The sequence below is a fragment of the Capricornis sumatraensis genome, chromosome 8, assembly GCF_032405125.1.
Source record: "Capricornis sumatraensis isolate serow.1 chromosome 8, serow.2, whole genome shotgun sequence".
In the NCBI taxonomy this organism is placed as follows: domain Eukaryota; kingdom Metazoa; phylum Chordata; class Mammalia; order Artiodactyla; family Bovidae; genus Capricornis; species Capricornis sumatraensis.
In genome coordinates this window covers 87,669,742-87,740,871 of record NC_091076.1, presented here as the reverse complement: position 1 = coordinate 87,740,871, position 71,130 = coordinate 87,669,742, and the positions used below count along the sequence as shown (strand labels likewise).

Here is a 71,130-nt window from a genome sequence, read left to right as displayed (position 1 = left end):
AATCTTTCCCAGCATCAGAGTCTTTTCCAATAAATCGTCTCTTCACATCAGGTGGCCAAAGTATTGGAGCTTCCACTTTAGTATCAGTCCTACCAATTAATATTCAGGGTTGATTTCCTTTAGGATTGACTGGTTTGATCTCCTTGGTATCCAAGGGACTCTCCAGAGTCTTCTCCAGCACCACAGTTCAAAGGCATTAATTCTTCGGTGATCAGCCTTTTTTATTGTCCAACTCTCACATCCGTACATGACTTCTGGAAAAACCATTGACTATACGGATCGTTGTAGGCAAAGTAATGTCTCTGCTTTTTAATATGCTGTCTAGTTTTGTCATTGTTTTTTTTTTCCAAGGAGCAAGTGTCTTTTAATTTTATTGCTGCAGCCACCATCCACCGTGATTGTGGGGACCAAGAATAGGACATCTTTCTTGGTGTTAGTTTTTGGAGCTCTTCTAGGTCTTCATAGAACTGATCAGCTTCTTTGGCACTGGTGGTTGGGGCATAGACTTGAATTACTGTGATATTGAATGTTTTGTCTTGGAAATGAACCAGGATCATTCTGTTGTTTTTAAGGTTGCAGCCAAGTACTGCATTTTGTACTCTTTTATTAATTATGAGGGCCACTCCACTTCTTTTATGTGATTCCTGCCCACAGTAGTAATTATAGTGGTCATCTGAATTAAATTCACCCATTCCTGTCCATTTTAGTTCGCTGATTCCTAAGATGTTGATGTTTACACTTGCCATCTCCTGCTTGTAACTGAGGATGGTGACTGCATCCGTGAAATCAGAAAATGATTGCTTCTTGGCAGGAAAGCTGTGACAAACCTAGACAGTGTGTTAAATATCAAAGACATCACTTTGCTGACAAAGGTCTATATAGTCAAGGCTATGGTCTTTCCAATAGTCATGTACGGATGTGAGAACTGGCCTATAAAGAAGACAGAGCATTGAAGAATTGATGCTTTCAAACTGTGGTGCTGGAGAAGACTGTTGAGAGTCCCTTGGAAAGCGAGAGGATCAAACCAGTCAAACTTAAAGGAATCAACCCTGAATACTCTTTGGAAGGACTGATGCTGAAGCTGAAGTTCCAATACTTTGGCCATCTGATTCGAAGAGCTGACACATTGGAAAAGACCCTGATGCTGGGAAAAATTGAGGGCAAGAGGGCGACAGAGGATGAAATGGTTGGATGGCATCACCGATTCAATGGACATGAACTTGGGCAAACTCTGGGAGATGGTGAGGACAGGGAAGCCTGACGTGCTGCAGTCCATGAAGAAGTCGGATATAACTTGGTGACTGAACAACAACAATATCGTATGCATAATCAGTACTAAAAAAATGTTAACCACCATTTCCACTGTTATAGAAAATGCTAGATTCATTGTTTCTTTTCATCATCACAAATTCTGGCCATTTGATATCTCCCTATCCCTATCTCTCCACTTAATATCTCCCAGTCCTGATCTCTCTGCAAGAGTGGTAACAGAGATGGTTTTTGATATCGAAGACCAGCAGAGGACAGATAGCAGAATGAATTGCATTCCAAGAGGGTAATTGCTTGGGTAGGCAGCAAATTCTGCATGGGATGTATTTGTAATAAAAAGTGTTTTAACATGGTTGTTTATCTGAAATTCAGATTTAACTGAGCGTCCTGTGCTGTTACTTGCCAAATATGGCAACCTGAACTTTCCCAAGATTTTAAAAATCCTAGTGCCTCAGTGTCATTCCCAGAGACTCTGTGTGTCATTTGTCTGGAGGTTTTTAAAACCTTCTGTTTCGAAATATGTTAAAACTTACAGGGAAGTTGTAAAAGTAATATGGAGAACTCCAATATATGCACAGATTCACCAGCGTTCAACATTTTGCCACTTTTCTTCCATCACTCTATTATCTATCTTTTAAATTGAGAGTAGATGATGTACATCGTGCTTCTTTACCAGTTCATATTTTCAAGCATATTTCCTACAAACAAGGATATTCACTTATCTAACCACAATAAGCGCAATTATGAAATGTGAGACATTTAACGTTGATGTAAACATATAGTCTGTATTAGAATTTTTTTCGATTATCCTGCTAACGTCCTTTCAGGCATTTCTCCTCCGTTCATAGATCCAATCCAGGATTGTGTTCTGCATTTCATTGTTATGTCTCTTTATTCTCCTTTAATCAGTTTCTCAGTCTTTCTTTCTCTAATGATACTGACATTTTAAAGAGTATAAGCCAGTTATGTTATAGAGTGTTTCCCCATTTGGTTTTGTCTGATGTTTCTTCTAGATTAGATTTGGGTTATACATCCTGACCAGAACACCGGAAAATGAAAATGTGTCTTTTTTTCAAGGTATTGCACCTGGAGGAACAAGGTGTCTGCCTTCCCATGACTGATGATAATTTTGATTACCCGAAGTTGGATTTTTCCACTGTACATTTCTCCTTATAACTAATAAGCAATGTACATGGAAACACTTTAGGACAATGCACATAACTGCTTCTTCATCAGAATTCCCCCACCCTCAGACTTAACAACTTTTGATGATTCTTGTATGAACTTATCTCTACTATGATAATGGAAAATGGTTATTTTTCCAATTCACCACTCCTTCCTCAGTATTGGGATTTTTGAAAACGGCATTGTTGAGGTATAACTGACACATACTTAACTGCACATATTTAAAGTGTACAATGCAATGTTTTGACATGTGTCTCCTCCCATGAAATCATCACTCCGCTTAAGGCAGAGAACATAACTGAACATGACTGCTGTTTCCAAAAGTTTCCTTGAGCCCCTCTTATGATTTACCCCTCCCATCACCAATCTGCTTTCTGTCACTGTAGATTTGTTGGTATTTTCTTGAATTTTATATGCATGGAATCACGCAGTATGTATTCTTTTTGTCTGGCTTCTTTCATTTAGCGTACTTGAGATTCAATCACATTGTGGCACAATGTCCATTCTTTTTTATTGCTATGTAATATTCTTCCATTGTATGGATATATTAGTTTGTTTATCCATTCATCTGTTGGTGGACATTTAGATTATTTCCAGCTTTTGGCTATGACAAATAAAACTATTGTGAATACTTGTGGACAAGTCTTTGTATGGACATATACTTTTATTTGTAAGGACATATAAAAGAACAATACCTAGGACTGAGGTATATTTGGCTTTTTAAGAAACTGCCAAGATGTTTTTGAAGTGATTGTAACATTTTACATTTCTACAAGCTGTATGAAAGTTCTTCCACCATTTTGCCAAAACTGAATTTGGTCACTTTTAAATTTTAGTCATTTTAATAGATATATTATAGTATCTCATTGTGATTTTAATTTGCATTTCTCTAATGGCTAATGACGTTAAGTAGCTTTTTTATGGGTTTATTTGCTATCTGTATATCTACTTTGGTGAAATGTCTACTCAAATCTTTTGACTCTTTGGGAAGAGGGGTGGTTGTTTGTTTTCTTGTTACTGAATTTTGAGAGTTCTTTGGATGCGAGTCCTTTGTCAGTTATATGATTTACAAAACTTTTCTCCCAGTCTATGATGTGTCTCTTTTCATTTCGCATTTTTATTTTTTATTTTTCTCTTCCAGTTTAGAGGTATCATTGACATACAGCACTATATATCCAATCAGCATGATGACTGGACTTATACCTACATTGTGAAATAATTACCAGGGTGTTTAGCAGACAGCTATGAAAATTTTAAAAGAAGAAAAAAATTTTATTATGATGAGACTCTTAGGATTTACTCTCCTAACAACTTTCATATATCACACACAGCATCGTTGAGTATAGTATTCATGTTGTACATCATATTCCTAGTGCATATTTATCTTATAACTAGAAGTTTGTAACTTTTGACTGCCTTCACCCTCCCCTCCAATTCACCCTCCCCTCACCCATCATCTCTAGTACTACAAATCTGACCTTTTTCTGTTTGTTTGTTCAAAGTATAATTGACCTACAACACTATATTAGTTCCAGGTATACAACATAGTGTTTCTATAGGATAATCACCACTGTGACTTGTCTTTTCATTCTCTTAACAATATCTTTTGAGAAGCAGTTTTTTAAAATTTTGATGATGTCCACTTTATCAATTAGGCTTTTTTGTGAATTTTGCTTTTAGTGTCATATCAAAGCTTCGTCTAACCCAAGGTCGCAAAGATTTTTCTCTTAAAAGTCTTATAGCTTTTGGTTTTTCAGTTTATTATATGACTCAAATGATTAGATTTAGGTATATGATTGAGTTAACTTTTGTATATAGGATGGGGTATGAAAGGATATTTATTTTTTGCATATGGATATTTACTTGTTCCAGCACCATTTGTTGAAAAAATTATCCTTTCCCCATTGAGTTGTCTTTACACATTTGTGTGAAATAAATTGTGATATATATGTGGGCTACACTGGGATTTTTAAATGCTCCACTGATATAATAGCAAGCGAAAGGACTTATGTCTAAGCATACTTGGGTTAGACTCCTGGTCCATCTGTGGCATAGTTGACCTATAGAATAGAAACAATGATACAACCACCTCACGGTGTTTACCACATTTTCCATTGTTCTTTCTGCATCTCTTCTTTCCTCTTCTGCTCTCCTCCCAAGCAAAGTACTGGAATTAAGAAAGCTGGTCCTGACTAATGTTTCTCAGACTCTAGAGTCCTTAGATCCAGGACTCTAAGAAGGAAGGAAGGCAGGTGGAATGGGTACAGTGTTATCCATGAGCTATTTTCAGCATGATTCAGTGGGTAAAGAATCTGCCTGCAATGCAGGAGACCCAGGAGACATGGGTTCAAACCCTGGGTCGGGAAAAATCCAAGGACAGAGGAGCCTTGCAGGCTACAGTTCAAAAGGTTGCAAAGACATGACTGAGCGACTAAGCATGCATGCACACCAGACATCACACACAAATTATTCTAGGCACAGCTGTGTGGGTAAATTTCAACGCTAAGTCCCTCTGCTTTTGGTGGAAATAGTGTAACATCTTGCCACTTGTGTAGAAGCTCTGCTTTGTTTAGTCACTCAGTTGTGTATAGCTCTTTACAACCTTGTGGACTGCAGCATGCCAGGCTTCCCTGTCCTTCACTATCTTCTGGAGTTTGCTACAGCTTGTCCATTGAGTTGATGATGCCATCCAACCATCTCATCCTCTGTTGCCCCCTTCTCTTCATGCCCTCAATCTTTCCCAGCATCAAGGCTTAGCCACTCATTTGTTATCACTTGATCGATGGAATTTTTTGATAAGGCAACATTTTGAAAAATGTTGGGCTTATATATGCAAGCATGTTCAGTCGTGTCCGACTCTTTGTGACCCCATGGACTATAGCCCCGCCAGACTTCTCTGTCCATGGACTTTTCCAGGAAAGAAAATGAGTGGGTTGCCATTTCCTTCTCCTGGGGATCTTCCCAACCCGGGGATTGAACCCATGTCTCTTGTGCTTCCTGCATTGCAGGCAGAGTCTTTGCTGCTAAACCACAGGGAATTTCTCACTTGATCAATGGAATTTTTTGATAGGCAATGGTTTTCAGAATATTGGGCTTATAGGGAAATAATAAAGGAGATCTTAGGTGGTAAAAATAATGAAGCCACTCAGAGAAAGGAAACAACATGGATCCTGCCACGTGGTTTCCAATGTATTGAAGGACATGATCCCTCAGCAAGAAACTCCCAAACTAATAAGAAAGAAATAAGCTTCACCCTATGGGTTTCCAGTGATGCAAATGAAATGCATCTGCAAGATCTAGGATAGACTGGGCAGGTGTGAATCTGGGTGCTTGCTTCCTATTATTCACCAGCTGGTCCTAAGTTTCAGCACAGACCATCTCAGTTTATTATGAATACATGTATAATTAATCAGACCTTTAGCTAAAGTCAAGCCACATCCATGATTTGGCTTGTAAAGATATTTGGGGATGATTACTTTAAATATCCACTTTACCTTTTTAAAAGAGTTTGTTACAAAAATGTAATAGACAGTTGGGAAACCCAGAAAAATATAGCAGAGTAAAGAGAGAGAAATGGACACTGGGGGAGAGAGAGAGAGAAACAGGGAGGGGAAACAGAAAGAAATTCACTAACAGTCTTAAAACCAAAGTTATTGTTAGTGGTGATAATACTGAAATGTATAGAAATATCAAATCACTGTGTTCTGCATCAGGAGCTAACATAGAGTTGTAGGTCATTACTTCAAACAGAAACAGAGATGAGATTTGTGGTTACTAGAGATGGGGGCAGTGAGGGGAGGGAGAACTGGAAGAAGGTGATCAAAAGTTACCAACTCCAAGTTATCAGATAAATAAGTAGTAGGAATGTAAAGAACAAAATGATTAATATAACACTTCTGTATGTTATACACAACAGTTAATGTACACAAACGTATACAATGCTGTATATCAACTATAGCTTGTTAAAACTGAAAGAAAAAACTATTGTTAACAACAGTTTTCCAAGCTTTATCATTTCCATTAATTTTTATTATGAAATAATTATACTTAACAAAAATAATGCAAACTATACACATAGAGTTTCGACAACCATAAAACAAATACTTACGAAGCCACGACTCAGATTAAGAACTAGGACATCCATTCCCAATCTTTGAAGTATCCTATGAGTCTCCCTACATACTGTTTAGTTTTGCATATTTTTTGAACTTACATCAATGGAATATTACTCAATTCCATTGGGTATATTACTCAATCTCTGGTTTTTCTTTTTAAAGTCAAATTATGAAATTCATCCATGATGACACATTACTGAAATTCGTTCATTGTCATTGCTCAGTAGTATTCCATTGCATAACTATACCTGGTTTTACTTACCCATTCTATCAATGAACATTTGTAGGGTTTCTAGGTTTTGTTATTATAAACAATGCTAATGTAACTATTCTTGTACATGTCTCTGGGTCCCATGTACAAGAGTTTCTATAAGGTAATTTCTAGTCCTTTATGCACATGTAATTTTTATTTTCAATCATATAGACTACATAAGCACAAATACTGTTTTGCGACATACATTTTTTGGTAAACTTCCCCTAAGTTTTTGTAAACTCTAAACATAATTTTTTGTTGTTTTAACACAAATGCAATTTTATTTTAATAAGATTTATGTTAGTAACTGAGTTAAGAATTTGTATACTCAGATAAGATAAAGGAGAAATTTCAAAATTGTAGGACTTATGTATTCAAGGAATTTTATACAAAATATTCCAAACAATCTTCCCAAATTTAACTCTATGACAAATGCTAAAGTATCTGTTTTGGCAGTAAAACTAATATTACTGAGGTTACACTTTGAAATGATATTACCTCTTCTGTACTTAATTAAGGAAACAACATACTCCTGTGGCCAGTTTCTTGAGCTGTCTAAGCAGAAAGTACCTTGAGGTAGGTTTATGCCTCTCTAATCACAGTCATCAGGGATGATCTATGGAATCTCATTTTCATATCACTTAATGAAAAACTGATCAAATTTTATAATTTCACAAATTCTTATTTAAAAATATAGTCTATTTATAACTTTAATTTTAAACTCAAAATTCTCCCTCTATCACAGTTCTCCCTCTACATGTATGTTCAGGCTTGATCTGGAACTCTTGACAGTTTATTGTGAAGGATGGTAGGAAAGATAAGATATAGGTCAAGTATACAATTTGATAAGCTTTGACACATGTATAGACGCAGGAAATCACCACCCCAATCAAGAACCTGATTCAGAGTATGTGAGACTTTGCACACATTTCTTTAAGAGCAGAGTTGCTGTTTCCAGCACCCTTCCAGTTCTTCCAAACACAAGTCCCACTGGCCTTGTGTGAATATAATTTTTAATGACTATGTAATATTTTACTAATAAAGTTACTTGGGGAGTTCTGTGTTTTAAAGCATTTATAATATATTGCCAACTGTTTTTTCTTGACAGATACATACATAACACATCTTTGTTCATTAGGGTTTTTTTTTCTTTTTGAAATTTTCATTAAGTTTTTTGCCTTTAAAAAAACTTTTTTGGGGGAAGTGGTGCACTGCACAGCATGTGAGATCTTAATTTCCCAACCAGAGATTGAACCCATGCACCCTGCAGTGAAAGCAGTGTCCTAACTGGACCGGACCACCAGTCCACTGGACCACTGGGGAATCTACCTTTTTTGCCTTTTTTAATCATGGTAAAATATATATAACATAAAATTTATCATTTTAACCATTTTAAGTGTAAGATTCAGTGGTATTAAGTGCATTTACAGTGTTGTGCAATTATTGCACTGTTTCAAGAACGTTCCTGTCCTCTTAAGTAGAAATTCTGCACCCTCAAAACAGTAACTACCCACCCCACCTCTTTCTCCCAAATCTTGGTACTTTCTGCCTCTGAATTCATTCTAGGTATCTCAGGTAAGTGGAGTCATATATTTGTCCTATTTTATCTGGCTTATTTTACTTGGTGTAAAGTAGCAGTTATAAGAAATTCATTTCTTTTTAAGGCTGAATAAAACGCTTTATACACTGGACTTTTGGTAGAGATGTTACTCAAAGTGCAATTTCTTAGTCAAATGGTATGAATTTTTAAAAGTGTTTGTTCGTTTAAACTTCTCCTCCACAGTTACATGGAATGTTCTATTTCCCTATATTCTTGCTAGTAATGAGTAGTATAAATTAAAAACCAAATAAAGCATTTTGCTATTTTCATAGCTGGCTTTATTTTTTTAATCTAACCTGCTATTAAAATTTGTTTGCCTTCTCCTTGAGTGTCTATAGCTGTATTGATACCTGTGTATCCGTGCTCAGTCCTGTCTGACTCTTTGCTACCCCATGGACTGTAGTCTGCCAGGCACCTCTGTCCATGGAATTTTTCAGGCAGGAATACTAGAGTGGGTTGAAATTTCCTACTCTAGGAGATCTTTCCTGAACCAGGGATCGAACCTGCATCTCTTGGGTTCTCCCGCATTGGCAGGCAGATTCTTTACCACTGTACCACCTGGGAAGCCTGTACTGATAGCTAGAATATTTAATAAACATCTGCTATCATTGGGTGACTATACCAGACAATCTGAGAATTATTAAGATGGAGGGCTATCCTGGAATGACATTTTTGCTTTGGATGATGGTTAATGGGGAGCTGCCTACATTCCAGAGGAAAGACCCAAAGAGGGATCTTGGCAGGAGGTGTATGTAGATTGGGATTGTCATGCTGGCTGTGTGGCATCGAGGGAGATCAAGATAGCAAAGAGATTGGCCAGCTCTGTTGGTTGCCAATGACTGCCTGAAACTCTGAGTTGAGAATAATTTCAAGACTATTCTTTTGACCAGACGTGGAAGGAGGATGCTCCACATTGGGCATTGGGCACTGTCATGGCACAAGACTAGGGAGTGAAAAGCCCAGAGATGCCATTTGGTTGCTATTCTTGATGCAGGCCAATCAGTTTTTTGGATGGCTGCATTTACTTGTATTTCAACTGAAGATGGTTGAGTATTGTATTTAAAAAAGAAAAGAGGAGGGGAAGGTAGGGGAAATGAAAAAAAGGAAAAAAGGGAGGAAGGAGGGAAATAGGGAGGAAGGAAGGAAAGAAAATGCACTTATAAACTGAATACAGCATTTTATCTGATTACATTGAGTTCATCTTCTCAGGTAGCATCAAAAGACACTTATTTTATATATACATATGTCTGTGTGTGTGTGTGTGTGTGTATATATATATATATATATATATATATATATATGTCAGACACCTGTTAGCACTGTATCCCACTCCTTGGGTAACAGTCTTTACTCTCAAGGATTTGACGCATAAAATGCTAATAACCAAATTAGTTATAAGCAACACAAGACACAGGAAAATGATACAAATAAGGAAAAGTGTCTAGGGAATGTCCAGACAAAACACACTGGGAGTACAGGGGTGAAGGAGCTCTGGGGTCTGAAAAACCCTGGAGTTCTCAAAAATTTAACAAGTTTCCCATTTTGGTGTATAAAATAATTCAAGCATCTCTGTGTCCTTCCACTTCACCGGAAATAACGTTTTAAATGACACGTCAATGATAGTGGCAGAGGAAGCGGGAAGGAATGAAGAAAAGCGAAGAAAGTTTGAATAGGTGTACTGATTAAAAAGAGGAAAGGAATGGGTTGAGGGGCAAAAGACCCAGAGAATAATAAAAGGGGGAAGAGAAGTAACAAAGAAAGAAGAAAAACTGAAAAGAGGGTAAAGGTAAAGGGGGAGGAGGAAAGGAACTGGCAGTGTCGGGAGTAGGAGGAAAAATGGAGGAACAAAAGGCGAGGAGGGGGAAGAAAAAGGAGGGGTGGGGGGAGGGGCGGGGAGGAAGAGGAAGATAGAGATCCTGAACCTCATTTCAAAGCAATTTAGAAACAACTCTAGTATTTGTTTCCTACACACTTTGTAAGCACATTTTAGAAATGAGAAGAAATTCATAAAAGGTATTCAATCATTTATCACACACATGCTCATCAAATACTTTCAGGTTATGTTTAAGACGGGAAGTTGTGCTAATAATAATTCTTAAAAATTTTTTAGTATTTATGGGAGAAGTGGATGGACCAAAACTCTAGACTGTTAACCCATGAAAACTGAAATAACTTTTAGAATTGTGTCTCAGTTTAGTTAAACAACCATTAAAAAAGAAAAAAAAAACCAATGTACTGTTAAGCTGGGTCCTTTTTCTTTTACAAAGAAAAAGTTTGTTTTACAAAGACAGATTGAAGTGTTTTTAATGAGTATTTTGCTGATTAACTATCAGTGAAATAGTATATGTATTAATTTTTTCATCTTAAATATATTTTTTAAAGTATCCCTTTTAAGCACTCAGAAACATTTAAACATTCAAGACACCTTCTGAAAAAAAGGGTCCAACTAGAAACAGGAGTAAGGTAAATTAATTTTATTATCAGAAGTAAACTTTTAATGAAGGAAACAAAAATAGTTTGAGTTCCAGATAGAAAAATTCTTTTAGTCTTCAAAAGCATAGAGGTTATCCAGATAAAATCAAATTAACTCCATGCAATTTAATGTTGTAACTTAAAATCATTTACTTAGAAGACATGTAGCTTTCAAGTAAAAAATGGTCTTATTACTATTCCCACTTAATAATATCCATGTATGCATTCCCTCACTTTTGTTGCTTGTTATAATTTATTTGGGAAAGTAACATTTACTTCAAGAAATAACATTTATTTCCTTGTCTTTTATTCAGTTGTACAATTTTGCCCCAAACATACCAACTATCTATTTTACATTTTGTGCAAAATAAGGACTAAATAAAGTTATTATCTTTTAACCAAATGATTTTGCTGTAAAAAAAACTTGTGTAATCTGAGGAATGTTATCACCATTTCTTTTACGTGTGTGAATAGGGGTTACTGTGGTGAAGTTTAATTGACTAACAAATTGAATTTGGAAGCATTTATTTTTTAAAAGTTAATTAAATAAATTATTCTCTCCCTTATCTAAAAGTTTCTACATTGTAAACCTGAGCCAAAACCAAAAGTTAAGCAGTTTTTGTCATACACATTGTGTGACCCATAGAAAAACAAATGACTGTTCTTAAAGTTTTTTCCCTCCATGAATCTCTTCTATCTCTGGAATAAACACATTTCTTTTTAAGGGTTTGAATACTGAACACTTAAATAATAATTTGAAGGAGGGAATTTCCTTTCCTGCTTATAATTCTCTTACATTTTATGAGTTATCTTAATCATATAATTATCCTTATTGACAGGAGAAAATGCTGAATGTGCTTTAATATTGGGACAAATTTACACTTTTTCAAAGTTTGTAGGCATTTAAAAGAACCACACTAAAACTTCAAGTTGCAGGAAGAAATAAAATATCTCAAGACAATAACAATAAAAAACAAGCAAACAACAAAATAAACAAAAACCAAGCAAACAAAAGACAAATTCTTTCAAAAACTTTGAAGTCAAAGTGGCCATATGTCAGGAAATGTGTAGTCTCCTTTTTCTGTATTTCATAGAAACCATAAGTTTATTTCAATATTGATCATGATTCATTAGAAAACAAAAATTGCAAAAATTCTATTTTAATGTATTTTCCTTTTAAGTGCTTTCCAATTTGTGTCTTCTTTTTTGTAAAGCATGTGAAGTTTTTGAAATAGGAAGCCATTGATTACTTTTAGATTTAAAATGCAATATACATTCTGGGGATTTATCCAAAGGAGCTAATTTAAAGGAGGAAAAAGTTATATGCCCTCAAATACCTAGTCAGCACTACTAACAAAAGTAAAAGATTTGATGTAACTTATACACCTAAGAATAATGATTCATGATTAACACATCTATTGGGCTGAATATAACATTTTGGCTAAAAAAGGTCATTATCAAAGCTTGGAAGCAGTATGGGAAAATACTTACGGTACAGGAGTGAGTAAAAAATCAAGATATACAAATAAGATGACAAAATAAAAAATATAAAACTACTTATAAAAAAACTGAAAAGAAATATTAAAATTAATTTATGGAAATGATTTTTTTCACTTTATATTTAAAATTTTTAAGCTGTATTATCCTCTTAAATTTTTTTTTCTGTCTGCAAGTATTTGTATGTTTGCACTAAAGAAAAATGGATCAGAACCCCCATCTTTAAAATGGAGTCAAGTTTCAGTGTTTCTGAATTCAGAAAACTGAATTATGTAACTAGACCAAACACTTCTTCAGCAAAAATAGAGGAAGAGGAGGAGGAGAACAAAAATTATGGTAATACTTTTAAAAATCATTATTCTCAAGACAATTTACCCTGCAGCTGTACTTTTAAACTCTCACAAAGTAAATTTAACTCTGCACTGAAGATTAAATTTTCCCACAGAAGTGATGTAGGGAAAAAAAAAATGTAACAAATACAATGTTTACTAGTTGTCTTTAATTTTTAAAAAGCCAAGGAAAAGAATGATGACAAATTATGGCATCCCAAGTCTTCCCACCCCTATTCCTAACCTGGGAGTGAGTCTTGACAAGAAATAACCCCTCTCTCAGGTTAATTTTAGAGCTAGACTCACTCAGAGGAAAAGATGAAGCACCAATCAACATCATTCAGTCCCCCCAACCTCAGCCTAAAATAGCCAGGTCACTGAGGCAAAACTGATTTGGGGGGCTAAAAAGGTCTGCATCTCACCCAGCTGTCTCCTTTCCCTTGTGTTCTTGCAGCCTCTGACTACACACAGAAGCTCTTGGTGGTGGGGGGTGGGGGAGGGTTAGAATTCAGTAAAACAGCTGATTTTTAAAAAGTACTAATCAGTTTTTCAGCATTTGGTAAATTTTTTGTTTAATACATTTATACTTTTTCCTGTCATTTTAAAACATATGAAAAACTGAGTAATTGCAGCTAACCTTTACTCTTCTGTTATACTTTTAAATAGAAAAAATCAAGCTAAAAGCAAATTGAATAATATTCAATCATCAACTTAAACTTGTTTCCCTTTGAATTTAGGATAGGAAAATGTGGGCTGCATTTTACAGGCGTTTAGGGAGCTGAATGGAGATTTTTGTGGGGTGTAACTTGCCTTTGTTTTAGGAATAAAGAGATAGAGTAGTGGATATGTTCCCCAGGGAGAAAACCTGAGAGGTGCTTCTATTAATTCCTGAAGATTTAAATTAAATGAGGGAATCAGCACGTAAGGTTGCTGGGACCTGGAATGCCCCGCCGAGTACCCTCTTCCTTGTTCCCCAATGTAACAGAAAAGGTTTCAGGAAGCTGGGTTCCTATTTAGGGAAAGGCCAAGGAACACAACAGCCTTTCTGAGACCATCTTTTAGCCCTTTCAAAAGTAAACACACAGCACCAAGAAGAGTCCCCGGGCAACAGACCCACACATTCTGGCCAAGATAATTTTTCCCCCCTAGCCTCCTAATTTTCCTTTTACTTTTCTTCGCTCTACAGCTTGTATTAGCTTGCTTTTCACTTAAGAGAAATTATTTATTGAATACCTACTATGTGGCAGGCAGTGGAAACTCGTTGGTTTGTTTAAAATTGTTTATGTCAAGAGCCAAGTGTTAAGAGTCTGAAACAGATAGGGTCGGAGGAGTTGGGGGGTGGAATACAGATATCGCCCACCTTCTTGGATAGGAAACACTTTTTGTCTACTCAGCAACTGATGGCTTATAGTATTCAGATTTCTGTAGATCGATGGAAAGAAAAAAAAAATCACAAGTAAAAATTCGAGAAACACGTGGCTGGCAAGAACAAAACGCGGATTTGGAGGGTGGGTTTGGAAGGTGGTGGAGATGGAGAAACCGAGTTGGAAGCCCTCCCCCACCCCATTTCTTTTCAGTGCGCGGGGAAAACGGGGTGGGGGACAAAGGTGCAGCGTGCGGTCCTTTAACTCCCGACTTCTGAACGGTGGGAAATCGTCTGCCAGAAGGGCGGTGCGCCGAAGTCGGAGCCGGCTCACTGACTCTGCAAACACCAAATAATAACAAGAAAAAAAAAAAATCCAAGGCATTCATATCGGTGCAGCTAACACGTGTTGCGGAGTCGGCCCGGGCCGCCGGCGACTGAGACAATGGGGTCGGGGACCGGGAAAGGGAGAGTGACCCCCTTCCTCACCTGCCCTCGCAGCACGCGTGCCCCCGACAAAATTATTTCTCCCTCTCGCAGAACCAGGAGCAAACCCCCAGCTTCCGCCCAGTTCGGGGAGACTCCGGCATTATTGGGGGTCCACCCCCCTCTTGCCCTGGTTTGCTGGGTAAAGGGGCTCCGGGGTCCCAGGGCCGCGCTCTCCACCACCCGCTGGCGCCGTCCCAGCCCCCGCCGCTGGAAACTCGTTGGCCTCGCTCGCCCATCGGCCTGGGATCACGGCTGCGCGTGGACCGCACGCCCGGCTCTGCGCCGCGCACCCGGGACTCCGAGACGCGCGGCCAGCCGCCCCCTCCCCCACCGCCGAGACGGGGTGCGACCGCCCACGTGTCGCCCCTCGCCCAGTCGGGTCCCTCCCTCGGGCTCCCGGGGCCAGAGGATCCGGAACGAGTTGGTCAAAGGCGAGGAAAGGGACCAGGGCGGATCCGCTTCCCCCTCCCCAGGCGGGCGGGGGAGGCGCCGCCGCCCCCTCCTCCAAGCTGAGCTCCCGCCCCTCGCTTCCCCGAGCGCGGAGCGGAAATTACCCCCTCCCCCCGCGGGCCTGACCTGGGGACGTGGGCGGGGCTTAGCGCTCGGTCCCCCCCAGCCCTCGGCCCTTCTCCCGCCTTCCAGCCAGGATCCAAATCCCGCACCCCAAAAAAGTTCCGAGACCCGAACCCGGAGCTGGGAAAGCTGTCGTCGCTGTCGCGAGAGGGACGGGCGGAGGGGACTCCACCTGTCTGCCCCCGCGTCTGGGAGCGAGAAGGAGATCCTTCGGATCTCCACCCTGTCACTCCCTCCCTGAGACCTCCCCCTTCGGTTAGCCCGGGTCCGCTCGTACGACCACTCCTCTTCCTTCTCTCCACCCCTCCCTCTCTCGGGGTCATCTTGGGCCGGAGTCGCGCTTTCCCCCAGGACCCCGAGACGTTAAGAGTTCAACAGCCGAACCCCGGGTGTGAGCCATCCTTTCTCCCGAGAGAATCCCGAAACACGATTTTCTGCGGATCCCTGGTTTCCAGCCGCGATCCCCCGTGTTTTCCAGCTTCCCAGTCCCGCGCTTTCGGGGCCCCTCAGTCCCAGACTCCCCGAGGCGAGGCAGTCTCCTAGAGCTGGGGTAGGGGAGGCCGAGACCCCCCCCCCACACACACACACTTAAAGATCTAGGGGAAAAGCGCCTTTCTTTTGAAATCACCGGCTCGCGCGACCCCCTCCTGAAGACCCCAGAGTCCTCATTCTCTTTGTCTCTCTCGGCCGTCCCCCGCCTGTCAGTCGCTAGCAGTTAGCTGGGGTAGGGTGGGCAAACTCCCCCCCAGCCCCGACCACTTGAATAAAAAATAACCGCACATCTTACCCAACCTCGTAAGAGGAGGGAGATTTGGGGCTGGACCACCCTCCCCCAGCTAGGGCCCGGGTAGGGGGATGGGTGTGTGGGGGGGCGGGGCGCCTCCCTAGGGGCCAGATTCTTGCAAGGGGGAGGGGGCAAGTAGAGCTACACGAAAGCAGCCCCCTCCTACCCAGCTTACCCGGGGGGTGAGTTGAGAGCCCACCCCCCACCCCCCAGGGTGGGAGTTTGCTAGGCTGGGCTGGATTGGAGGGCCCAAGGGCCCTGAGGCGTCGGGGGTCTTCCCCTGCAGGGTGGGTGGGGGCTTTCACCACGTGGCTTTGCCTTTTTTTTTTTCCGCTCCATTTTTTTTCAAGTCGATTTTATTTAGAGGCGGCGCCAGGGCGGCCGCGGAGAAACGTGACACACTAGCCCGCTCGGAGGGGTTTCGGACAGAAGGGAAGGAGCCGCGCCGCGTCGTCCGCCTCCCAGCGCGCCGCGGGCACTTCTCCCGGGCCTCCCCGAACTCTCCCGCGACCTCTGCGCGCCCTCCGGCCGCTCTCCCCGCCCCGGCTCCGGACAACTTGAGGGGTGGGGTGCAAAGAAAGTTTGTGTCTGCTGCCGCCGCCTCCCGCTTCGGCCTAGGAGGCTCGCCGCCCGCGCCCGTCTGCTCGGCCTTGCCCGGGACCGCGTCCTGCTCGAGACCGCCACCATGAACAAGCTGTACATCGGCAATCTCAACGAGAGCGTGACCCCCGCGGACTTGGAGAAAGTGTTTGCGGAGCACAAGATCTCCTACAGCGGCCAGTTCTTGGTCAAATCCGGCTATGCCTTCGTGGACTGCCCCGACGAGCACTGGGCGATGAAGGCCATCGAAACTTTCTCGGGTAAGAGTCCACCCCCTCCCCGGAGAAAGCACCGCCTGAACAACGGGGACCTGCTCCTCCTCTTCCCCTGCCCGCCAACTCCTCTCTGCTCCCGGCCTGCGGGGCTTGGCCTGGGTACCGACTTCCACCCACCTCCTCCGACGCCCTCTCTGTTCCCCCTTTGACCCCTCGCCGGTCCCTCCCAGCCCTAGATGAAGAGCTGGAGGTTTTAGTGAGGTGATCCCCGTACCCCCCCAACGACGGGACGGGAGCCCCCGCTGGCAGGAGGGGGGGAACTCGCCACCAAGACGACCACCGCGTGGGCGTCGTTCTAAGTCAGGCCCTCGATGTCCAAGGCTGCCCCCCCCCCCCTCAGCACTCCCTCCCTTTTCTCCGCCCTAGGCCTTTCCGGGCGGGGAAGGGTCCTCGCTCGTTTCCCGATCTCCAGGGTTTCCGTGGGGACTGCAGCTTTCGGGCTCGACCTGAGAGCAGCGGGGTCCCGCCTCCCGCCCAGGGCCCGGGGCTTGAGCCATTTTGATTTGAAAGTGGGGCGTGAGCGGGGTGGCGCGGCGGCGGCGGCGGGTCGCCATGCTGCTTCCCGAGACCCAGGCTGGGCCGAGAGGCGCGCGCTGCGGCCGCCGGGGACCCTCCCGCGGGGCCCCCGCTCCGCTTCCCCGGGCCTCGCCTCCGGGCCGGTCCCGACAGGTGACCGCCCCGCCACCCGAAGCCCTTCTCCCTGGCTAGGCAGGAAAATAAAGTTTCATTCTGCTCCCCACCCCCCCCACCCCCCGCCACACAGTTTAGGAGAAACGGGGAGCCCTTTCTCGGCCCCCTCTCCCCACATCTGGGAGCTGGAAAGGTAGCCGGCCCACACGGACGCCCTCGCATCTCCCAAATCCGGCTCCCAGAGCCGTCCACTACTCAGCTAGCTTCAGTGAGAGAACAAAACACAAATTCAGAAAACACGATAATGAATTTATAGAGTCCACCATTCCTCCAGCGACCTTCTCACATCCGGCTGCGGAACCCACTACCTGGATTCCTAGGAAGATCTCAAATCCCAGTAACCCCTGAATCACCCTAGTGTCTTTCTCCTTCCTTTTCCCGCCCCCTAACCCCTATCCAAGCCCTCATATTGTCTTTTTCAATTTAATCTGTAGGGAAAGTGGAGCTGCAAGGAAAACGCCTAGAGATTGAACACTCCGTTCCCAAAAAACAAAGGTAGGAATGAGCTTTTCTCTGGGGAGGGGTCAGCCTGGGGATGCTGAGAGACTGTGTTTAGGGGTCCATCGTGTTTCCAGGGGAAGAAATCCTTTACTGGCCTTCCTACCCCCAACTCCGGATGTTGGGGGCAGGGAGGGAAGATTGGCTAAGATCTTGTAATGGGTCGTTTACAGCTTGTAAAAAAAAAAAGCTGGGGCTGGGGTGGACTAGGAGATGTTACTTGGAGAAGTAAAGGGAGAAAAGATCAATAGGGGAGACACCTTTTGGAGTTTGTTCAGGTGTGTGGGGCTATTTTTGTAGGGAAGCTAAAAATCTTTTTAAGAGTTTAGACTCACGGACATTCAGCAACTTTTTAGCAGGCCTGTTTTTTCCACCCTTCTCTCACCATAATTCTTAAGTGAATTGGGAGAGGGGTCCCCTTTGACTTCCTAGGGGAAGTGGAATGAGTTCCTGCCCCCTAAAGAATTCTATGCTTGCGCTTTATTTATATTTCTGGAACAGGCAAAGGCATAATTTTTTTTCACAGACCCCTACCTCTAGTCCCTCCCCTCAGACCTAGTCCACCCCTTCCAACTGGATTTTGCAAATACGCTTTGGCTGTACTATCCTTTCCGAGCCCCCCACCCCCACTCCTTCAGTCCATTGTTACAAGGGGACCATCTGGGGTGAGAGCTTTGTGTTCAGGCTGTGAGCTGGGGCTCTTTGGAGGGTCTAGAACTCCCTGGATGAATGGGTGTGTGTGTGTGTGTGTGTGTGTGTGTGTGTGTGTGTGTGTATGTGTGTATGTGTGTAAGAAAGAGACTGTTCAGTACCTTCCTGTTCTCTCTTTAGCAAAGGGAGTACCTCTATCATGTTATCCCCAAAACTGATTCATGGTTCATATCTTTCATTGAACTCTGGCTGGGAAGTATAAGGGCAGAGTCTTTCTGCAAACCTCACTTTAAACGTGTTGACAGTGCAGAATTTTCTCTCGTGTTGCAGTCCCCAGAAAATCTATGATCCTCCCCCCCCCACCCCCACCCCCTCATTTCAACTGGAAACTTGCTGCATTTCAGGATAGTCCCTGGCTTTTTCTGGGTGAGAGGGTGGAAGCGTGGGTGACTGTGCTTTTTTGAAGGTAGTTAAGAGGATCTACAAAGTTTAATGTGAGAAAAATCTGTTCAGTGCTTTAGGTTGAGATATTTAAGTAACATGGAACTGTTGTATCTATAGATGATCAATATGACTTGTAACTATGTTTATAGAGCTTGTGATTTAACCTCCAGTGCTTGAAATACTCTGTTATTGGAAAGGCAATTATGGTTAAGGAATAAAGAGGCAATAAAAGCAGAAGAAAGAAAAAAAAGTATTATTATTTGGAAGCATTTCCTGGAGATGGGAATAAGAGAAGTATGTACACTGACATCAGTAGATTTACTGAGAAGATAGTGGATTTTTGAACTGAAAGCTGAGTGTTTGAAACTTGTTGATGGGAAATAACCAGAATAACTGGAATTCTGAATAATGTGGAATTTTTCCTTTTGCTTTAAAGGATGGTTTAAATTTTAAAGGGAATGAACTGAAAAGCAAGAAAAACAGCAAAATGTGATGAAATGGAACCCAAAACATTTATATTTTAATTTTCATGGTGCTCTGTATTTTATGGATCTTTTCTCCTAAGCCATCTGCTTGCTTTAAAGCCATTTTTAGGCTGCTTCTTGTTCCCTCCAAAATGTATTACTGAGAGCTTCTTTGAGTTGGGAAAGGGTGGGGTTTGTGAGGACTGGGTACAAAATCTTCCTTTCCACACCCATATTCAAACTTTTGTGTGTTCTCCCCCCTTCCTGAAACAATTTTTGAGCACAAACATTGAGTCAGTTGTGTTTTGTTCCTCTGAGTGGTGGTAAGGCACTTCATTTTTCTAGAATGAATCAATTTTTGAAGTTTTAGGATTTAAAAAAAGGTTTGTTTTCCTCAAGTCAGTTTGCTCTATCATTTTGTGTTCTTTGAGGAAGCATGTTGTGGTATGTGTTTTCAGTCTGTCTGAAAAGTATTTCTTCAGTTGGTTTGTTCCTGGCTTTTTTAGTTTTGTGGATGTATAGGACAGGAACTAGTTAATTAACTATGACTAATGTATTTTAAGCAAAATGAACAATGGTGCATATATATATATGTGGGGCGTGTGTGTGTGTGTGTGTGTGTGTGTGTGTGTGTGTGTTGTTTTCACTGTTTAAAAATAGAGGAGAACTCTTCTTGATGTACTCAGTTCCAAATGAACTATGGCTTTAAAGATTTCCAAGAAATTCATAAAAACCTTCTGGGGGGTTCCTGGGGGGTTTTTGTTTTGTTTTTGTTTTGTTTTGTTTTTGTTTTTAGAGGATGGGGGTTAGCAAGCAAAAGATACAATATTTTTTAGCAGTTCCCTCTGAGTAACTGATTTTGAAGTATTAATATATTTTGTTTTAATCTTGTATCTATTTGATAAATAGTTTGTTCCTTTTTAAGAACTCAAGAGAATGAACAATATACATTAACACTGAAAACATTAAATTGAATTTTTTAGATGAATGGCATTAAATTTCTCTTGAGATCACCTTTCCAAATACCCTCTTAGTCAGTGTTGGAATTTTAGTCAAGAGTTTCAGCTTATTGTTGAGAATCTATATAAATTTACTGCCAAGTGTTAAGACAAAGGAGGGAAAGCAAAAACATTTTAGAAACAATTGTGGAAAGCATTTGTATTTATTTATTTTTAAATTTGAGACACTTGAGTAGTGAAGGTAAAAGGGTGTCATCCTAATGAGACTTGGGTATTTTGGAAGAAAATTCCTTAAAAGGGAATTAAATTTTTGTTTAATTGACCACTGTGTGTGACTTTTTCTGGAGGAATGTGGCCTAAAGATAGCATACCTCCTGTCACCTGGTGTCATCAAAATAAAAGGTGTTGTTAAGGGAAAAAAAAGATGTACTCCATTTCTCTAGGTGAAATGTGTTCAAGATGAAGACTTTGATTTTTTTAGGCAGGTTAGTGTTGTTTTTTTCTGATTTAAAATGAGGTGGGCTAATTGAACACTTTCCTTTGTATTTCTAACTATTCAAAAAACACACCAAAAATGGTCTTCCAGCCAAATGAAGTGTGAGAACTCAGAAGAGTATGTATTCAAACTTTATTCTGATTGTACAGTTTAATTTTTAAAAGTTGGTTGCTTTAAAAATCTCTGTAAAGGGATGGGTTGTGAATGGCAACAAATATTTTTAAGTGATTTATGGAGACGCTGAAGAAATAATTGGATCACTGAGTGTATTCAAAACAGACAAAAATTTTGCCTTCAGGAATGGGTTTGCCTTTAAGGAAAATTGTTCTTATGGGCTGAAATGAATTATAAGAGAAGCAAGGGAATGTCTTAAAAAAAAAAACTTCAAAGGAGGAAAAGTACTAGAGTGGGAGTATTTGCAGGCACTTTTGCCATAGTGGTTATAGCTGAAAGGTACATTTGACCAGGTCTTCAACAAGTAAGTTGAAAGTAGAAATAGTTTTACACTTTTAGTAAAAAGGTTTTCTTAACTAATAGCAGTTTTTTTGAGTTTTAAATAAGTTGAAAAAAATCAGTTGATTCTTAATTTTTCTGCACTGTTTGGAGAAAAGGTGGGAATCAATTCACTCTTTCCATTTTAATTGTCACCTAGAAAGTAAATGTTTGCAAATTTATTTTTTTCACTGCTAGAGAAATCTTTAACTTAGCATTTAGTGCTCAGTATTTGAAGATGACTTTGCTAAAGACAGTGGTATAAGACTGTCCTTTGGAAGAGCTGTAGGTTTCCAGAACCCTTGGCTTTCTAACCCAAAGTAGATGAAATTTTACTTCAGTGATTTCCCAGATGGAGAACTTTTGCGTAAAGAGGTGGAAGAATTGTAATTCCCATCACTAATTTATTCAAAGTATAGTTAACTGGTCCAAATGTAAAATTGTAATGGCATAGACTTTGCTGGAACAAGAGCAAAATGTTCTTTCTTGTAATTATGTTTTAGAGGTGAAATACATGACGTTAATCATTGGAAGAATCTTGATTCAAAGCTTCAGAGCATCTAATCTTTTAAAATTACCTTAATATATGTCATTTGAATCTTACTTTATGTGTTTGAGTACTTTTAAGCCTCGTTTTTTTTAGCTTATTTATTCTATAATGTGTAACAACAGTTGACAAAGGCACCATTGAGATAGGCTTGTGAGTATAAAATTTTTAAACACTAAATTTTTTTTTTCAGATCTGGTTTAAAGTGAAAAGGAGACCTAAGTGCTATTTGTAGACGTTTAAGGGTTTTTGTGATGAAGAGATATAGGTTATTTATACGTGTGTTGATTTGTGTGTGTGTGTAGGGGGTGGTGTTGGTGTTGGTCATGTTGTCATTAGAATAAACGTATGAACCAAAGGCGTTTGAAGAACAGACATTTCGCCAACTGTTAGAATTTAAATTCTGTCTTGTTCGCTCCCCATCCTCTTAAAAGATTTTTAAAATGTGGCTAATGCCTTCCAGAAAGTGCAGCTTAGATTTTGGGATGGGAGTGTTTGGGAGAGAAAAGGGGAGGAAAAAAGCAGCAGGGGAGACTGGAAAAATCAGACGAGTTAGTCCTGGGTTGGAAATTCCAGACGGGGAAAAAAAAGAAAGAGAGATGGGGGTTGGGGTGGATTGCCCGCTTCTCTTTTAAAGAGGAGCGGCCGGAGGCGCACTGCGACCGACGGGAGAGGGGCTCTCAGACACCAGGTTTGGAAGACGGTGTTAGATTCAGCCCAGGGCAAGGCGATTTTTGCTTTCGGAGTTGCCTGCCTTCCCTTCGCTTTTTCAAAAAGCAGAGAAAGTCGAGGCGGCGCTGGAGGCGCTTCCTGGAGAGCCCGCGCCGGCCCCGCTGCCCTAACCCTTCCCCGCCCGCCGCAGCCCCAGCCCAGCCCCGGCCTCGCAATCTCTGCCCGCTCCGCGCAGGGGCCCCCGCCTGCCTCTGAGCCAGCCCCTGCCCGGGAACAGCCGCAGGCCTGGGTCTCCGAGGAGGGCTTCCTTTCCCAGGGTCCCCGAGACCCCTGGCTGCGACGCATCGGCCCACAGCCTCGTCTTGGTCCTGGGAGCCCCCAGATCCCAAACCTCGCCGCGGCTTACCCGGCCTTCCACACGGGGAGAGGTCCCAGGCCCCATGGTGCAGACCTTCTAGCACCCGCGCTGTCTCAAGACCTTTCCATTCTAAGGCAAAAGCTAAAGGCTGGTGGGTGAATGTGGAGTGAAGAGGCAGAGGAGACAGGAAAAGAGCGGGTCCGGGGAAAAGAGGATGAGAGAGGAGGAGAGAAAATGGAAGTGCCTCTAGTTGCTGCCCTGACCCATAGACCTGAGGCCCTTAGCCATGGGGCATAGAACCTTGAAGAGTTAACAGAGTGGGATAATATTTAATCTTTAGTAGATGGACTGTGTGTCCCCACCTCCCAAAGGCTGACTGAAACAATAACAAAGGGAGTAATAGTAACCAGAGGATCTACCATGGGTTTTATTTAGTTGTAAATGATTGACAGTAGGTCTTTCAGTTGGCCACTGGTGAGGCTGCGGAGATCCATCAAGTGTTTGACTCCACGTTAACGTCAGATTTGCATGCCATTTCCACCTGTGTCTAGTCCATACCTTTTAAAATGTCTGTCAAAGGAAATAAAAGGTCTGTCCTTGAAAAAACGTGGAATCAAAATGTATGCTTTTTTGGAAATTGATTTGATTTGGCTGGAAGACAATCGTCCAGGAGAGCGCCTGTGATGGCAGCACAAACAGGGAGATGTCCAGTCCTTGGTTTGTTAACTGTGTTCCAGTAGGAGAACCTGGAGTTTGTTCACAGGGGGCTCTGTACTTTTTAGCAGGTCCAAGGGGTCATCCTAGTATTGAACAAGCAGAGTCAGCTTTGTAAGACCTGCTTCTCCTTTGCAGTCAGTAGGTTTGCAATAAAGTGGCATGGAGTGAAGGAAGAAGAGGCTTGAACAACCTTTCAGCCTAAATGCAGACTGCTGAAATAAGATGTGTGTTGATTATGGGTAAATCACAGGAGAAGAGTAGGTCTGGACCTCATCATTTTAATATAGTTGGAGAAAACTTGATTGCGAAACGCTGAAATGTAACTGTATACAGAACAAACACCACCGTGCAGAAGTCCAGGCTTCCAGGATCTGATGTTCTGGTCGTGTGGCAGAGAGCAGAGAGCATGGCGAGCCACCAGTAAACTGCTTTTGTATGAAATACAGAGCCAATAACTGGAAGAGTAAAAAAAGAATTTTTTTACTAGACTGTCCAGATATTTTCAAAACCCCTAAGGACAAGTCTGATTTATTAGACAAGTGGCATTTTGGGGGCTAAAGGCATATATAAGTGATCGGTCAGGATGGGTGGGAACTTTGTTCATAGTTTAGTGGGGGAGGTTGTGGAGAAGACCCCTGTTAGAGAGGAGACAGAAGAAGTGAAGGATCTCTTTTCATTTTCTCTTTCCCTCTACAGCATATCTGTTTTGTGGATGTTAGTCAATCCTTTGAACATTTCCTTAGGAAAAGTGGGTTAAGGAAGGCTTCATTTTTACTCATTTTGAGTTAGTTCAGTTAAAAAATTAGTTTTTCATCCAGATGTTTTGGCCAGTTGGAATGGAAAATGTTAAGTCTGAGTGAAGTTTGATTGGATGGTTTAATTTAGTTAATTGGATATAGTTAGAATCTTTAAGAGGAGAAATGAGAGAATTTAGAAATTTTTAAAAGATTGTTTTGTGTAAAGGTTGTTTATGGAGTCTGAGTTCTTTGGCAACAGGAGCAGGGAGGACAGGAATCATTTTCAGAATTCTTGAGGCTCAAGGAGAGAGGAAGCACTATTGTTAGGTCAGAGTCTCACGTCCTTCTCTAGGTCCCTCACTCAGTCCTACAGAAGTGTGGACACCTTTCCAGGTGTCGCCAGAGATCTCCGGAGAGTTTTGGAGTCCAGCAATGAGTGGGAAATTGGAAAAGTTAATTAATCTCCTTGAGCCACCATTACCTTAACTGTAAACTGGTGCTACCACACATTAGCTATTCCTATCCTTTGTTTTCGATATGGACTTGTGCCTCCTGTCTTTGGACCGGGTGTAACCATTGGGCTATTTTCCGAAGGCAGTAGGTAAGGTGTTCAAGTCCACTTCTGTGAGTATGGTGTGCATTTTATGTGGAACAGTGATGGATAGGCGTATTGAAGGGGATTTGTGTGTAGGATGCTTTTGATAACCTGTGTGCTAAAAGGAAAGGCCACCTTTTGGGAGATAGAGATGAAGCTCATCAGGGCAACTGCCAAGAATCCCTAGATATGGGCCCTACCATTGTCTCTTAACCATCCTTTTAGGAGAATAGAGCATATTTTCCATTGTTGATGCCCTCAGCCTGGACCAGGTTTCTCACTGAAATTTTACTCTGGTGCTACTGTCAAAGGTGCTTGTAGGGTAGGGAAACTGATGAGAGGAGAACTCCCCTAATTCTGCAGATGAGGTAGGTGCTGTGAGAATTCTGGGTGAAGGGGACTCTTAAGTCCTCTAAAAGGGCTGAGGAAGGAAGAAATAAGCAGCTTCCCCTACCTGGTAGGAGATGGGCATGTTTGTCTTGAAGTTCTGCTCTTAAGCTAACAAAGTAGGCATTCAGGAGTAGGGGGTCCCTTGGATTGAGAGGTAGTGACTGCATCCCTGGCTCCCCTCCCTGTGCCCTCTTAGATGGCAAGGCCGTGGTGGTCTCAGTGTGTTTCCCTGGTCTGGAAATACTCTCCAAAGGTGTACTCTGGACCTACCTTCATGTCCACTTCCTTTCTTCAGCCCTTTCTGCTCAAAAGGTACAAGCATACCTACCCACAGACTTAGAGTCCCTCTCCACATCTCAGTCCAGAGAGTGAGGACTGAATCTTCTCTTAGTGGGATGGGGAGGGGTAGGGCTTTCAATCCGGATGTGGTTTTTGACCATTTAACAGGCTTGTGACTTTAATCAGTTACTATAAAGGATTTTACAATTAGTTTATGTGGAATGATGTGTGTTGCCTCTTTTCTGGAGTGGCATTTGGGATTGCTTGGGGCTTGTCAACTTTCCATTAGGTACTCTTGAGGAGGAGAAAATGAGGGGAGACAGGAACTCAAGTGGGGGCTATTGGGTGGAGTAAACTTGTTGGGGCTATCTATTCAGAATTAGACATTTATGCCACTTCCTCCTCCAGGTCTCTAAGTTGCTTGGGAGGAGAAGTCCAACTGTAATAGAGAGCAGTTGCCTTGGCAGGATTTGGAGACGGAACCCTAAATTAAAGGGCAAAGACGATCCTTCACAGACGTGGCTGTTGGTGGCTGCAGCCAGTTTGTTCTGAGTGAGGACTGGATGTAAATAAGATGTTGGCTGGGGAGACAGCAGGGTTCAGAAGAAAAATCTTTTCACGTCCACTCCAGCAACTTTTTATTTAATGTGGAAGAAGGGAAAATCTAGCTGGCTGAAGTTTCATTTTATATAGAGGGGTTTCCTCCTAATGTTTATTACCATTTGGTTCAAAGCTGCTTCTGCTGACTTTTTAGAATAGGCTGGAATGATATAAGTCCAGAATAATAAGCTGTGGGAGGCAGGAGGGGGAATAAAATGATTTCACAAACCTCACAATCTCGCAGATCTCTCAGATCATCTTTATTTCACTTTCCCACCCTTGCCCCGACCATCTTGGGTAGTTTCCTTTAAATTTCTTTTTTTTGGCTGTGCCCCATGGTGTGTGGGATCTTAGTTCCTTAACCAGGGATGGAACACCTGCCCTGTACATTGAAAGTGTAGTCTTAGCCACTGGACCCCTAGGGAATTCCCTGAATTTCTAACTAGAAGAATAGTGCCTGTCTAGGCCCAAGTTCCTCTCTTCTCTAAAACACCACACAGTCAGCCACTTTAGTCTGAGTGTGTGGGGGTCTTGCCATTCAGTCATCAGCCATTTTAGGGGATGAAGTGGGGTATAATTTTAAAAATACATATTTACAACTAAATCATGTAAGAAAATATTTAACTAGACATCTGATAGTTTGCATATTGCTCCAAAGCTTGGTACCTCTATTCATGCATGTATGCATGCATGCACTTATTTTTATCTGTTCAGAGTCTGCTATTGACATCCCCTCTGCCAGGTACCAGAAATACAAAGGACAAGATATAATACAAAGACAGACCTTAGTCTTTAGTGTGGAGATGCAAGGAAGTACACTTTATCAGATCATTTTTCTCCTGGAGATTTTAGGTTTCCTCCTCTATCCTTTTTTTTTTTTTTTTTGTATAAGCTGTGGCATAGTAAAAAAATTAATTTTAAATTAAAAATTAAATTTTATATTAAAATTAGTAAGCAATAATTAAAACAATTTTATGAAGTAAAATATATAGAGCATAAAATTGACCATTTTTAAGTATACAGTTCAGGTGTACTAAGAATATTCACATTGGCGTGCAGCCATCCTCTCCACTTATCTCTAGAAATCCTTTCATCTCGCAAGATTGAAACTGTACCCCATAAACAGTAACACCCCATTCCTACCTCCCTCCAGCCATATTTGCATCATCGGTTTTGATTTTCTTACATGGTGGTTGCCTCCCCATTTTATATAAAATGGGAGTCTTTGCCTGACCCTTCTCCTGAATTAAATATTTGATTATTCATTGGTTTTTTTATCTAGCATTATTTGGTCTTTTTCAGGGCAGGGAATGGAGACATAGGGAGAAGGAGCTGCACAAAAAGGGTGCAAGATAACATTCCTGCCCCCCAGCATTTTCACTTTAGATCCAAGAAAAGCTGTGGGACCACAGAAACCAAGAGGCTGCAATGCGAGGCACACAACCTCAGGAACTAGCAGGAGGTAGGCTTTGAGTGAGTGTGAGCTGTGTTTCGAAGGATGGGCAGAAAAAATAGGAGTGGATTCGGGAGAAAACTGGGCAGGCAGCGAGATGTTTGTGGGGTGATAACTCTTCTGGAAGAGAGTGGTGGTATCCTAGTGGGGAGAGCAGAGCCCCTCTCTAGGTAGATACTGAATAGTCGCTGTTATTTCCCCTATTGAGCATCTTTTTTGTGCTGTAGGTCAAAAGATGAGTGCCTTTTGCAATGATAAGCATTTATTGAGTACCTTACTCAGATGTAGGCATTATTCCTGTTTTGACTTCTAAGAACCCTGCAGGCATTAGTCTTCATTCCACAGAAGAAGCTGAACCTCTAAGTGGTTATGGTAGCTTAGCCAAGGTTGTACCTTGAATAAGGAGTGCTGAGATTCAAACTCAGACCTTTGTACCTTCAAGGCTGAGCTCTCTTAGAAGGTGGGAGCAGGTGATCCTTTAAGAGAAGTTGAATGTTTTTTTGGGGGAGAGCATAAGGTTAGCAAATAAAAACATGCTTGGCATTAATTTTTCCTGTGTTCTGAGTCTCCTGACTCTAGATGTTTTATACCTGCCTTGCATTGTATTTTCTTCTCATCATTGGGATTTTCAGGCAATCTTGACTGGTTGAAGAAAACTAAGAGTGTTCTCCCTGTGTCTGGGCAGCTGTGATAGGAAATGGGAATTCTTCTCTTAATGAAAAACCTACAGAAAGGGAGTTGAATGAATTGGAGAAGGACTTGAGTGGTTTAGGATTCAGATGTCCATCTCAGCTTGCCATTTGGCCAGATGTGGGTACACTTTGGGATCTGGGGTCAGTATCTTCTTGGGCCTCCTGCCATCTGAAACCTCCCCATCTCCTAAACCCGGAAAATAAACTGGGTATGTATGTATTTTGAGTTCTAAGAGCTTCTTGGCATTCTTGGAGGTGCCAGGGCTGGAGCTTTAGGTTGATTTTTTTTTTTCTTTCCCTTTTCCTTTTGTTTAGGTTCAAACCTGGGGAAAATGGGAGGCTGGGGGGAAGGGCAGGGCCCAAGTGGCTTCCCCTCCCACCCTGCCTCCTCCTAGCAGGAAAGGACAAAGAGTTAACCTTTGTTACAAGCCTACAGAATCATAATTCATAGCTCATATATGTTTTTGAGGAGCGAGAACCCAGTTACCTTTTCCTGGTGAGCAGGAGCAGGCTTCATGGTGTGGTGACACTTGGCGGGCTAGTGTCAACTTGGGACTAGGCATTTAACCCCTGAGCCTGTTTTTAAGTTGCAGAATGAAAGTAAAAATATTCTCAATATTCTGTGGTTTAGAGGCTCAAATCAACCTCTTATGTGTTCTAGGCTCATAGGAGAGTGTGGATTGTAAACCCTAAAGAGGCTGTTGTGTCCGCCTCTTTGCTGAAGTACTGTGTAAATGTGAGTTATTAATAAGACTATCTTTAACTGATGACACCCCAAGAGGGCGGACAAAAGAATGTCATTTGCACCCCCAGACAAATGCCCTACTCTGCGTGGAGGTGTGACTCTTTGATTATAAATTTTCTATAGTGGCTCCCAGAACGCCCAGGGAGGAGGGTCTTTTTTCTCGAGGCCCGGAAGGCCTCTTGGTTCCGCGCCCCCAGCCCACCCCACTCCCAGGCCTCAGTTCCTGCCTTCTCAGTGGGAGGCCTCCCGGCCCGGGTCCTGCCTCCTCCCACAGCCCAGCCGAGGTCTCTAAGGAATGCCGCCTCCCGGGCCATTTTCTCCCCTCCTGCTTCTGCGGCCCCACTTCCAGCCCCCTACCCCCAACCGGTTCCCACTTAAATGCTTGCAGGCCTGTTTGCAGGCGGGAAGCCCCCTCCCCCACAGGACCACCTCAGTCACAGCCCTGACCACAGGGAGGTCGGGTCTGGATTTACTAAAGGACCCCAGAGGGGGAGCCTGCCCCTCGCTGGCTGCCTGGCTCGCTGATGGGGTCGGGTTTCGGCCGGTGGCTCTGGAGAGAGAGACAAAGGGCAAAGTCCTGGTCCCCACCCCCACCCGGCAGCCCCCGGCGGCTGTCCCCTCCCCCTCCGGGCCCTGCGCGGGTAGCCCGGGGCCCCCTGGGCCGGGTGGGACCGGCTGTGGCGAGTCGGGAAGCCGAGGGGGTTCTGGCGGCAGAACGTTCTAGACCGCCGGGCCCCCGCGGGCCCCGGGCACACCCTCGGTCCCCCTCCTTGTGCTCTGCCAACTCGGCCCACCCAGCAGCCGGGTTGGGGGGCTGAGCGCTCGGCTTCTGCCGGCTGAGGTGAGAGGGGCTGGGGGAAGGGGCCGGCCCACGTGGGGCACAGGCCCGGCGACGCCAGCCCGGCCGCTCAGCTGCTCGGCCCTTCTCAATTGCCCGTTCATGAGGACTCCCCTCCTCCCCCCCAGCTGCTGCCAGCCCTCCCCCACCCTCAGCTGCTGCCGCCCTTCCAGGCACCTCTTTCTCCTTTGCCTTGCCGCGCCTGCTCCCCCTTGTCCTCGCCGCCCTGGGTCCCTTCGGCTCTTCGAGCCCTTGCTCCTGCTCCTGGCCCAGGATGGTGAGAACCATCTCGCATGACGCTGATGGGACGTCCTGGCAGAGTCTGGGGCTGGGGAGACAGGCCTTTAACAGAGAGGGCATGTCGCTCCCGCCCAAGCCGGGGCAGAACTCAGGGCTGCGCGTCCGTGGCAGGGGAGAATTGTTTTGATGCACTACCCACTAGAAAGAAACAGCAGCTCCTGAAGTTTTCCACCACCAACAGGTCTGTGTTGGCAGCTGGAGGAGAGAATTCCTTGAGGTTGTTAACCTCCTGTTGGAGGAACACAACCAGAGCACCTTCCCACCAACAGGGTGAATTGTATTTTTCAGCGTCTACTGGCATACATTCCCATCCTTTCACAGGAAAACTAGCAATTCCAAGAAGCGCCCAAGTGACACCAAGGTCTTTCTCAGTGCAAATTGTGAGTTGCAGAAGAAGAGAAGAAGGTTTCTGTTAAGATTGATCTAGTGTTCATTTCTTTGCTTCTCTGCCTCAAAATCTTAGCCTGGAGCTGTGCTTCAGAGCTTGCTGGTCCCTCATGAGGGGAGGGACCCCCCACCCTGCCGCCCCCTTGCTTCATTTCTGAGGCACACCTTGGTAGTACTTTCCCCTCAGTGTCAGCTCCATCCTCAGCCAGGTCTCTGGCCCCTGAGGCCAGACCTTTTGGGTCTAAAGCTTCTTCAAGAGATGCTGATATCTCCACTGAGGGGATGAAAGCTAAATCAGTCTCTCCGTGAGGTCTTTCTAGCCCCCTCTACCTTTCCCTCTGTCAGAGTGTATTAGCCTCCCCCACTCTGAGGGAAGATCCTGGGAACGCTTCCCATTACCGGCCAGAGAATGAAGGTGAGTGGTGTCCCCAGTGGTTCATTTCTTACCCACAGCGTTGCTCCCTCCACCAGCAGGGTTGTGCTACTCACAGTGGGCACCTCTCCTGTTTGTCTCCATGCATCCGGTTTAGTGCATGGCTCCTTCACACCTCGCACTTCATCTGTTGAGCTCAGGAGGCCATCTCGGGCTCTAGGCAGCCCTCAGGTGAAAGCGCATGGATTCTAGGCAGAGAGAGCACTGTGGAGGCAGGGAGTGGCAATTGGCCCAGACTGACTTGGAATTTGTCTCGAAAGAGCTACGCTGCCTTAGCTTCTGTTTTGGCTTCCTCTGGCGCTGCCCAGATGGGCAAGGGAAAAAAGTGGGCTCTCTAGTCAAACCATGTATTTCCGAGATGAGTAAATTGAGCAAAAGATTTATTCCTCCTTTGCTTGCTCTCCAACACCAGGTAGCGCCTTCCCAACTGCCTGTCACCTCTGCACTCCTGCCTATCCCAAACCAAGATGAAATTTTGCAAGACAATATTTGGTGACTATACTTTTTCCCTGCTAACAAATCTCTCTGACAATCATCCAGCCGTATTATAGTGTAGTTAGCTCTTCTGCAAGTTAAATCCTGTGCCCAAATTGGAGCCGCATGCAATAAAAGCCAGTTGGCACGCACTTAGCCATACAGAATATGGGCATTTTTCCTGCTGCTGACATTGGGGCTATACAAGCTTCTGCTGTGTTAACACTTCTTGTCAGAGAGAAAGAACCGAAGTTTGGTGAGATGAGCAGAAACCAGCCTGGGAGGAGAGCTGAGTTCTAGTCCTACCTCGGTTTCCAAGTCTCTTTCCTTTTCCTGTGCCTCGGTTTCTCCTTCTATAAAATGAGAGGGACTATTTAGGACTCTGTTAGACCTCAGTGTCTACATCTGATTTCCTCGGTGTTGGAATCTGATTTTCTTCAACTGGAACTTGCTATTGCTGGGTTAATGATGTGTGTGTGTCCTTGGTCATCTGAGAAGCCTAATGAATCCCCGTCGTCTTCGCTGATTCCAGGCGGGCCAGGAGCACTTTAAACACAGTACAAGAGCCTTCCAAAGAGGGACTATGATTTGTCCCAGAGTTTCTCCCCGGAATTTGCTTCCTGTCCTCAGCATTAGTTCAGGAGCACACGGACGGTGTGTGTGTGCTGCATACCTTTAAAAAACCATGTTTGAGGGACCAGAGATACATTCCAGCGGTGTCCCTGCTGTCCTGTTTCCCCAGTACTTTGACCCCTTGGTGGTGGCATCTGCTCTGCCTGGTCCTGCATCTTCCAGCAGGTCTGTGTTTTCCTTTCCAGCCCCTACCCTGCCCGTCAACCCACCCGGCTGCCTGCCTGTCTGGCTGCCCTACCTCTGGATCAGCCTGGCACAGAGCCCTGGGCATTGGGCCAGCTTCTCCTCCCCTCCCCAGCCCCGCCCCCTTTCTCAGCTACTGCCATGCTTGGAGCGTGCCAGGTCCGCCCCCTTCAGAAGCTTTCCTGCACAATTATTTTTTTCTCCACCTCTCCACTCTACAGGGATAAGGAGGCAGGGTGGGGAGGAAGGACTAGGTCAATGGTGATCTTATGGGAAGGGCAGAGGTTGGCACATTAGGACATCTTTTATGTGTGATTTTTCAGTTGGGCAAAGCAACTGGGATGGGAGCCAGCTTTGGGAGGGGGGGTCGGTGCCTCTTCTCTGGTGTCAGCTGCATGGGACTCTCTTGTTGAGGAGTCGACAGTATCACCCACTTCTGAAGGGTTACTGTGCTCAGCCCACGTCCTCAATGCAGTTAACCTTGTCTGTTCACCAAGCTAGGGTGTCCTGCTGGACTGTAAACTGAAAGCAGGAGGCTTGCCTAGCTTCCTCATCACCCCATGCTCTGTACTGCAGCACAGTGCCTCGCACAGTCCAATAGAAATGTGAGGCAAGGCACACATCTAAGTGTAAATTTTCTAATAGCCACATTGAGAAAAAAGTGGAAAAAAATTAAATTTTTTTTTGGCTGTGCTGGGTCTTCGTTGCTTTTCGAGGGCTTTCTCATTTCGGTTTCTTCTCTTGTGCGTAACATGGCCTCACTAGTTGTGGTTCCCGGGCTTAGTTGCTCTGAGGCATGAGGAATCTTCCTGGACAGGGATTGAACTCATGTCCCCTGCATTGGCAGGTGGATTCTTAACCACTGGACCACCAGGGAAGTTCAGAAAAAGTGAAAGTAATGTAGAAGGTTAACTCAACAAATTATTTTTTAAATTTATTCAGAGATTATTGTCAGCATGCTATCTGTATAAACTTATTTTTACTACTTTATTATTATTAATTTTGGGGGATACTACCTTCCCTGGTGGCTTGGCAGTAAAGAATCCGCCTATAATGCAGCAGACCCAGGTTTGGTCCCTGGGTCAGGAAGATCCCCTGGAGAAGGAAGTGGCAATCCACTCCAGTATTCTTTGCCTGGGAAATCCCATGGACGGAGCAGCCTGCTGGGTTGCAGGTTCAGAAAGAGTCGGACATAACTGAATAACTGAATAACTGATCATGATGAGCATGAAGTCTTAGGAACCCAATGTGTATTTTATTTTCCTGTTAGAGCCTGTTCCAATTCATATGATAAATTTTCATTGGACGCATTTGATCTGTATTTAGAGTTCATAAAATTTAGAGACGAAAAAGTTAAATTATATGAAACCTTTAGTTTAAAGAAAAAATTCAGTCGCTGATTTGAAGTGCTCAGTAGCCACACGTGACTAGACTAATGGCTACTGCAGTGTGGATAACACAGGTTCAGTGCCTAGCAGGTGCCAAGAAAGTCTGGAATGAATGACTCCAGCAGCTGGACACCAGAAACCTTAAGAAAGTGGTAATGACCTTGACTGCTGATTAGAATGAAAAGAACATGGTATCATTGCAAGTTTGAAAAATCTTAATTAGTTGCTCACTCTTTTAAAATGGCCAAGTAATAACCCCAACCCCATCACCAGGCAAGCTTAGTTTTCTAATTGCCTTGGGCTGTTTCTTCCCACGTTTTCGAGGAGATGCCTGGAGGCTGGAGTGAATTTGGGTATCACTGGGGATGAAGTTAGTGTGGATGTGTGAGAGAGTGTCTTAACTTTGGGCTATGGATGGATTCCAAAGCTTTCGTTAACCCATGAAATCTTTAAATTGTGTGCAGAATGTTTGCATCTTTCTGGTGAAGAGTGTTCTTACCTTTTATCATATTTCCTAATGAGAATCTCCAGGGGAAAAATTGGTTCACAACCACTGCTGTAGACCATTAAGACACAGAAAATCACTCTAATTAAAAAGGTGTAGGAACTTTTAAAATTAGTGGTCCAGTGGTTAGAACTCCATGCTCCCAATGCAGAGTGGCCTGGATTTGATCCCTGATAAGGGAACTAAGATCCCGCATTCCACAGCAAAGATGCCACAGTGAAGATCCTGCATGCCACAACTAAATATTTGGCACAGCCAAAGACATTAAAAAAAAAAAAGAAAGTGTATCACTATAGGTGGACAGGGTTGATCTCTATCTGGGAATATAAGATCCAGTAAAATGGGCTAATCCTAATCCTTTGTTTCTGTGATGTGAGAAACTGAGGTCTGTAGAGTTGAAGGCCTGACTTGCTCAAGAGCATGCAGCCTGCTAGTCAGAACCATGACCTGGGGGAGAGGTGGAGATGAGGGTCTAATCTGGAGAATCTGACTTAATCCTAGTTCTCTGGAGAGATGAAAGCCTTAATTTGATTCTGATAGGGGGTTCTGGGGGTTGGGGCCCCAAGCCTGAACAGTTTTCCAAAACCTGCTGTTGCCTCTCCCCACAACTGGCTTGCTCCACCTTGATGTAAAGGGAGTCTTCCCACTAGAGCAAGATGAGGTCGCTAGCATAATTGAAGGTCGCATCCTACCCTCTGGACATGGGGGTGGAAGGAGGAAGGAGGTGGTTTGTCTGCAGGGGTTAGAAAAAGAACACTTCTAAGGCAGGCAGTTTTTAGCTGTCCTCCCGAAGACCTAAAGACCTCCCAGGGTGTGTTCTGTCCAGGTGTGCGTTCTGTCCAGGTGTGCGTTCTGTCGTCTGGGGAGGCCCCCTTCTGAAAGGGGGCCTGTGCGTCTGCTTGTCTCTCCACTGGACCTCAGACCTGTCCTCCCTGCCCCCATGAGGCTCCTCACCAGGGCCTGGATTCTTGCTAACAAAAATAAAATAAGAAAAAACTTCATTGGCTTAGACTCATTAATTTTGAATCTGTGATGACATTAAAATTGGGTGAGATAGAATTATCTTTTTAAAAAAATTTTTGGTATGGAAAAAAAAATATTTTGAAAAGTAGAAAGGATAATGAAATAATTCCCCCATGTACCCATCACCAAAAATTACCAAGTCATATTTGATCTGTATTAATTTTACCCCTGGTTACTTTAAACCTAGACATGACATTTTATCTGTAACTGTTTCAGTATGTATTTCTGAAAATCAGCATTTTATCTTTTTGGCCATGCCTTGAGGCTTGTGGAATCTTAGCTCCCCTGCCAGGGATTGAGCTCTTAACTTCTGATGGTGAGAGCTGCTCAGAGTCCTAACTGCTGCTGTGAGTGCCTGTGCGCTCAGTCTCTCAGGGGTGTCTGACTCTTTGCCACCCCATAGGCTGTAGCCGCCAGGCTCCCCTGTCCATGGGATTTTCCAGGCAAGAATACTGGAGTGGGTTGCTATTTCCTACTCCAGGGGATCTTCCCAACCCAGGGATCGAACCCGTGTCTCTTGCATCTCCTGCATTGGCAGATGGAATCTTTACCACTTTGCCACCTGGACACCCTCTAACCACTGGACTGCCAGGGAATCCCCTGACTTTTTTTTAAGAATCTTAATTTTTAAAAAAATGGTACAAATGAACCTATATACAAAACAAATAGACTCACAGATATCGAAAACAAACATACGGTTACCAAAGCCTGTTCTAATATTATCAAATATCTAGTCAATGTTCAAAACCCATGAATCCCTTTTCAACTAACTAGGGAAATATATGTCTTGAGAAGTTATAGGTGGGGTGTTTTGACTTCCTGGAGAGCAGTACCCACTCAGCACATCTGCTCTTCACTCTGATGGTTGAACTCTATGAGTGTTTTAAATTTGTCCTCAAGCCAAACCTTTCCTGTATTTTGGCAAAGACTTCTGTTTCCTTTCTGTCATCAAAAAGGCAGCACAAGGGGACAAGCCTGAAAGAGCCTGGAACCAGACAGCCTCTGTGTTTCAGTACTGACTCTGACTCTGGGTATCTGACTTGGCAGATACCCAAGCCCTCAATCTCAGGGCCTCAGTCTGTAAAGCGGAGCTGCAGTTACCATGGGCATGGATAGTGGGAGGCTTCTTGGAGGTGTAGAATCTGCACCTGGCATCTGGTAAGCACTCCTGACATGTTAGTGTCTTCCTTAATGAACTGTTTTCCTTCCCATTCAAGGTCAATGACATGTCTCTCAAAAAGTAAAAAGGACCAGAGCTCCCTGCCCCGGGGAGCTTTCAGTCATACTTTCAGGTGTCCAGCTCCTGTTCTTCCTGAATCTCTTGTTTTCCTATTTATCTCCTTAGCTGTTGCTCAGATGCTCTCTCCCTCTGGTCTCTCCTGGAATCTCCCCTGGGCTCGAAGGAGGTCACTTGGTCCCTGTGGCCCTCGTGTCCCCTGCTTGCCCCCAACCACATCAGAAGGGAGCGTCCCCTATGATTGCTCTGTGTCTGGGGAGCTGCCCCAGGGCCTGCTGGTTAGGGCAGGCAGAGGGGGTCAGAAGCCTCAGGGTGTTGGCATCCAGGGAAATAATTTGACTTGTGCAACCGATGCCTTCATTGCCAGGGGCTGGAGGCTTTACTCTTTCCCTTCACGAGTTTATCAGCTCCAGGACGGGTGGTGGCTCCTGAACCTCTGGGAGTTATCTTGCTCTTCCGAACAGTAGGTATTGGCATGTAGGGTCCTGCTCAGTGTGCAGTGCCCTGTGTGCCTGTAGTGCAGAGGCTCCGCTCTAATCTAGTGGAAACCTGTCTATCAGTCGAGTGCTGGATTGGGACCCTTTGGTTGTCACAGGAGGTGGAGGTGTGGGCTGTGGTATTTCCCGCTATTTCCCCATCAGTGCAGAAGCCTAACCATTTTACAGTCACAGGTAGCCACTCCTTGTCAGACGTGTAGCCTCTTCCCATGCCAGTGTCCTGGGGACTGACCGAAATTGGGACTGGGACCATGACTTAGCAGGCCTCCTGCCTGTTCTAAGTCCTCACAAAAGCCCTATCAGTTTTACACAGGAGGAAACTAAGGTACCGAGTAAAGAAGTCAGGGATTCTTAACTTCCATCCTGACCCTCCAAGCCCTCAGCACCCTGCCCTGGCCCAGCTTGTACTGGGCAACCGGAAATGCCTGTAGGGTGAATGAGTTAGCCATGGGTTCCTGGAAGGGACTTGAGTACTGGGTCCAGTTCTCAACATGGCCCCATGTGCCTTGGGCCTGAAAGAAATTAGGTAGCACCATACTTAATACATGGAGAAGTCAGTGGCACCCCACTCCAGTACTCTTGCCTGGAAAATCCCATGGATGGAGGAGCCTGGAAGGCTTCAGTCCATGGGGTCGCTAAGTCGGACATGACTGAGCGACTTCACTTTCACTTTTCATTTTCATGCACTGGAGAAGGAAATGGCAACCCACTCCAGTGTTCTTGCCTGGAGAATCCCAGGGACGGGGGAGCCTGGTGGGCTGCCGTCTGTGGGGTCACACAGAGTCGGACACGACTGAAGCGACTTAGCAATAGCAATACTTAATACAAACCAGGCCAAGGGCTTAAAAGACAAAAGCTCGTGGTCTCTGTGTTTTTGTCAGGGTTTGCCTTGCTGGCCAGGTTTGGAGGCCTGAAGTGGCCTAGTGTGGGTTCCCAGGATTGGGTGTGTGTGCCCCGGAGAGGTGGGTGAGCCATGCCTTTTGGGGGTGGGGGAGGGCTGCAGGATGTCTTTTCTTTCATTGGTTGGGTGTCCCTGCCCTCCTCCCCCCTCCTTCTCTTGGAACATTCCAGACATTCCAGACTGCCATTGCTTTCAGGATATGGATTAACATCCCAAACTGAGATTTGATTTCACCTCCCCATCCCCTCCCAACTCTTCCCTACCCTAAAAGAAAGCCCCTAAAAGAGGGAGTTTGAAGTAAGAAGAGGATATATATATTTTTTGAAGAGGGTATTTTTGACCCTTGACCTGAGATTGTAGTAAGGGACCATCCTGAAAGAGTGCTCTTCAAAGTAAACTTCCGCAGGGAGTTGCTTTAAGCCCTTACTGGTTTGAACTCCAGGCTGTCAGCTGCCCATCCTCTTGTGGTCCTTCCAGAAGCATTTGCTTGAGAGAGGTCCTCACTCACCTTGGTGACCCCTGTCACTAGCATTAAGGTAGATCAGTGTTCTCAGTCTTCTAAATCACCTCTTCAGTTCGCCAAGAGTTTGACTTTCCTCCTGCGAGAGCTCCTGTGTTTTCTTTGCCCATTTCATCACAAAATGAGTTGTTTATGGGAAATCCCATATAGCATGTGATGCAGATACCATGAAGCTCACTCTTGGCCATTGAATTGGATCCTGAGAAGCTGGCAGGGTGTGGGACCCGAGGCCCTGGAAGGGGGCTTGTTTCTGATGCTTGTTCTTTTGTCCTGCTATGATCTATCCTCCTTAGATCAGGTTCACGAACCAAACCAAAGTAAAGAACCATTATGCCACATTTCCCTTAAGTTGTTTCAACCCCAGAAGAGATTGCGTTAGTGTATTTCATTGATAAAGACTCTCTACCCCCAAAACTGCAGAACTAGAAGGGGTCTTAAAGACCCTTCTGTTTCTGTTCTACATCTAAAGAAAGACTTGGTCACGGGTGAAATGAGTGAGCTGGCCGAGGGCAGAGAGCCAAGATCAAGACATTTACAGTTAAGCGTTTAGCATCCCTTCCCTTGCCCTCATGTGTGTGTAGGGTTTTGTTGTATATATTTTCTTGTCCACGCCACGTGGCATGTGGGATCTTAGTTCCCCTACCAGGGATGGAACCCATGCCCCTTGCATTGGAAGCGTGGAGTCTGGACCACCAAGGAAGTCTCACTCTCATGTGTTTTGAGCATGATTTTCCCCTAACTTGGCAAGAACTGACTTGGCCCTGTTGCATGTCAGCCAGGAACACGGGGCCTAAAGCTTGAGTGGCTTAGTCAGGACAGCCAGTCGGGGGCAGTTGAAGGGCTGGAACTGGACTTTCTTGCTTCCTGCTCTCATTTTTCCCTCGTGCCACTGGAATTTCGTTGGACCATGTCCCGAAACTGAGAGTTTTGTAATCAAGGATACACAAAGACAAGTGACAATTGACCAGTGCAGATCAAGTCAATTGAAATGTTTTAAGCCCAGGGATTAGGGCATTGATTTGGGTGGTGAGCAATTAATTGCCCTGGGAATCAACCTCGAACCTGAAAGCCTTCCTCAGGGAAAATTACATTTTTAAGAGGGGTTTGAAAGATGGGAAGGAGGAACTATAATAAACTGGGAGGAGGGAAGGGGGTGGTCACGATGCTGGATTGTGTGTGTTAATCACTCCACCTTAGTATCCACACGTGTGTCTATTATTACATTTTAAGTACGATGCTTACTCGAAACCCTTTGCTAAGCTCTTGATAATATTATCTAACATCACTTTATACCTCCCTGTGAATAGGTATTATCCCTGTTTTACAAAGGAGAAAACTGAGCCTCGAGTTAAATAACCTTTTAAAGATCAGTGCTAAGTGAAGCGCAAGTTTAAATCTGTATCAAAGAAAGAGCTTAGCTACTGCCAACTATCCTGCTGCAGTTTGTTTGCATATATGTTTCCGCTAATAAACTGTGAGCAGCTTGAGGCCAGGCACTTTGTTTTGTTTATCAGTTGTGTCCCCAGCATGTAGAACAAAGTCATCCAGCATGGAGTAGACCCTGATTTAAAAAGGTATCAGGTGAATGATTCATACAGTAATTCACATAGCTAGCTCTGTATTCCTAGAGGCTGAAACCCGGTGGGTGGTAACGGATGGTTACTGAGTAAGATATAACTAGTGAGGAACCGAAGAGATGAACAAAGCAGGTATGACTGGGGGGAATTAGTTATCCTAGCGCTTAGGGCACCTGGTTTTGGCTTTCCTAGCTGTGGGCGCACGGTATTTCGCTCTAAAGAAAGGCCAGATTTCCATTCCCAAAGGTTATCATTCTTAGACTCTTAAGGCTTTGGTGTTGAGTAGAAGGTAGGAAGATAGACTGGAACGAGGAGTAAAACCTACAAGGTCACAGGCCCCTAAAGTATCCAGAGCTATCACTGATGTTTTCTCTCTAATTTCAGGAGTCGAAAAATACAGATCCGAAATATTCCACCCCAGCTTCGATGGGAAGTAAGTGATTAGGGGAAACTGTTAGTGGGGTCATGGAGACTGGGAGGGAAGTCTTGGTTAGCCTGAGGTGGCAGAGATGACTGGGAGGTGTCCTGGGGGCTTGGTTCTAGGCCAGAGATTCTGAGGGAGGGGGTGGCGGGGTGGACAGTTGGATTGCATCCTCAGCCTAAGACTTCCAGCATGAGTTCTTGGGCATTCCCTCTGGTGAGAGGCATCAGGGAGGTGGGAGGGGTATTCCTGAACCCCAAGCTTAGAGATAACAGAGGACCGGCTGGAGACCCAGGTGCTACAGGTCTGCTTCCCAAAAGGACCTTAAGTTCCTTTTTGAGCTCAAGTACATTCTGTGAAGAAATTCTGATGGATTACCACCAGCATTAGTACCTGAGAAAGGGCAAACCAAACAGGTAACATGTTCAGTCCCCACCAAGGCTTTCCCAGTGCTTTGGGGTGAGGGGTGTGCCCAGTGATGACTTGGTGAGTTCCTGGGGTACTCAGGTTAGCCGTACTCCCTTCCCCTGCTCTCAGGTACTGGACAGCTTGCTGGCTCAGTATGGTACAGTGGAGAACTGCGAGCAAGGTAAGAGTGGATAGAGGCGGCGGTAGTGGGGTAGGGGTAGACGGCTGTTGGAGGAGTTGTGGGGGGCGGAAGGGCGGAAATCTGCTCTGCTTCCTTTTCTGGTGCCACATCTCTCTGGAACACCAAACAAAGACAGCCAGAGGGTACCGTGGAGGGAGGTAGAGTGGAGTGTCCCAGCGCTGGCTCTGCTACTTCTCTGGAACTGGCTTCTCCTCTGGTTAATAAGAGAATCAACAAAATCACTCATTCCCAGCATGGAGTCTCCATGAGCCAGCCAAGGTAGAAACAGGTTCCCAAGATTTTAGAAATAGGTTAAGAATGGAAGCTGTGCGCTAAGTAAATCTGTAGCCCTTTTATTTTAAAAACTTCATGACTCTTGGTTTTTGTCTGAAATAATCAACAGGTTGTCTTTTTTGGGTGGGGGTGGGTGGAGGGGATAGAAACTGATTGTCAGCTACATGTCTTTGGTTAACTGAAAAAAAAAAAAGGCAGAAAACTTTTGCACATACTGATGGGCAGGCAAAATGTTTCTCAAGTCTGGGCCCACGGGAACTTCCCTGCTGGTCTAGTGGCTAAGACTCCGTCTCCCAATGCAGGGGGCTTGGGTTTGATCCCTAGTCAGGGAACTAGATCCCACATACCACAGCTAAGACCTGGCGCAGCCAAGAAAAAACAGTAGGCCCACAGTTCAGTTCAGTCACTCAGTCATGTCCGACTCTTTGCGACCTCATGAACTGCAGTACGCCAGGCTTCCCTGTCCATCACCAACTCGTGGAGTTTATCCAGACTCATGTCCATTGAGTTGGTGATGCTATCCAACCATCTCATCCTCTGTCATCCCCTTCTCCTGCCTTCAGTCTTTCCCAACATCAAGGTCTTTTCAAATGAGTCAGCTCTTTGCAGCAGGTGGCCAAAATGTTGGAGTTTCAGCTTCAACATCAGTCCTTCCAATGAACACCCAGGACGGATTACCTTTAGGATGGACTGGTTGGAACTCCTTGCAGAAGGAGAAATAATAAAAAGGAATTCTAGATCATAAAACGTTTGCTATGATTTTTGAAGTTTCTCCAAAAATTTCTTAAGTTCTTCTCAAATTGCTTAGGATTATAAATTATTCTCAGAGGAAATGAGCTAAATTAAATTTGGAGGACTTCCCTGGTGGTCCAGTGGTTAGGAGTCCACCTGCCAATGCAGGGAATGTGGGTTTCATCTGGTCTGGGAAGAGGGAAGATTCCACATGCCATGGGGCATGGTGCAACAAAGCCCCGGGTGCCACAACTCCTGAAGCTGGCTGTCTAGAGCCCTTGAGCTGCAGCTGCTGAAGCCCTTGCGCCTCTGGCCCACGCTCTGCAACAAGAGGAGCCAGAGCAATGAGAAGCCCGCCTACTGTAATGGAGAGTAGTCCCTGCTCGATGCAACTAGAAAAAAGCCCATGTGCAGCAGTGAAGACCCAGCTCAGCCAAAAGCAAATGAGTGAATGAATGAAAATTTGAAGTGATTTGGGCTGGACATAAAGTAGAGCTTGGTCGTTAGGCAGACAAAATGGTTTGAGTTTGCAGATCTTTAAGAAACCTAGACAAGACAAAATATTCATCTCCAAATTCTAAAGGGCCAAGCTGTAAATCAAATTCTCGCGTGCACAAAGATCTGAGGTGCTGAATCAGTGGAACAGGTTTTCTTCTGCTCTGACCCTGGAGCTTGCTTTTACTGTAAGCACCAGGGTATAACTGGAAGCACTGATAGTCATTGCTCAGTCCTTGATATCCATTGTCCAGGCCTGCTTACATCTTAGACTGATGACTCAGGTACTCCTGGACAGACAGCAGTGGCTTGGGAGCACGTTGGAGAGCTTCACGAGGGGTGCCCGGCAGGGGTCACTGCGAGTTCAAAGGCTCACCAGAGAACCATAACACACCTAATCTGGGGGCGATGCCTGCTCCCTGGAAAAAACAGAATGGGAAGTGTTTGCTTTTGTAACAATAAACTCTTCATCTGCTCAAGTGCAGCTTACTAAGCAATGCCCTTTCTGTCCACCCTATGTGAAATTATACCCCTAACCACCACTTCCTTTTCCCTGGTTTGTATTTCTCCATAGCACTCAACCCCTTCTACTTTTTTTCAGGGAGAACATGAATTTATTATTTTTTTTTATTGAAGTATTGTTGATTATAATATATTAGTTTCAGTTACACACCATAGTGATTCAGCATTTTTTAAGATGATACTCCATTGAATGTCATTACAAGATAATGTCTATAACTCCCTGTGCTGTGCAATATATTTTTGTCCTTTGACTGTTTCGTTTACTTATTTATTTATTGGCTTGTGGGATCTTAGTTCCCTGACCAGAGATCCAGCCTTGGCAGTGAAAGCGCTGGGTCCCAACCTCAGGATTGCCAGAGTTCCTATCATTTTACTTTATACATAGTAGTTTGTATCTGTCAGTCCATAGCCCCATACCCTTGATGCCCCCCTCCTTTTTAGTAATCACTAGTTTCTCTTCTGTATCTGTGTTTCTGTTTTGCACGTACATTCATCTGTATTTTTTGGATTTCTCATGGGTGATATCACACAGTATTTGTCTTTCTTTGACATTTCACTAAGCGTAATATGCTCTTGGTCCATCCACATCTCTGAAAATGACAAGATTTAATACTTTTTTTTTATGGTTGAGTAATAGTCCATTATCATACCATCTTTTCACCATCTTTGCTTATTATATTTTTTGCTTTCTCTTCTTACTAGTATGTTTAAGCTCCATGAGAGCAGAGGTTTTGTTTGTTTGATTCACTCCTGTATTTCCACTTAACTGGTAGAAGACTCTTGCAGAATCTTCCTCTCCATTGAGATGGGAGAGCTCTACTGACAGGCCAGAGGGGCTGAGAGTGGTCTGCACTGCAGTTTTGTGGTGATAAGTGGCTTTGGTATTGTAGGGGGAGGGGTGGATTTTTTTGTTGTTGTTGTTGTTCAAGTCCCCCACTCCAGGGCTGGGCAGTCTCAGTTCAGTTCAGTTGCTCAGTTGAGTCTGACTCTTTGTGACCCTGTGGCCTGAAGCATGCCAGGCTTCCCTGTCCATCACCAACTCCCAGAGCTTGCTCAAACTCATGTCCATTGAGTCAGTAATGCCATCCAACCATCTCATCCTCTATCGTCCCCTTCTCCTCCTGGCTTCAGTCTTTCCCAGCATCAGGGTCTTTTCCAGTGAGTCAGTTCTGTATATCAGGTGGGCCAAGTATTGGAGCTTCAGCTTCAGCATCAGTCCTTCCAATGAATATTTAGAACTGATTTCCTTTAGGATGGACTGGTTTGATCTCCTTGCAGTCCAAGGGATTCTCAAGAGTCTTCTCCAACACCACAGTTCAAAAGCATCAATTCTTCGGTGCTTAGCTTTCTTTATGGTCCACCTCTCACATTCATACATGACCTGGAAAAACCATAGCTCTGACTAGACGGACCTTTGTTAGCAAAGTAAGGTCTCTGCTTTTTAATATGCTATCTAGGTTGGTCATAGCTTTTTTCCCAAGGGGCAAGCATCTTTGAATTTCATGGCTGCGGTCACCATCTGCAGTGATTTTTGAGCCTAAGAAAGTGCCCTGCTTTCTTGAGCAGGTCTAGGGGACCCGAAATCACAAGACAGTGATACATAAAGCAGAGGTTAATTTTATTAATTCAAAATGCGGGAAGAGTATGTGGCTAGATCACATGGAACTCTTAACATCCAACCCAAGTCCATTCCCAAATCCTGCCCCCTGGACTCCATGGCAGCCACTCTTGTCAACTTATTCAGCTAGATGATGATACACTTACATCTGATCAATGAATACTTGAGGGTACTCTAAAATGGATTTAGATGTTTTCTCTTCAGGGATGTCCTTACAGACCTTTTCTTTGTCTGATTTCAGTGTGTGATTTTTAACTAGTATAAATTTCTTTCTAAGAATAAATTTATTTCCAGATCGGGGTATATGTGTATGTGTGTGCTCTCTGCTGCATAACTGCTGCTATGTTGACTGCACATCCGTGTGTATGCCTGCTCTCTTGAGGGCTGGCAGGGAAATCTAAGGAAGGCATATTAAAGTTAAAGGAAAATGATAAGCTAATTTGAATTTTCCAGGAGTCGTGATGAAAGGGGCTTGTAGGGGAAATGCTCTGCTTTGTCATTGAAGTATTTCCTTCTTGAGTGCATGGCCCTCAAAGATGAGCCTTTTAAGAACGTCATTGTTGCCATCTCCAGGACTCACTGCTCTAACCTTGATCTCTGTTTTTGCTCCCCCAGTGAACACGGAGAGTGAGACGGCAGTAGTCAATGTCACCTATTCCAACCGGGAACAGACCAGGCAGTGAGTGGACCCTAAAGTGGGATAGGGAGGGTCTTTGTGGTTGTTGGGAGCCAGGTGCCCCTGCTTTGACAAGGATAGGGTGTGTGTGGGCACCAGTCCCCGCCTAACCTCTCATTTTGTTGCAACCAATGCCAGACTCTTGTCTTTTGGTGCAGGAATCTCAAAGGTTCAGAAACCTCCCTGGGATTGATAGGGTAAACTTTGAACGGAGAGACCCAAAGACTTCCCCAGAGAAAGTGGGAAATCCTTTTTAGAAGATGCTGGCTTTTGATAGGTCTCTGGTTGTGGAACCATAGGGTCCTTTGCTGTGTTGATGGTGCCATCTAGTGGTGATGAGGAGGAACTGAGACCTAAAAGATTTGTGATGTGGCAGAAGCAGACATTTTATTAATAATATCTCCGGAATCACCTTGAGTCCCATCACATCCACAATTTCTGGCTCTCTAGCCATTTGGTTGAGTCACCCTGCCCCACCCCATTGGTACTGATAGACTTCATTTATAGGCCTTTTGCCACATTTTGCTTTTGATGGCTTTCTCATTCCTTCAACATGTTGCCTCTATCCCATTTGTTTGCTCCAACCTAGTTTAAAACTGTACCACTTTCTCAGACCTTCAGTTTTCTTTCAGGTGTCTACTTGGCTGAGAATTTTCTGGAGGTCCCTGTGGCCAATCTATGGGCCTTAACTTGGCTTTAAGTCCACACTTGCTTGCGTCTTACTGTATATTGTTGCTTTGTTAACATTTCTAACCAGCATCAGCCCAGGGAATGGATGGCACATGGCCTCTCCCTTCAGTGTTCACTAGTCTTGGTTTGCAGACATTCCAGATAGATTTAAACTTCTGCAAGCCATTCTGTTTCCACTTCTTCTGTTTCCATGGAGTTTACTTGGAAACTTGAAATTAACAAGCCAATCCCCAAATTCAATGGAAATAGCTTATTTTTGCTATGCTACATTATTTGATGTCTTATTTAGACTGGAGGTGTCTCTAAAGTGGAGGTGGGAGTGTGGGCAGATGGTCATCTCCCTTTCTTCTGGAATGTTCCATGTTGTAACCCAGCTGAGTGCTTTATACCTGAAGGGCATTTGGTGTGATTGGCATAGATTGGAGTGACCGGTAGATTTTCTGTCTGTCCTCAGAGCCATCTTGAAGCTGAACGGCCACCAGCTAGAGAACCATGCCTTGAAGGTCTCTTACATTCCTGATGAGCAGATCACACAGGGTCCTGAGAACGGGCGCCGAGGAGGCTTTGGCTCTCGGGGTCAGCCCCGCCAGGGCTCCCCTGTGGCAGCTGGGGCCCCAGCCAAACAGCAGCAAGTGGACATCCCCCTGCGGCTCCTGGTGCCCACCCAGTATGTGGGCGCCATCATTGGCAAGGAGGGCGCCACCATCCGCAACATCACAAAACAGACCCAGTCCAAGTGAGTCTTGGCCGCAGGGGACGTAGAGGTGGGGCCAGGAGGCAGTGGTTGGTGCCCAGGAGGCGAGGCCCCTCCTGGAAACGCACGGAGGGGTTTCAACTCGACTTTACCTCTTAGGAAATGTTGGGAGATAGAATAAGCCTGGGATGTGCCATTTGGTGGCAGTGGCTGGGCCACACACTGTAGTTGTAAGAAGGGTTTCTTGGTAGAATTTCTCATGGAGCAAAACTAGTCTTGGGAAGAAAGCCCCTCCTTAGTGCTCTGTGACCTCAACACTGATTATCGGTGGCAGCAGGACAGGCCAGTCAGGGACCTCAGTGAGAGGGCGTGGTTCTGACCTGTCTCCCATTGCACATAGCCACCGCTCTTCTCTAAGCTTTATAGCCGATCTGTGGAACAGAACAGGTCATTTTGTGTTCTGATTCATAATGCACCCTTTTATTATTTGCTTTTAATTTGACACAGTGTACCTTCCCTTTATAGTTGTTTCAAGGGGGAAACGCAGCTTCAGAGCTGAGGGCTGTTGATCCACAGCCCTGGATTCCCATGAAAGATGCCATCGTTCTCGGCTGCCGCCTCCTGACTGAGACAGAATCCATAGCAACAGGCTGCCCTTTCCTTGCCTGTCTCAGTTCCACGCTTGGCCTTGTTCCAAGAAGAGCAGGCCTGTAGTTTGTTTTGAGGAGCTTCACCAGGGACAGCTAACCATCCATGTGCTTGTTAGGATCGACGTACACAGGAAGGAGAACGCAGGTGCTGCCGAGAAGGCCATCAGTGTCCACTCGACCCCTGAGGGCTGCTCTTCTGCTTGTAAGATGATCCTGGAGATTATGCACAAGGAGGCCAAGGACACCAAAACGTAAGGCGTTAGCGTCTCTGGGCACTGCCGCCTCCTCGACTCTTAACACAGACAAACGGGACACAGAAATTGTACAGCAGGGTAAAAGCTGAAGAACGAATCCTCCTCCTTGTAAATAAGGGCCTGTGTATCCTAGCAGTGCTGTGCCCTCATAGGCATGCGCACATGTATGTATATGCGTGTGCATGTTTAGCACAAATAGGATCATCGTGAACAGACTGTTGTACAGTCTGTTTTTTCCATTGCTGTGCATCAGTACGTAGGCTCACCTTGTTCTTTATTAGCTGCATAGAACTCTGTGAAAGAAAGTTGCACAGTTGTGTCCGACTCTTGGCAGTCCCATGGACTGTAGCCTGCCAGGCTCCTCTGTTCTTGGAATTCTCCAGGCAAGAATACTGGAGTGGGTTGCCATTCCTTTCTCTAAGGACTCTTCCCGACCCTGGGATTGAAGCCAGATCCTCCTGCATTGCAGGTGGATTCTTTACCAACTGAGCCACTAACCCAAAGGTACACAGAATTCTGTGAAAGTGAAAGTTGCTCAGTCATGCCCAACTGTTTGTGACCCCATGGACTGTACAGTCCATGGAATTCTCTAGGCCAGAATACTGGAGTGGGTAGCCTTTCCCTTCTCCAGCGGATCTTCCTGACCTAGGAATCAAACTGGGGTCTCCTGCATTGCAGGTGGATTCTTTACCAGCTGAGCTAAATTGTATAGTATGCCCATTTGAGAGTATACACTTGGATGAGTTTTTAATACTAGTATATTTACAAAAACCATCACCACAGTTAAGACAAGGAGCATACCCATCACCCATAGTGACCTTGTGCCTTTGCCATCTGTTCCTACTTCCCATTTCTCTTCCACTGATCTTCATGGTTCTGTTTGAAAACACGATTTGGTTCTGGTGTTTGTCTTGGAAACCCTCATCTGCAGCGGCCTACCATCTAAGGAGCTTTTGTCCCTCACCTCTTCCCAAGGGCTGACGAGGTTCCCCTGAAGATTCTGGCCCATAATAACTTTGTGGGGCGACTCATTGGCAAGGAAGGGCGCAACCTGAAGAAGGTGGAGCAGGACACGGAGACAAAAATCACCATTTCCTCGTAAGGCACTTTCCTTTCCCTCTGCGAGTGGGATGCCTGGGCCCCCACGGTGGCATATTTCATCATCCATCCTTAACACCTGCCCCCTAAGTCGGATATAGTTTCTGCTTATCGAAGAATAGTTAAAGCAGCAATGAAGAGCATTTTTCTGTAAGGGCTGGAGTCCTTCCATCATCACTGTGGTTAGGGTGCTGCCTCTTCAGTCCTCGGCTGCCGCATGCTGTCTCTTTTGCTCTGCATCTGGGGGAGAGAGCCTGCAGCCAGGGGCCAGGACGGGGGGATCTCCCGGCACACTGCCAGGCCACAGGGAGAGGACGGACCCAGATCCTTTCCTGAGGCTTGAGCAGGTGCTCCGTGTGGTGGCCTGCTTCTCAGGAGGAATCCGTTAGCCCCTCTGTGGACACTGTGTCTCTTGACTGTGTCGAGAGACTTACCTGTGGGCAGATTACCTGCTCTGCTTCAGAAGGGCTCAGAAAATGGATTGCTGGCGCCACTGGGGAATTTCCAGCCAGGAGCCCCCTCCTTGCTTACAGTCTGTGCCCAATGTCCTCACCTCCCTGTAGGGAAACCTTGCTCTGGGGACAAGCTAAAAGCCAGAGACAGCTATTCATATTTGCCCCAAACTAAACAGCCCATGGAAACGGCGTGGCTGAGCTGTCCTCAGCTAGGCTCTTTTCCTGGTCCGGGCCTGTCAGTTGGAAGCTTGACGCTGCTCTGCTCTGCTCCCTGCCCCAGGCTGCAGGATCTCACCCTCTATAACCCTGAGAGGACCATCACTGTGAAGGGCGCCATCGAGAACTGCTGCAGGGCTGAGCAGGAGATCATGAAGAAAGTGCGGGAAGCCTATGAGAATGACGTGGCTGCCATGAGCGTGAGTGTCGGAGGCCTCTGAGCTGGAGCCACAGCAGCAGTGGGTCTCCAAATGGGTGGGCGTTCACATGCTGCAGTCCTGGGAACATTGACTTAGCTTTTGGACCTCAAGATTGATCAGTCCTTTTAACACTGAATTAATAGGGGTTCTTCATTGGATTTCTGGGTGCAAGTGGGGATCCAATCTTGGGCTTGGAGGTCTGTGGTTCCCCTGTAAGCTTCGTGTTTATGTGCACTTTAGTGGGGGAGAGGGTTCCTAGTTTTCATCTGGTTTTTAAAGGTGAGTGAGGATGTGGGTCACATGACCAAAAATGTGAGTCTTAGAAGTCAGAGTGGAGAAGGAAGTGGCAGCCCACTCCAGTGTTCTTGCCTGGAGAATCCCAGGGATGGGGGAGCCTGGTGGGCTGCTGTCTCGGGGGTCGCACAGAGTCAGACACGACTGAAGTGACTTAGCAGCAGCAGCAGAAGTCAGAGACCTGTCTCCCCCACCTGGTCGCGGGCTGTGAGTCCGAGGTCTGCCTCCATCAGAGGGGAGGGACTGCTGGAGCAGAAGGACGTCTGAGGGTCTAAAACAGTGTCCCTTCACCTCAGAGGTGGGAACGCTCGTGTACATGTGAGTGTTGTGAATACCAGAGGGGCAGGCAGGTTTGGGGCAAAAGTATGCCATTCTCCTGTTTTGGCCCATTCACCCTCCTGTTCAGCCAGCACCATGTACAAGAGCTACTAGGCCCCATCCGAATGAGCCAACCTCTTTCTCTTTGCCTTCTTTTCCCTAGCTGCAGTCACATCTCATCCCTGGACTGAACTTGGCAGCTGTAGGTCTTTTTCCAGCCTCGTCCAGCGCAGTCCCACCACCTCCCAGCAGCGTCACTGGAGCTGCACCTTACAGCTCCTTTATGGTAGGTGCAGGGGACCCTGGGCTGTCCGTGAGCTCACTTAGGGCCCAACTCCTTGTGGGAGCCTGATACTTGGTAATTTACAGGGAGCGGGAAGGGCTCCCAGCCACTAGCGCTAGCTGTCCGGAGCATCAGCGCTGTGGACAGCAGCCTCGGATGCTGGGAGCACTCTTCCTCTTTGTCTGGTCCAGCTTCTTTTGTTTGTCCCTGTGGGGCCTTGGGAGAGCTGCAGAGCAGGTCGCCCAGGCTGGTGTCTGGGTGTTGCACCCCTTCTTCCTTGACAGTGCAGGGCAGGGCCATGGAGGGGCTTCCGGGCTGTGCCCCTTGATGCGAGCTGCATTAATGACATGTCCTGTCTTGGCAGCAGGCTCCAGAGCAGGAGATGGTACAGGTGTTCATTCCCGCCCAGGCGGTGGGCGCCATCATCGGCAAGAAGGGGCAGCACATTAAACAGCTCTCCCGCTTCGCCAGCGCCTCCATCAAGGTGACCAGCTCTGTTCTCTTCTGGTTCCCGGGGTGGGGGTGGGGGGGCGCTCTGCTCCCATCCCCCTCTCCTTTGGTTCTCAGACACCCCATCTGCCTAGCGTTAGGGCTCTCTCCTGTGGGCTCCCAGTTCCTTTTGCTTTCGACTTCACTTTCAGACTAAGGGAGGAAGTGGTATCGCAGCACAGGAGAGCTTCAGTTCAGGCAAGACTGACTGGGTTCAATCCCAGTGTTTGAGCTGTAGTACCTGAGCCTTCATTTCCCCGTCAGTATAGTAGTGATGAGAATAATCTGAGATGATGCAGCCAAAGCCCCCAGCTCAGTGCTTGGTGCACAGTGGTTGCTTGGTAAATTTTAGCTGTTTCCACCTTCCCTGGTCAGGGAGAACCTGTCACAGTGAACAAATACTTTGTTAAATTTCACAAGTCTAAGGCCATTGGTTTTAGTGGTCTGCAAGGTTTTGGTCAGATGGAGTGTATGTTCTCTGGTGAATAAGGGCTCCCAGAGATTCTCTAGGAGATCAGTCCGTTCCCCTCTACTGTCCCCACCACCAGTGGTCCCTCTTGGCAGGACTCAACTGAACCCCTCTGGGCAATGAGCAGGGAGGTCCTACTTAGAAAACGTCAAGAAACAAATGCGCTTGTGCCCTCGTAAGAGTTTTGACACAGGGCCAATAGCCTTGGGTCCGGGGTGTTTGTTCTTCACTCTCTAGGCCATCAGAAGTGGGAAGTCGAAGCAGGGTGTCGGTAGGGTTCTGGAGGAGGGGGCGATAGAGTGCTTATCTGTGACTACTGTTTGCTTTGTAGATTGCTCCTCCTGAAACTCCAGACTCCAAAGTTCGTATGGTCATCATCACTGGACCCCCAGAAGCCCAATTCAAGGTTCTGATCTTTATTGTTTTTTCGAGTAGGACCCACCCAGGGGAATCAAGTTTGCGTGGGAGTGCAAATCTGCGTCAGATTTTAAGTTTCCCTGTAAATTCGGGGCTGCACAGCTGCTTTCAGACTGACATCCAACTTGCATTCTTTTGCCTTCCCTCTCTGCTTCCTGAGAGTGGATAGGCACACAGGAAAAAAGGCCCTCTCCTTGCCCTCTGCTGTAGTGACTAAAAAAGGCTCTTCTCTCCTTTATGTCCTTGCTGCGTTCCTAGGTTCTCGGACTTCTGACAGCCAGCCAAAGAGCTAATAAAGTCACTTGCTCTGATCTAGGGGGGGATGGAGAATGGGGACAGCCCTAGGCTGTGTACAGTGACCAGCAGCCTCCCACTGAGTGACTCCTCCACTTGCCACTCAGGGCTTGACTTGCCATTCACTGCTTGTCCAAGTCCATGCAAGCCTCCCAGACCCCTTAGGTCTGGTTTGTGGTTTAGGTACTGTATTCGTCTGGGGAGTTTCGTATTCATATTCAGTTACTTTGCCCAGGCCTCCCAGTGTTACAAGTGAGCAGAAGGAGTGTTGACAGGTCAGTGCTGTGGACCTTTCACGCCACCTGTCCTAGGCGGTGATCTACCCCTCACGAGGGAGTGGGGCATGGGCAGCTTCCCTTCTGTCATGTATACGTGTGTTGCCAACATAACAGTGACCTCCTTTTCTCAGGCTCAGGGAAGAATTTATGGAAAACTCAAGGAGGAGAACTTCTTTGGTCCCAAGGAAGAAGTAAAGCTGGAGACCCATATCCGGGTACCAGCGTCAGCAGCCGGCCGGGTCATTGGCAAAGGTGGCAAGACGGTGAGCCATGAGGGTCAGGTTGGAAGCTCTGGATGTTAGTCCCTGAGCCTGACAGCTCTGCCCTGGCCCCCACTTCCCCAGGCTGAGTGACCTCTGAGTGTGAGTCACTTGGTTGTGTCTGACTCTTTGCAACATGGACTGTAGCCTGCCGGGCTCCTCTGTCCATGAGATTCTCCAGGCAAGCATGCTGGCGTGGGTGGCCATCCCCTTCTCCAGGGGCTCTTCCAGGTCTGCTCAGCCTTAGTTCTTGCACTTTGCCCCTTTACTTGATTCTGCTTTCCAAGCTCAGCTCCTGAATCCTCCAGTTTCTACCAGCTAGTGACTAAACTTCTTGCCCCTCCCTCCACTGCCATCCACGTTTGACACTGTCGGCACTCAAGCGCCTCTCTGACCTGTCCTGCCCCCACCCCTGCCCCCAGGTGAACGAGCTGCAAAATTTGACAGCAGCTGAGGTGGTGGTGCCAAGAGACCAGACCCCTGATGAGAACGACCAGGTCATCGTCAAGATCATTGGGCATTTCTATGCCAGCCAGGTACATGTGGCACTCCCCCGTCACAGGAGGGTGGCAGGAACCTGGGGATCAGAGGAGTGGGACTCTGCCTGCCTCTGGCCTGGGTCACTCTTCTCTTCCAGGTGTAGGGTGTGATGTGTAGATGTCTTATTCCCTCTTAAGACTGTAGGAACAGTGATTTGACTATTTTTGTAGGTATGTTATGTACAGTAACTATTAATGTTACATGTCATATGTTATATGTTGATAGTCTTTGCTGTCGTCTAACCACGTGGTCCTTCTCTTTTGCACTGGAGAAGAGAAATGGGTCTTAGCGCTGCCCAGTCTGGTGTGTGGGGTGACACCATGGGTTGCCCTTTTCCAGTGCATTTCCTTCATCTTTCCCAGAACCACTGCTCCATCCTTGCTTCCAGTTCTTCCAGCTTCCTGGTCTCGTCCTGGCACTCACCATCCATTTCTGTGCTGCTTCTAGTGAGCCCGTCAGCAGTGCCCAGCATTGTGACTGACCCCAGAGTCTAGAAAGGAGGGCAGATATCAGATTCACATTACAGGATGATTGAAACTAGTGGGGTTTTCCTAAGACCCCCGATTGTTGGAGCTAGAAGGCTATGAAGGCTATTGGATACCACCCCTTTCATTCCCAGAGGATAAGCTTGTTAACAGGTTTGTGGCCCACCTGAGGCTGCTCATGAAATCAAGGGCCAAACAGGAACCCAGACCCCAGCGTGGTGTGGTAACTTTCTCTGACAGTCCTTTGGGAGCCATTAATAGAAACCTATATTCAGGTCAGGAAGCAACAGTTAGAACTAGACATGGAACAACAGACTGGTTCCAAATAGGAAAAGGAGTACGTCAAGGCTGTATATTGTCACCCTGCTTATTTAACTTATATGCAGAGTACATCATGAGAAACGCTGGGCTGGAAGAAGCACAAGCTGGAATTAAGATTGCTGGGAGAAATATCAATAACCTCAGATATGCAGCTGACACCACCCTTATTGCAGAAAGTGAAGAGGAACTAAAAAGCCTCTTGATGAAAGTGAAAGAGGAGAGTGAAAAAGTTGGCTTAAAGCTCAACATTCAGAAAACGAAGATTATGGCATCTGGTCCCATCACTTCATGGGAAATAGATGGGGAAACAGTAGAAACAGTGTCAGACTTTATTTTTTTGGGCTCCAAAATCACTGCAGATGGTGATTGCAGCCATGAAATTAAAAGACGCTTACTCCTTGGAAGGAAAGTTATGACCAACCTAGATAGTATATTGAAAAGCAGAGATATTACTTTGCCAACAAAGGTCCATCTAGTCAAGGCTGTGGTTTTTCCAGTGGTCATGTATGGATGTGAGAGTTGGACTGTGAAGAAAGCTGAGTCCCAAAGAATTGATGCTTTTGAACTGTGGTGTTGGAGAAGACTCTAGAGAGTCCCTTGAATTGCAAGGAGATCCAACCAGTCCATCCTAAAAGAGATCAGTCCTGGGTGTTTATTGGAAGGACTGATGCTAAAGCTGAAACTCCAGTACTTTGGCCACCTCATGCGAAGAGTTGACTCACTGGAAAGACCCTGATGCTGGGAGGGATTGGGGGCAGGAGGAGAAGGGGATGACAGAGGATGAGATGGCTGGATGGCATCCCTGACTCGATGGACGTGAGTCTGAGTGAACTCCGGGAGTTGGTGATGGACAGGGAGGCCTGGTGTGCTGCGACTCATGGGGTCGCAAAGATTCGGATGTGACTGAGCGACTGAACTGAACTGAATAGTCACTAAAACTATCTTAAGATTTGTGGGTGCTCCTGCTACACCAAGCACCATTCTACGTGGTCTCTGTTAACTCATGTCATCCTCATAACAACCTCATGGTACAAATGAGGAACATGAGGTTGAGAGAGGAAATGATGTATTCAGGGATGCAGAGGAGCCAGGATGTATTGAATACTGAAGGGGGCTATTTTTTGTTGGTTAGAATGAGAACTAAATGAAAACCTTTGTAAACCATTACGCACAGTGCTGACAGGAGGCATTAACATATAAAAATATCGACTGCACGTTCGTTCTCCAACGTAGACCAACTTTTCTCTTTAACCAAGAAAATCAGTCACTCAGCTTATGGAAAGCGGACATTCTGATATTTTTCTGTCAAGTGAATCACAGTTGACAGTTGGTTTCGCTCACCAAACTTTTGTTCATAGGGAAGATATTTTTAAGAAGGAAAGAGTTAAAGATACTGGTCCTTTGTCTTCTCCACTTTCACGGTGGAGCTTACTTCACTACCTTTTGGTTATTCCATTTCATCCCCTTTCCCGGGATATTTACGTGGATAGTGGAGTTGTGCTTGGTGACAAGGCCTCCTGATTTTTGACCTTCTGACAACACATACCCCTGGAAACTTAGGGAGTTCCCTCTTGAGTTCAGAAATGTGGGTCAGCTTGGTCATGTTTTAAATTCTGATGAATGACTTAATACTGCTTTTCTCCTCCATTCCCCTGTATGAATCCAGTGGGTGCTCAGGGTCTACTCAGAGGCAAAGAAACTTTCTGTCACTCTAACCCTCAGCCTTCTCTTACCTTTCTTCTAAGTCCCACGTGATCTATTTGTTGCCGGGATCCAGACCCTGGTGGCCTGTCTCCCCAGTAGGGCTGTCTCTCCCCACCTTTGAAGATCCTCACTCTCACGTGTTCTCTCTGCAGATGGCTCAGCGGAAGATACGAGACATCTTGGCCCAAGTCAAACAGCTGCACCAAAAGGGACAGAGTAACCAGGCCCAGGCCCGGAGGAAGTGACCAGCGCCTTCACGTCGACCCCCGTCGTGTCGGCTGAAGGACAACAGGCCGAAATCGAGAGCATGATCTCCCCCGCAGGCCTGAGAATGAGCGGGAATCAGGGACACTTGGGCCGGGATGTAGATCAGGTTTGCCCACGTGCTTGAGAAAGTTGTTCCAGTGAGGAACCCTGATCTCTCAGCCCCAAACACCCAACCAATTGGCCCAACACTGCCCACCCCTGAGGGTGTCACCTTGGAAATTCTAGCTCAGGGTGCTTTTAAACGTGGATTGTTTTAAGTTCTCCAGGTCCCATCGAGAGGGTTGGTCAGACCCCAGTGGGAAGAGAAATAAAATTTCCTTCAGGTTTTTAAAACATGCAGAGGGGTGTTTTAATCAATCTCAAAGGATGATTTACTTCTTGACCCTAAAGCCCTTCCAGCCTTCTCCTCCTTGGTTTATTGATTAAAATACCTCTATTCTCGTGCCCTGACGTAACCTCTTCCTGTATTCACACTGGTTAGCTCATCTTTCTGCTACTGGCAAAAGTGGGAACCAATGCATTGCTTTGTGTATATTATTGACTTGAAGGGAGAAGACACATCGGCATCTGTAGATTAATTCCAATCCCTTCCTAACCAACCTATAGGAACAGCGAGTAATAAAGAATGGGAGAGACAGATGATTAAAATATATAGTAATCCACGTTTAAAAGGAGTGCCCTTGTGGCTGATGGATTCCAGATCACCACCTTGAGAAACTGGTGCAGTTCAAATTGCCCACACGTTCGGGGCTTCCCCACCAAGATTCCCGCCCTGTTCATGTCCCTGTAACCATGAAAGTCCCACGTCATGTCCAGGAGCGCATGGGTGGTACTGACTGCTCAGCGGGACAGGGGCTGACCACTGTACTGTCCCTGATTCCTGCCATTCTCAGGCAGATTTTATATTTTTTTAAAGTCTATTTTAATGATTGGATACGAGCACTGGGAAGGGGACCCTCACTCCCCTTGATAAAGTCTCAGTTCCATGGAGGACTTGAGTGGCCCCAAAGGCTGCCACTGTGCCCTCACCCTGGCCCGTGTGCTCTCATAAGGGCTGGTTCCCAGAAGCGGGGGTTGCGGGGCACTCCCCCACCACGGCACTGTTCCCTTGGTGGTGGTGGGATGTGCAACCCGACCCTGAGCTCCTGAAAAAGCTGAAGTCCATCATTTGGCATCTGTTATGAATATTCAGTAAATCGGAGAGTATTTGCTTCTGTGTTTATCCTAGAGGCATATTTAACTGATGGTTTCTGCCTCCACGAGTCATTGGCGTGATGTTATGTGTGCCTAAAAGAAACAAAATTCAAAATACCAGCAGCATTATGCACAAAAGGGTAAACAAGCTTAATTTATTAATTTTTTCCAGGCTCAGTAAGGTCCCATTTTAAGTTCAGCCCTCGTGGAAGACAGCAGGCATCAGTTAAATGAGGTTTGGCCTCCCCTCCTCATGTGCTGATCGTCAGTGCATATTAGCCAGGTGGTGCACTTTAGCTGCCTTGGACAATGCTATCCAGTGTGCTGGGAAGGGAGGAAGGCCTCTGCGTGTGGAAGAGCCCATGCGCGGGACTCCCCTCCTTGCAACATTGCAACAACAGTAACAACCAGACAACCGTGACATGTGGGCGGAGTCAGTCAGGTAATGCTGTGCGCAAAGTAAACTACCTCAAGGTATGAAGTTACCTCAGCAATTACTTTCCTTTTTGTTCCCCCCACCTCTTTTTTTTTTTAATCTTTTTTTTCTTTGCGGCTTGCTGATATTTTATATAAAAAAGAAAAGCAAAGCAAAAGAGAAGCTGATAGTCTTGAATATTTTATTTTTTTAATGAAAAGAAAAAAATGAGAAAGTTATGTTTCATAATTTCTTACAACATGAGCCAGTGTAACTCTTTAGGAAGTCTCTATGGAGAACAGGCCCTGTGGGAAAGGCAGCCGGCGCTGCCCCTTGGAGGGAGGCTGGGCCCAGAGGGAAGGCCCAAGTGTGAGAGAGCCCAGGGCCAGGCTCTGATCTCTAAGCCACCCACCTCTCCCAGGAAAATCTTGCCTGATGAGATTGACAGGCCCAGCAGAGCTGTGGCCCCAAGGGCGAAGCAACAGCCTCCAACAGCTGGCCTGTGGTCTCCCCTCCCCCCTTTGGTTAAAGGGCACCCCGGTTGTTTTTTCCCACCAGTGGTGCTGTTGAGATATTTTAAAGTATTGCCTCCGTTTTATCGAGGAGAGAAATAATAACTAAAAAACATACCCTTAAAAAAATGTATACTTCTCTAAAAATATGGGAGCCAAGATTCCATTGGTGGACGAGACAAAGCCACCCTCTCAGCCTCAGAGAGGTCCATCTGGTTTGTCGTTGCAGTACTTTTCATTTATTGTGACTGTTATTTCATTTCAGTCCCATCTTGCCATTTTTGGTCTTTATCAGTAGACCAAGGGACAAACAGGTAACTGGCCCTTCTGTCTCCTCATCTTCTTTCGATTGATATGATTGATTCTAACAGTGGACCCACACTTACAAATCCTTGATTTAGGGTGGTGGGTGGCAAGGAGGGGCAAGGGATTTGGGAATGTAACGGGTTCCTGCCTCGTTGGTGTCTTGTCACTTTCTTCCCATGACGTTCCTTTGTAGACCCCCAGAACTGTCTGCCCCAAAGAGGAGGAAGCAGGAAAGCCTTTAGAGATGATACCAGGCCAGTTTATTTAAGCTTCCCACCTGTCCAAACCACAGAAAAGGGTCTCCCAACTTGTGTTTCTGGCTCTATATGCTTTATTCCAAAATGAAGCAGATAACTTCAGACATCGGCCATTTAGTGATTTAAGGTGAATTTCCAGCAGCAAGCATGCTTTGATATCTGGTTCAAACTGCCATCAGAATAAAACCCCCCACAGTACCTGAAATGTGATTGTTGCAGTGTTCAGTTTCCTTGGGATCCTGCTCCCATCACACCTGCAGCCCACATCCTTTCCCTCTGGCTGGTTCAGCTCCCAGAAGAGACCAGGAGTGTGGCAAGGGACTGTCAAACCTGGATTCGGCATGGCTGATATTTGCCCAGCAGCAAAATTGTGCAAGTTACACTACCGGAAAGCAAAGGAATATGGTTTGGTGGTTAAAGTTTAGCAGGATAAAGGGCTTGTCTTGGTGGTTCCACCTTTGACCTCTGGGCAAGGTCTTGGGGCAACTCTGCCCCCTGCACTTCACCTCCATTTCCCCATCCTTGGTGAGATAACAAGTTAATGTGAAATGCACTTGAGAGATTTGGATGATCTGAAAACAGTGACTTTTAAAAAAACAACTTCTGTGCTCTGATATGTGTGTGAACTACATATATATTTTTAAGAAAAGACCATCACTTTTAGGATGTATTTTTTAATTCTGTGGAATATGTGAAAAAACCAAAATGGTTTGATTCCCTGACTTTGAAGCTGCGTCTAACAGTGACACCCAATGGCCCTTGAGGGCCTGGTTGCCTTTTTCGGTTTGGGTCGTGGACTTGGCTCCTCGGAGGGGCCTGGGGAGGAGAAAGCCGTTTTTAGGGACAGGGAGTTTCATCACCTTCTACTCTTTCCTGCGCTCCTCTCGGTCCTTTCTCAGTCTTTTTTTCCTTTACCCTGAGCTCTCCACTTCTGGGACCGGTGGGGGCTGTTCTGTTAAGTTATGCCTCACGATTGGCAGAAGAGACCCCATGTAAAATCCAGAGAACACTGGAGGGGGACCCTCCAGTTGGTCCTGTGTGTCCATTTTCCCCTGTGCCAAAGACAGGCTGTGAGAGACGCCATCTCTGAATCAAAGCAATAACCATCCTTTGAACCCGTACCTGGGCTGTCTGAGAGGGGGAGCGGTCCCGGGAACTGTAAGGGCTAAAAGACCCGGCCCTTCCCTTCTGAGGCTCCCGGGGGATGTGGGGGCGGTACGTGCCAGGGCACGGGGAGCTGAGAAGGGGTCCGGTGGCTCCGGTTGCACTTTGGGGAAGGAGGGGGTTGGGGGCTGCGCCCTGTGAGGCTGCGCTCCACCCCCCGCCCCCACGGCAGAGACAGCACTGCGCGTTCTCTTCAGGCCCGGCAGACTGGCAGCGAGGAGGGGCCTCAGTTAACTCTCCAGGGTGCCTTCCCCTCCTCCCACCCCAGACGTCCTCTCTGCCACACTGGGAACAGCGGTGCTGTGTAACTACCTCACAGAGCCCCCGAGGGACCGCCCGAGCTTCTGCCTCTAGTCCCGCTTCCCTCCTTCCTCTCAAGGGTGGGGGGCGCCCTTCCCCCTGAAGTGTTGATGCGGAGGTCCTAGAGGCTTTGATGTTCAAAACATGCCAACTATCGCCTATTTTGTTGAAAACCGGTAGGAGGAAAACAGCACAGCCTGCCCCCGTAACTGCAGGAAGATGGAAGAGGGATCCTCGGTGCCAGGGGACATAAAGCCATTTCCCTTCCAAACTCTGGGTGATTTAGAGGCAGGGCTTTTCTCTTGTATTCAGACTTAGGGCAACACCAGCTGAAAACTGCAGTTTCTTTCTTTTGGATACATAAGGCTTCTCTATTGGGGTACAGGACAGGGAGGAGGCCTCATGACTGAAGGTGGATTCAGAGGGTGAGGGCCGGAGCCCCAGCCCTGACCCTCAGCCCTGTGCACCTCCTTGGGGGCACAGTCTGATGGCACCATTACTGGTGCCTTGTCTGGTTGAATCTGGATGGACGAGACAAAAGAATTTTTTTCTTAAATGAAATAGCAGGAAGCTCCTCGGGGCATGTGTTTTGAGTAACCACAGATGATGGATGCTACGAGTATAAATGGATTAACTACCTCAATCCTCGCAGTGAGATTAGAACCGAGGGCTGGGACTGGAGAATGAGGGGGTGGATCCCAGCCAGGAGGAGTGAGCTGAGGCTTGTGCCACAGAAGGTTTGTTCTTGAGGAATAGGCATGCCTGCTAGATACTCATTGGTTGGGTTGAGAGGACTGGTCATGAGGCCCCCCCTTTCTGCCTTCCTCGGCCTGGGGACCCTTGCTTCACCTCTTTCCTGCAGCCTGCCCTGCCCTCACCTGCCATATCTTGTTGGACCAGAGGGGGAGAGGACGGGCCTCCTGTCTTCTACCAGCGGAGGCTGCCAGGAGGTGAGATGTGGGGCCTGGCCTGGAACCCGCCACTCAGCCCCACAGCCAGGAAGCCTGGGGAAGCCGAAGTTAAGACGTCTTCAACAGGGTTTCTCTGAGATTCTCCACCTCTCTACCCCTTCCCAGTGTTCACAGGGACGGTGGGCTCTGGAGGTGGAGCAGGATCCCTTATCCTGAGAGGCCGAGGGCCTGCCCTCTGGTCTCAGGAGCCTTTGTAGTCGGGGAGTTCCACTGGGCGATCCCAGCCCCTCCCCACCCTCTAATGGACCTCCTCATAGAAGCCCCATTTCACTTTTGTTTTATCTACCTCTTAGCAAGACAATAGAGAGAAATTAGGTAGTGGCAACTCCACTTGCTTAGATTAGGGGGGGAAAAAGATTTCTTTTTCCAAAGGAAAAAAAAAATATTACCTTAAAAATACTTTCCAAAAAATTAAAAAAAAAAAAAAAGCCAAAAAAAAGTTCTTAAGAGGGAGACATTTTCCAGTGACCGCTGGATTGTTTTAATTCCCTAAACTTTTCTCTTTTTTTTCCCCCACAAATAAGTTTCACTGTTTGGCAATTTTCTGCACCTGGTCTAAGATAATGTGCTATTCTAACAGGTACAGCTTTCGCAGTCTGCCCCCCTGGCTTTTCCCACCCCGCACCTCATTCCTGTCAGTGAGTTCCTGTCTGTACTCTCCCTGTTGCTTCTCAGCCAGCTGACTTCACTCAGCCCCACGGAACAAAGGCTTTGTGTGTGTTGCTGCGGTGCTGAAGTCTGGACTCACCATTTCAACCTGTGGAGGTCGGGGGCGGGGGGCGGGGGCCACTTGTAACCCTTTTGTGTCAAGTTTCTGTAACCTACTGCAGTGTAAAGGTGTTCAGAATGAATTTCAGCAGATAATGAGTTAGGAGGAATAAGCATTCTTTACCACCACTTGAATCCTCCCCTTCCGCCAACATGTTGATTCTGATCCCAGGAACCAGAATAAGAGTCCCTTCTCCTGAGGCAAAGTGAATCATGTTCAGTCCTGAGACATCACTCAGGAAAGTGGAAAATTATTTTTATGAATGCAAAACCTGGTGGGGGCTGGAGGGGGGACTTGTGCCTGTGATTGTGTGACCCTGTTCTGTAACTGCGGCCACTTTGAAAATTGTACTTTGCTGGGGATCGGCCAGCCGTCACCACCAAATTTTGATTGTACCCTTTCTCCCACCCTTTAATCTGCCCTGTGTTTGGTCTGGGAAGATGGGGCGGCTGGCTCAGACTTTTTGGAGTTTGTTCTTTTGCTGGATGAGCACTCCAGTTTTCTTTCCCATGAAGGTTGTTTCTGCTACAAATCACTTGATTCCGCTGTTTCAATTTCAAAATAAAAGGAAACTTATATTGAAAGCTGTGAGAGAGTCTATGTCTCAGGGAGGGTTTGGGGGATCTGGTTGCTGAGATGGTCAGACCTTTGGGGGTGGAGTCTTGCTTTCCAGGGACCAGAGCCACTCAGGTTCGAAGTAGGCATTTTTCTTAAATTTACAGAATAGTAAAACAAGAGTGGCTTTTAAATGGTGCCTTGCTCTTAATTCCCTTGGCATATTGGTATAAGGCCGTCACTATTAAAAATGTTGGGTAATGTCTGCAGAGGAGTTGCAGCTATTCCTGATACCTACCTTAAGAAAAACAATGCCAGTGGCCTTGCGCGGGGAGGGTTGGTGGAAGGGAGCTTGGTCACCATCTACTGTGACTTTGCCCTCTCTTTTTTTCCTTTCTGAAGACTAGATAGGTGGAGGGACAGCATTGTGTGAAACAACCTGGACCCTGACTTGGCTCTCCTGATTCTTGGTCCAGCCTTTTCCTTAAAAGAGAAACAACTCCCCATTTAAAGTGTCATGTCATTCCAGGTTATCTTGGGCTTCCCTGGTGGCACAGAAGGTAAAGAATCTGCGGTGCAGGAGACGGGTTCCATCCCAGGGTTGGAAAGATCCCTTGGAGAAGGGAATGGCTACTCATTCCAGTATTCCTGCCTGGAGAATACCATAGATGGAGGAGCTCTGTGGGCAACAGTCCACGGGGTTGCAGACTGAGCGACTAAGCACACACGCAGGTTATGTTTTGAGTGGACAGATGTGGCTACCCTTAGAAGTCTGGGGTAGAATGAACACACTAAGAACTGTCCCTCCCACTTTTTTAAGCAGCCCCAGATACTGAGCAGATGAGTGAAACCTTGACTTCCACAGGGGACAGTGGGGAATAATTACTAAGTATACTGATGCCACACCTACTCTCGTCCTCTGCGCAGTGACTCTGGATGGGATGGGATGAAGTCATTGGATTAGTTTCAGTGTTGCTGTTACGATGCCTTCCCAAATAATTGGGTAGATGTTGGGGCATGATTCTCAAGCCTTAGGGGAAGCTTTATATAGCAGTGAAAGTGACTGAAGTTCACTCACTTGTATCAAACTCTTTATGACCCCATGGACTGTATAGTCCTTGGAATTCTCTAGTCCAGAATACTGGAGTGGGTAGCCTATCCTTTCTCCAGGGGATCTTCCTGAACCACGATTCGAACCGGGGTCTCCTGCATTGCAGGCGGATTCTTTACCAACTGAGCTATGAGGGAAGCCCAAGGAGAGTAGTATTTATTTGTTCCCTGACTTGTTTCAGGAATAATTAAGGTAGGAAAGGAAAAAAGAAAAGGCTTTAGGGAATTCCTTGGCAGTCGAGTGGTTAGAACGTGGTGCTTTCACTGCCCAGACCCAGGTTCAATCCTTGGTTGTGGAACAAAGATTCTACAAGCCACATGTAGCACAGCCCACCCGCCCCCATCCCCTCCCCCCAAAAGGAATAATGAGGGTGGTTTAACATGAGAATGGAACCCTGTGGATATTTCCTAATGGGGGCTAATATTTGTTGTGATAAATATTCTGCTTGTTAAGGCATTAAAGTCTATATGAGGTATTATTTATTTAACCCTGACGACAATCCCAAAGTGAATGTTATTCCTTATCTTATAAATGAAGTAATTGAAGTTTAGAGAGGTTATGTTACTAGAGTCACATAGACATTTAATTCTAGAAACTATCTTTCATAAGGCTGACTGGCACCTCTGCAAGAGAAGTCTTCATTGGTGAATATGAGACAAGATGAAAGTTTTACTGGAAAACATTTTTCTTCTTTTCACCATCCATGTAAGTAATAAACTATAAATTTCTTTCTATCTTTGCTGGTCAAATCAGTCAGACCTTGGCCTTGGCCCTGCTTTGTCATGGGTACATGAGTGTGATAAATTTGGTGCCCAGCATGGGGCTCATAAAGTGCCCTTGAAAGAAGACTGGAGTGGGGTTGGAGGGAGGTTCAAGAGGGAGGGGCAATATGTATACTTAGGGCTGACTGACGTTGTATGGCAGAAACCAACATAACATTGTAAAGCAGTTATCTTCCAATTAAAAAAAAGACTGGAGTATGTGTGGACAGGATAGAGAACAATATATTTGTCCCAAGATCTGGTAATTCAGTGGTGGGCAAGAGGGTAGAGGTCCTTCTATTCAGGGGCTGCATGCTTCATGGGACAGGGCTTCCAGGGATCTGATAGCTATTGCCACTTGATAAATGTTGGAGGTCAAGCAGCGAGAGGTAAGATTGGTGCTTTCAGGTGTTAAAAGTAAGTTTAAGGTTGAATTAATGGCCACTTAAAACCCAAAGTAAGTGCAGAGCTGCTTATTGGTGCAAGTTGCTCACTCAGCTTTCAGGTACTGCTTTACCTGTTTCCTTGAGAAAAACACCTACTAGAGTTTGGGCAAAAAAGTGAAGAGAGGGGAAAAAAAAAAAAAAAAAACTTTGCAGGTGAAGGGTCCAACCCATTCATTGTATAAATGTGTAGCTGGTATTGAAATGTGTCACCTGTTTGAATTGTGACTGCATGAAGTATTAGAAAATTCCTCTGGTGTCCAAAATTTTCACTCAATACTGATGTCTTGTTTGGCAAGTTAAATGTCTCCTCCCGAGTGGCCTTGGATGCCTGCCAGTGGTGGCAACCACAACCTGTGAGCCTCATTGAGACGCAGACATGCTTACCAAGTCATGTATCTTGAAACAATGATTTTCTCTGATAGTCAAGAAAAAACTTTTTTTTTAACAAAACAAGAAAACTCTATGTTCCTAATTCTAAACGTAACTCTTGTTAAAAATTCGTCAGAGTTGACCTGTTCACAGGGGTGGGGGCAGTTGCTCCGGGTCTTCATTGCTGCATGCAGGGTTTTCTCTAGTCACAGTGTATAAGCTTCTTATTATGAAGCTCTAATGGTGTGATCACTCACCTAGAGCCAGACCTCCTGGAGTGTGAAGTCAAGTGGGCCTGAGGAAGCATCACTACGAACAAAGCTAGTGGAGATGATGGAATTCCAGCTGAGGTATTTCAAACCCTTTGCTGTTAAAGTACTGCACTTAATATGTCAGCAAATTTGGAGCACTCAGCAATGGGCAAAGGACTGGAAAAGGTCAGTTTTCATTCAAATCCCAAAGAAAGGCATTGCCAAAGAAGGTTCAAACTAGCGCACAATTGCACTCATCTCACACGAAAAAGTTGGCTTAAAGCTCAACATTCAGAAAATGAAGATCATGGCATCAAGTCCCATCACTTCATGGGAAATAGATGGGGAAACAGTAGAAACAGTGTCAGACTTTATTGTTTTGGGCTCCAAAATCACTGCAGATGGTGACTGCAGCCATGAAATTAAAAGACGCTTACTCCTTGGAAGAAAAGTTATGACCAACCTAGATAGCATATTCAAAAGCAGAGACATTACTTTGCCGACTAAGGTCCGTCTAGTCAAGGCTATGGTTTTTCCAGTGGTCATGTATGGATGTGAGAGTTGGACTATGAAGAAGGCTGAGTGCCGAAGAATTGATGCGTTAGAACTGTGGTGTTGGAGAAGACTCTTGAGGGTCCCTTGGACTGCAAGGAGATCAGCCCTGGGATTTCTTGGGAAGGAATGATGCTAAAGCTGAAGCTCCAGTACTTTGGCCACCTCATGCGAAGAGTTGACTCATTGGAAGAGACTCTGATGCTGGGAGGGATTGGGGGCAGGAGGAGAAGGGGATGACCCAGGATGAGATGGCTGGATGGCATCCCTGACTCGATGGACGTGAGTCTGAGTGGACTCCGGGAGATGGTGATGGACAGGGAGGCCTGGTGTGCTGCGATTCATGGGGTCTCAAAGAGTTGGACATGACTGAGTGACTGACCTGAACTGAACACACGCTAGCAAAGTAGTGCCCAAAATTCTTCAAACTAGGTTTCAATAGTACGTGAACCAAGAAGTTCGATTTTCAAGCTGGATTTAGAAAAGGCAGAAGAACCAGAGGTCAAATTGCCAACATCCATTGGATCATAGAAAAAGTAAGACAATCCCAGAAAAGCATCCACTTCTGTTTCGCTGACTGTGCTAAAGCCTTTGACTGTGTCAGTGGATTACAATGAACTGTGGAAAATTCTTCAAGAGATGGGAATACCAGACCACCTTATCTGCCTCGTGAGAAATCTGTATGCAGGTCAAGAAGCAACAGTTAGAACTGGACATGGGACAATGCAACATGGAACAACAATTTGGTTCCAAATTGGGAAAGGAGTTCGTCAAGGCTGTATCCTGTCACATTGCTTATTTAACTTATATGCAGAGTACATCATGTGAAACACTGGACTGGATGAATCATGAGCTGGAATCAAGATTGCAGGGAGAAATATCAATAACCTCAGCTATGCAGATGACACCTCCGTTATGGCAGAAAGTGAAGAGGAACTAAAGAGCCTCTTGATGAAAGAAAGAGAGGAGAGGGAAAAAGCTGGGTTAAAACTCAACATTCAAAAAACAAAGATCATGGCATCTGGTCCCATTACTTCATGGCAAATAGGTGGGGAAACAATGGAAACAGTGACAGACTCTCTTCTTGGGCTCCAGAATCACTGCAGATAGTGACTGCAGCCATTAAATTAAAAGACGCTTGCTCCTTGGAAGAAAAGCTATGACCAACCTAGAGAGCATATTAAAAAGCAGAGACATTATTTTGCCAACAACAGTCCTCTAGTCAAAACTATAGTTTTTCCAGTAGTCATGTATGGATGTGAGAGGTGGACCGTAAAGAAAGCTGAACATCGAAGAATTGATGCTTTTGAACTGTGGTGTTGGAGAAGGCTCTTGAGAGTCCCTAGGACTGCAAGGAGATCCAACCAGTCCATCCTAAAGGAAATCAGTCCTGAATATTCATTGGAAGGACTGATGCTGAAGCTGAAGCTCCAATACTTTGGCCACCTGATATGAAAAACAGACTCAATAAGACCCTGATGCTGGGAAAGATTGAAGGCAGGAGGAGAAGGGGACGACAGAGGATGAGATGGTTGGAGGGCATCACCGACTCGATGGACCTGAGTTTGAGCAAGCTCTGGGAGTTGGTGATGGACAGGGAAGCCTGGCGTGCTGCAGTCCATGGGGTCGCGAAGAGTCAGACATGACTGAGGGAACTGACTGCCGGCTTCAGCAGTTGCAGCTCCCGGTTTCTAGAGCGTGGTCTCGGTAGTTGTGGCGCACGGGCTTAGTTTCCCTACAGCCTGTGGGATCCTCCTGGACCAGGGATCCAACTTGTGTCCTGTGCTTTTGCAGGTGAATTCTTAACCACTGGTACTCCAGAGAAGTCCTGACCTATTCATCTTGCTGTAAATGAGGCCATATTAGTTTCCTTGGATAACTGTAACAAGTTACCCCAAAACTGATGGCTTAGAACAAGAAGTCACATCAGGCTGTCACCAGGTCTATTTCTTCCAGAGGCCCTTAGGAATAGCTATCTCATGTTTCTCTTCTAGCTTCTGGTGGTTAGTAGCAATCATTGGCCCTCCTTGGCTTGAAGACAGATCCCTCCAGTCTCTGCCAACATGGTCTTCTCTGTGTCTCTGTCCTTGTGTCTAATAAAGATAATCCTCCCTGGATTTAGGGACCCCCTCATCTAGGATGATCTTGTGATCCTCTTCAAAGATCCTTATTTCAGTTAAGATCACATTCTAAGGTTTGGGGAGGGCATATCTTTTGTGGGGACATGATGTAACTCACTATAGAAGCCGTACCACATGGGGCTTGGGCCCATCTTGTCATTGTAGCCAGTGACAGGCTGGCTGCCTGGAATTTTTTAATCCTTCCCCTGGAGGTTGATAAGACCACAGTGCCCTTTTGGAAAAAGGCAACTATGGATCAGGATTCTCAGATGGTGGCACCCTGGTTACTGAAGCATTTGGTGACAGGAGAAAAGTGGCACTTGACTGTTGCCCATGGTTAGAGGATCCTATAATACTAAGAAAAATATAGTTGCTGTTCACCCATCTGCTCCCTGGGAAAGCAAAACTGCTTCCTCCCACCCTACAGGGGTAACCTGATATAAGATACTCCCTGGTGGCCAGGTGCAGTCAGTTTTGCAGAACGGTCCTGTGGTCTGCTCTTACAAAGAGTGGAAGAGGAGGAACATGAGGTTTGGACAAAAGCGCAGTGTCTTAGCTGGGGCTACTATAACAGTTAAGTACCGTAGATTGCATGCCTTGTAAACCACAGAAATTTTCTGTGGCTGGGAAGTCCAAGATCAAGTTGCCTAGAGATTTTGTGTCTGGTGAGGACCTGCTTTCTGGTTCATAGCTGGATGTCTTCCACTGTGTCCTCCTGTCAGATGAAAGGATTTCTTTTATAATGATACTAATTGCATTCATGAGGACTTCACTCCATGACCTAATCACTGCCTAAAGATTCCTCCTCCAGATACATCACTTGGGAATTAGGTTTCAATATATGGATTTGGGGGACACAAACATTCAATCTCTAGCCCCCAGTGAGACTAGAGGGATTGGCGCTTTAGCTGTAGTGAAGGAAGAAGCTATACCAGTTGTGTTGGAATGAGAAAAAGTAGAAAACATGTGGTTGCCTAATGACTGATGTGGAAGCCTGCCTGGCTGATGACATGAACACGGAGGAAGACCTTGGACGAACATGGAATGGTTTAGTGCACTCAATGGGTCTTTACCTCCACAGTGAAACAGTGGCCTCCCTCGCCCGAGCTTACCTTGTCTGATGAGCATCCGTGGTGACAGAAGGGGAACCTATACATTTCCTTAAGGTAACTGTAATTATATGGAAACCATGAGTACCCAGGTGATGAGATAGTCACTCAGGGTCTGACTGGATTAGTTGGCACCAATTATCAGAGACAAGTAAGTCCAGAAAACTCTCTTAACAACTGGGCAACCAACTCCGCAGAATAGAGGCCTGACACAGGGCAAAGTAAATGCCCTTCAGACTAAAGAGGAGATAAACGGGTTGAAGATTTACAGTAGGACAGTGTGGGCATAGCATTCACACCAGGGAGTTCCCAGACCGGAGATTGAGGACTTGCCCGTGAGGGAAGGCCCCACTCTCAGGCCAGTAGAAGGCCACAAATGTAAAGATCTGGGCTGTGGCAGGTGAAGATGCCAGGCCAGCTGTGCTGTTTACTGTGGACTAACAGGAGGGCCAGGAGGGCTGAGAGACCCTGCTGAGGCCTGCACTGTGCACACTGGTGCTGGTCTGACGCCTTCACACCACCTGTCTGACCAGACGTCACCCCTTCAAGAACAAATAAGACTAGGGCAGAAGCCGAGTTCCTCTCTTCCCTAAGGAGGGCTGATGGTGCTGGTCAAGGTATGCTGGGGACTTGATGGCAACCAAGGTCACCAGATCTTTTCAATCCTTTTGGGCACAGAAGTACAAGTCTATGATGCCAGGAAATACCCAGGGACATGGCTGGAAAACTACTGCCATTGATTTTGGGACAGACTCTCAGCTTGGACAGTGGACTACTGTAACTCGATGAATGGGCCCTTTGGGACAATACACACTCGAGTGGCTGTCACTGATACTGCTGCTGACCACAAAGGAGGTTCCAATGGGGAAGTGCCACGGCTGGAAAAGTGCTAGTGGAACACGTCCACAGTCTTGTTTCCAGCAGGCTTCCCAGCCTACTCTTAAACCAACACAGGATGCTGGGGGCCGGGGGCTGGGGGGCAGGGAAGGACAGGATGTCACTAGACCAAGAAGCTAATGGAGGCAGAGATGTTTAAAAAGTGTTATCACCTTATAATAACCCTGTGTGGCTAGTGAAAAAGTCATTAGTAACTGATACCTTCCTGTGGATCCCTACAAACTGAATGTGGCCCAGTGCCCTGTTGTGCAGACTGGAGCAGCTTCATACACTGGAGACCTCACTAACCCTGGCTCCAGCATCTCTCTGCATCCAGGTGATCAGAGACGATTTGCCTTCATGTGATTTAGATTAGATTGTGTCACTGGGCTGCTGCAAGGCAACCTAATCTCTCCCATAACTTGTCTCTGGTGGGCAGACCGAGACCTGAAGAGGCTGACCTCTCACCAGCAGGGTCCAGTACCATTACCTGGGGACGTTATTCTGACAGTAAGGGCTAAGGCAGCACACTGACTGCCTTAGGTAAGATGGTTCAGTTTTGAGTGCACAGGCAGGGAATATTAACCTCAGCATGAATTGGGACCAGCAACCTAACCAACGTTCTTGGAAACTGTTATGGTCTGAATTGTGTCCCCTTAAAATTCATCTATCAGAACCCTAACCCCCAGAATTCCCTGGCAGTTCAGTGGTTAGGATTCTGTGCTTTCATTGCTGAAGGCCAGGTTCAATCCCTGGTCAGAGCACTAAGATCCTGCAAACCATCCAGTGCAGCCAAAACAGAAACCCCTAAGCCCCAGTACCTCAGAATTAGACTGTGTTTGGAGAGAGGGGCTTTAAAGACGTGGTCAAGTTAAAATGAGGCTGTTAGA

The 71,130-nt window shown here is 45.7% G+C and overlaps 1 protein-coding gene across 2 annotated transcripts; it reads left to right on the top strand.

Annotated features, from left to right (window-relative positions):
- Positions 1–16,614: 16,614 nt before the first annotated feature.
- IGF2BP1 (insulin like growth factor 2 mRNA binding protein 1) lies at positions 16,615–56,180 on the top strand. 2 transcript variants are annotated; one of them, XM_068977030.1, is made up of 15 exons: positions 16,615–16,789; positions 17,929–17,989; positions 40,564–40,612; positions 41,138–41,189; positions 45,466–45,529; positions 46,671–46,952; positions 47,677–47,811; positions 48,790–48,912; positions 49,648–49,783; positions 50,559–50,681; positions 51,043–51,162; positions 51,968–52,042; positions 52,757–52,888; positions 53,308–53,421; positions 56,088–56,180. In XM_068977030.1, exons 1-15 carry the CDS (start codon positions 16,615–16,617, stop codon positions 56,178–56,180), a joined length of 1,734 nt encoding a protein of 577 aa, XP_068833131.1. The 2 variants fall into 2 exon arrangements, with proteins under 2 accessions (XP_068833131.1, XP_068833132.1); XM_068977031.1 differs by lacking the exons at positions 46,671–46,952; positions 47,677–47,811.
- The last annotated feature ends 14,950 nt before the right edge of the window (positions 56,181–71,130 follow it).

Bases quoted from the DNA above. Each gene is read 5' to 3' on its own strand.
- IGF2BP1 (XM_068977030.1), top strand. From the start codon at position 16,615: ATGAACAAGCTGTACATCGGCAATCTCAACGAGAGCGTGACCCCCGCG. The intron at 17,990-40,563 runs GTAGGAATGAGC...CTCTAATTTCAG, and splicing joins TCCGTTCCCAAAAAACAAAG to GAGTCGAAAAATACAGATCC. The intron at 40,613-41,137 runs GTAAGTGATTAG...CCCTGCTCTCAG, and splicing joins CACCCCAGCTTCGATGGGAA to GTACTGGACAGCTTGCTGGC.